Raw genomic sequence first — 60,948 nt, forward strand, 5'->3', positions numbered from 1 at the left:
ATGCCCAGGGGAGCAGCCTCTCCTGTCACTGGAACTGGAATCAGCATGAGTCTTGCACTTCTCCGGGCAGCGAATTCCTTACTCCCAGCCTAAACCTCCTGGGGAATGGTCCCTGAAATTCTCCACAAACATTTGCCAGTTCTTCTTCTAACAGCCAAGAATACCTTGACAGTTGGGAAGGCAATGAGTGGTGATCAGATTGACAATTTTACAATTTGATTTTACAAGGCCTGCTGGGGAAATACCCACATCCTCTCGCTGCCCCTCTGTGATGACTCTGCACTTCCCAGCGAGGGGATGCACTGCCCACAGCTCTGTGCAGGGTCACAATAACCCAGCAGATCTCCTTCCTCCAGGCAATTTTCACTGTTTTACCCCTTTCCCTCTCCGTGTCTCCATGAGCAGTGTGGGGAGCTGGATTTTCTGCATCATGTTAATCAGAACCAGATGTGACTGCTGCCCCTCGGGCTGCTGGGAGAGCAGGAGTTAACCCAGCCTGAAGGACGAGGATATAATTGCCACTGGGCTCCCGGGATGAATGAGCTTTTAATGACTGCCAACTTCTGAATGGAGGCAGGGGGACCAACAACAGCACCGACTTAATAACCAACAGCCATCAGCAGGAGCACATATGGAGGCAGCGTGGCTCAGCTGGAAATAAACCCTGGAGGTGTCAGGGCAGTGTATAGGGGCTCTCCTGGCAGCGTGGAGGTGGAAAAGATGAAATTCTGGCTGCTGGAGGAACAAACAAGGCTGCCAGGCTGGACGTGCGTGTGAGCCTTGTTTCCCTGCTGCAGCGCCGGGCTGGACGCAGAGCTGCCGGGCTGGGGAGGCTACCCCAGGCTCTTGCAAAACATCTGCTGGCTCCCAGCTCCCACCAGGACAGCCCTGGCTGGGACTTGGATCGTTTTAACTTGGCGGAGAAGCAGCAGAGACAAATAGAAAACCAAGAGCAGGGTTTGGCCTCAGGAGAGCACGGAAAGGGAACAGGCCCTGGGAGCCCAGAGCAGCACCTGCAGGGGCCAGGGGCAGGGGTGGGCTGTAGGAATGTGCCCCTTGTTGACAGAGTGGCCAAATGATCCTTTGTCTCCTTAAAAAGGAAAAAAGCCCAGAAGTTTCTCTCTTCAATTTGGTAAAAAGACACCTCATAAGACCTTTAAGACTTCACCTCAAACCTAGGGCTGCCAATGAGACAGAAGCCAAAAAGTCCCACCTAAGTAATTCACTAAAAAAAGAAGAGAACAAAATAAATAATTGCTTTTGTAGAGTGTTTTTAACAAGACCAAGAACCTCTTACCTCTAGCCCGAGTTTTCTCTGTAAGAGCTTTATTATTTTGCCTTTTATTCAAACTTTTCTCTTTCCAACACTACCTCAGAAGCCATCCTACTAATTTTATACCATTTGAAGTAACTAGGCTATCCCAGGTGTAATAAGTCCTCTAAAGGCTCATGAGACCCAGCTCAAAGAGAAAACAAATCAGATATCAGTGGGGGCTGCTGCAGCGAGCCGTGCTGGGGTCACCAAGGGGCACCTGCTCTTCCACCATGCCCACATTGCCACCCCTGCAGCAGGCCCTGTGGCACAGAGGGATGCAGGGACCTGCTGTGGCCGTGGCCCCGGCTCCAAGCAGCTCCTGGAGACCTGCACAGCAGCAAGCACCTTCAGAGTGCTGTACATCACCCTGCGAGCAGCTCCCTGGGCTCCCTGGGACAGCAGGACATGGAGGAGCCACAGCTAAGCTTAAACATCTGGTTCTGTGCATTCCTATATTGTAATAAAATAAGTCTTCCCACAGATTTCACATCATCTTTGTCTGGGCATCAGTGAACCGTGACGAGAGAAACTTTGTTGGGTTTTTTTTTTGGTTTTTTTTTTTTGTTTTTTTTTTTTTTTTTTTTTTTTTTTTGTTTTTTTGTTGGTTTTTTTTTTTTTTTTGGGGGGGGGGTTTTTTGTGTTTTGTTTTTTGTGGTTTTCAGAGGAACAAAGAGGCAATCTCCATCTGATGAGGTGTCCTGGCAGCCTCCTGTGCTCCAAGGCTGCATCTCGTGCTGTCAGTGCAGCCCCGTGTCCTGGGGCAGCTGCCTGGTCAACCTGCAGAGCCTGGGGGGACCGAGGTTCCCAAGGCCTGGGGACGGTGAGAGAACCTCACTGCAGCCCACAAAGGCCAGGAACAGCAGCTCCCAAACAGAAAGAGGAACCAGAAACACACCTGCAATCTGCAGCCCACCTTTTTGGCCCCTGCTCAAGTGAAAGGGCGACAAAGAACAAAAAAAACTGCTTAAAGACTCACAGTCCCGAGGAAGTTCAGGGAGGACCATTCCCTACAGTCTCCACAGGAACAGCCTCAGCACCTCCCAGCGTGGGCACAGAGACAAAAAAACGCATTTTCCTTAGAAAATCTGTACCTGCCTGGAGGTGGCTCAGCAGAGGGAGTGGGCATAGAAACCCATGGAAAATTACCAGTGCAAAGCTGGATTAGATGACACTTTGCATGGAGCATGGAGCTGTCCTTGCTCCCAGGAGCAGCCCTGGAGCTCACACCTGCTCCCACAGTTCTTCCCAGCACTGCTGCTGCACCACGGCTGCTTGTCTTGGTTCAGGGCAATTTTGGGAGGAAACCCTCTAAGAGGTTTCCTCTAGAAAACCAATTCAAGCAGCCCTTCCCCTAACTGATTCGAGAAAAAAGATTTTCTTGGAGAAAAGTGGAAAAAATGGTTTATTTAACAGGTAAAATGTTCACCAGCACAAAAAATGAACAATATTAAACAATAAAAATTCTTGCTGCTCCAAAAGAGAAGACAAACTCAGAAAGTCCCATTCATGGGCTGTGGCTCTGCTCACTCAGTCTGTTATCAGTCTGTTATCAGTCTCTTATCAGTCTCTCTGATGCTGGAAATGCCACAGGCCTGGCTCGGTGGGCCACAGGTGGAGCTGCTGGAGTTCTTCTGGGTGTTGAGTCCAGAGCAGGTTTAAACAGGTCCAAAGAAAAGGAAAAAACACAGTCCAGGGAAATTCTCTGCCTCAGGGAGCTAAAACTAAAAGCAAAGAAGAGTTCTGTCTGTCCATGCTGCAGACAACACAGGAGCAGGAATGTGGAGGAGTGGGTGCAGTTTCGGATAACAAACTCCGCACTTCTGTCCCCCTTTGCTCTCAGAAAGAGTCTTAAAGGTGCAGAACTCATTTCTGGGCTAAACAGACGAATGGGGATACGAGCATAATAAAATCAGCCAGCACACTGCTCTGGGGCTCTTTGCCTTTGATGTGGCCTCTGCTCGTCCTGCTGTGAAGTGCTCCAGAGGGCTCTGGCCCTGTCTTGTGAAGACAAGAAACTCTGCAGCACCAAGAGAATTGTGAAGAGAATCCCCTTCTCTTCAGCTGGCCAATGCAGCCTGTAACCCATCAGCTCACTGTGTTTATCTGAGACTTCTCTGGGCTTATCTTAATCCCACTTAAGCAGAGCAGGAAGACTCACAGGGCTCTGGAAGGTCAGGGGAACATTTGGCTCCAGCCAGCCCTTGCAGATGATAAATGGCTGATGGGGGAATGTGAGGAAATGGGACAGACTTGTGAGTGGACAAAGTGGTTTCAATGGAACCTGAGCATTTTGAGGAGAATGTGGCCCCACTGCCAAGCCTCCTCCTGCCCAGGTCTCCTTGCCCCTCTTCCCTGGTGCAGTGTTCCCATGGAGCAGAGCAGGGAGACTCCCACTAGAAATCTTCAGGAGCCATTTTTCAGTGAGACTAGATTACATTTATTCCATGACTTAGCAGTCTGTTTGGGAAAAGGGATTTCATTCCTTTGCTTCTTCTTGTCAGAATCGATTTGCTGATCCCAAGCACGTTCCTCACACTTTATTTGGGGCTGATTATGCATCATTTACATTGCTGAGCTGTCACTAGCCTGTCTGCATGGTGCAGGCAGGCAGAAAATGCACTTCTCTGCCCTCCTGCTCTCCTCCCAGATGTGGAGCTGGCAGGATAAGGCAGTTAGGAGACCCCTTGTCTGATACCATTTGCCTTTTGGGGGGTTATTCCACTCTGTGCAGGGGCCAGGCAGGCTCAGCACACATGGACATCTTCCCTCAGCTGCATTCCCAGGGTCAAGCCACCCAGAGCAGGCAGTTTTTTGGGACAAGATTTGATTTTCTCCTTAAGGGATGCCAAGTGATGGCTCTTGAGCCCAGCACGTTTTTCTGTGCCTGTATCATGACAGGAGGCTCCCCAATGGCTGCAGTGCTCACTGGGTGGATCACAGCAATGTCAATATTCTTCCCTAAATTCCAGCCCACCTTTCCTCCCTGGCACACTGCAGGGGGATCTGCCTTCCCCCCCCCCCCCCCCCCCCCCCCCCCAGTACCCAGCATGAGGAATGGGCAGAGATCCCAAACCCCTCTTGCTCCAGAGCTGCTTTCTACCCAAAAGGAATCCATGGCTTCTTCTAGGACTTCATGAACTGACCTGCTGACCTCGGAGAGCTCTGTAAGAAAAAGGAGCAGTGGCATTAGATGTCAGATCCCTAATGATCACATGGGAGGGGAAACACATGCAGGACTTACTGTTCTGTCCCATATGAATGCTTTGTCTGATGTACTAAAAGCTGCATGGAGCATAAATAGGGAATTTATTCAAATTCATGGTTGCATCCTGCACCGAGGCAGAAAGTTCTCCTACATGCAAAGAGTAGAATTCGTACTTCCCAAAGCATGTTGTTTTACCTGCTACTGCCCAGGAAGGACAGGCCTGTCCTGGACTTTTGACCTCAAAAGAACAAACAGCAATCTTGTCAGGATGCCAGGACCTATCCAGAACATTCTCAGAAGGTCAACATACACTGTTTCAATTAATTGACTGGGGACTGTTTCTTTCCAGGTGAATAGCTGAACCAAAGGTCTCCGTAGATATGGCTATAACAGCAGTTGTGCGTGTGCAGCATTTGCCCTTGAATTCAGAACCATTCCCTCATGAAAGGAAAGGAACATCAGGCTGGTGCCCAGCCCGTGCTGACCCCAGCAGGACTCAAAAGGAACAAGCTAAGCCAGGGAGGGTCTACCCTCCAAAAGGCACACCCCTCTGAAGCTTTTTGAGTGAGGACCCCAAATCAGAGACACCAGAGCCTCAGGGGCTGTGAGGAGGTGACATGTGCAGGCTGCCATATGTCCTGGGGCACAGGTGAGCATCCTTGTCCCTGCTGCTCCCTGGCCAAGGTCTCCTCCAGCCCCACTAATGCCTTGAGAAGGCTGACCTAGAACAGAGACCAGACAGACTTAAGGATGAAGCGGGGATTTATTAAAAGGATCTCCTCAATGGATCCACCTTGGGCAGCACAAGAGCCCAGCCAGGGCTGCGCCCAAGATGAACCAAAACGGTCACAAAATGCACGACCGCTCCCGGTGTCTCTCACTTCTATAAGTTCTGCTCCGTTTGCATATTGGAGTTCATTGTCCCATTAACGCTTTAGCCCATGAAGTCCCATTCTTCTTGTTTTTCTCTCTTCAGCCCACGTTGTTTCTGCTCTTGGGCCTGAGATTTGGATCATTTGTCCTTGGTCCCCAGCTAGAGAAGGAATTGTTTTGTCTCCCTGCTCTGTGAAGAGAGATCACCATCCCCTAATATGAAGCTCATATGTGCACACTAAAGCAGCACAGAATCTGAAAAACACAAAAGCTAAAACCTGAGGCATCACCAGCAGATGCTCTGCAGGAGCTGGCTCTCATTTCAAGGGATTCCTGGAGCAGAGAGCAGGGCTCAGCACCTGGAGCCAAAGCTGGGCCCCCCATCCATACCTGCTTATTTTAGCCCATGATTGCCTGACTCCTGATAACTAGATTATCTTTCTGTCTGCTGTAAAATACTCATCGAAGTCCAGCATGTTTCACCCGGGTCATGGCCCTCGGTGCCTCGTGGGGCTGTGCACGGTGGGAGGCAGGGCCAGGTCTCCTGGCAGACACTGGGGCACCTGACAGCTTTCATGACACCTGGCAGTACATGCAGAGCCTGTTGAAAACAACGGCTTGTAAATGCAAAGCTCCATCTCCATTTACTGCTCCCCTGCATCAGCCAGGCCCCTGCTCTCCGTGAGATATGTTTCAAATGATAGCATTTGTCTTTAATAAATGGGCACTACATAATTTGCCTCCTATGGGAAACCTGGGAGTTCTAAGTAAAACCTGATGTTTCTATTTCATTATAATGCCTTTGCTCTGAGACGAATTCCAACCCCATCCTCTGTTTAATATCTGCCAAAGGTGTGCAGTGGGTTTGTATTGCTATTTATGAAATTCATATTGCTGGGCCTAATCTGTTTCAGATCACCCAGCTGTCTCTGTGTCTGTACCAGCTTGACCCAAAACAAGGATGTTCTTTTGCCACAGTCACTGACATCACCAGCATTCAGGTCAAAGCTCCTTCCATGGCCACAAAGCATCTGAATGCGGATATAAGGTCCTTTACTGAAATATTTCATCAGAATTCATTCTGTGATGTTTCCTTTTAAGGCCAAATCTGCCTGAACTGGTCCCTCTAAAAAGGTATCTGAAATGCAGGTTGAGTTTCCGTGAATCGGAAATGCAGGATGAGTTTTCACGTGTCAGAGCATCCTTGCTGCCTCACTCCTGCATGTGCTGTAAACCTGAGGGACAGGCTGGCACGTGCCAGGCTGCAACACTTGGGGTACTGGGGCTATCATGTGTGCCCCTTGTATGCCTCTGGTATCAAACACACTGATCCGTGTGCACAGCTTGGACCCTGGCATGCTTCAGCAGAGAAATGATTGACAGGTAGATGATGATTTCTCACCCCCTTGATGCCTTGAGAAGGCTGACCTAGAACAGAGACCAGACAGAGCTAAAGAATGAAGCAGGGATTTATTAAAAGTTCTCAATAGGTCCACCTTGGGCAGCACAAGAGCCCAGCCAGGGCTGCACCCAAGATGAACCAAAACGGTCACAAAATGGATGACTGGTTACAGGGTCTCTCACTTTTATAAGTTCTGCTCCATTTGCATATTGGAGTTAATTGTCCCATTACCGCTTTAGCCCATGAAGTCCCATCCTTCTTGTTTTTCTCTCTTCAGCCCACGTTGTTTCTGCTCTTGGGCCTGAGATTTGGATCATTTGTCCTTGGTCCCCAGCTAGAGAAGGAATTGTTTTGTCTCCCTGCTCTGTGAAGAGAGCTCACCATCCCCTGATATGAAGCTCAGACCCACACACTAAAGCAGTGCAGAATCTGAAAAACATAAAAGCTAAAATCTGAGGCATCACCCTCAGCAGACACCCCACCTGTCACAGCACCTTTTGAACACTGAGAGCATAAAACCCACCCAGAGGATAGCAGAGTGTCACAGGTAGGAGCAGCTGTGTTTGGTTCAAACAGATGTAAACCGTGCACTGAGCGATCCCTCGAGCCCAGGGCTCATGTTCTACCCTTCTGTCATGCCCTGCCACTGCATCACCCAGGCATTTCTAACAAAAGCAATGAGATAATCTCTGCCCTGTGGGAGGTGTTCTGCTGGTATCTCTTTTGACAGGACAGGGGAAGCAGAGCTCTGCTTTGTTGTCTGCTCATCTTTGCAGAGATCTCTGTTCTCACTCAGCCTCAGAACAGAATGAAAATCCCTCAAATAATCTCAAAAGATTTAGAAATCATGCTCAGGGAGGCACCATCAGTTTGTGTCACTGCTGGAGAGGGAAGGGAAGGTATTACCTGAAGCTGTACAGCTGTGAAGACCTGGATGGAAACAAAGACATATTGCAGCTGGATTTCTCTGCTCCCCGCTTTTCCATGGCCACTAAAAAAACACCACCACAGACAGTAAATTACAGAAACCACAGAGCTTTTAGCTGAACTCTCTGGCCTCAAAACTGGGTCATTTGGGAAGGTCTGGACAGGACAAGCTCCATGTGCAGGGTTGGGGTGCGGGACTGTGACCTGCAGGGACCCCAGTGCACACTAACTCACAGGCTGGCTGCTTTCATGAGCCCTAGTGAGAACCTGAGTTTAGCTCATAGCAAATGCCTTTTGGGGATGGAAAAAATAAAACAGAAAAAGAGAGACTGACCCATTTGAATTCCATCTGTTGGGGTTTGTAGCTGTTCTCCTTATAATTGCCAACAGACAATGTGAATTGCAATTAGCTAATTGCTTGCTAACTTTGCGTTCTAATAATAGTCATGTTCCAGAGTTATACAAGTTTGGAGGCTGCTGCTGTTCCCTTGCAACTGGCAATAATAAATAATATCATATTCCCTCAGCTTTGCCATTTATTCCAAGTTTCATCCCCATGCAAATTGCTCCAGCATGTCCTAATCCCTGACGGGAGGGCAGAGGCACCAACAGCATTTATTTGTAGTTTCCTGCACGAGGAGGGTTCAGCACATGCATGAGGATGTGGCACTGGAAAGCTGGGACTCCCGTGTGCCACTTGACCCTGCTGCAGGGCCAGCCCAGCAGGGCCAGGAGGTGCCTCTCACCCTGGCAGGGTGGCCAGGAGTGGGGTCTGCATCCCAGGAAATCCATCCTTACCGTCAGCACGTGCTTGGTTAGAGCTCTTTGGAGGTTTTGGATTTTGTTTGGATTTTTGCTTTCCCTTTGCAGGATCGGATGTGGCCCTGGCCCCTGTAGTGACATGTTTTATTAGCAGTAGCTTCAAAAATGTCAGCAAAGACCCAGACTGGAGCTTTCACAAGCGCAGCCTCTCCAGCACAGAGCAAGCTGTGCAGTGTCACCACGGCAGCGATAAGCGGGGGCTGGACTCCGGTGGGGCTCCTGGGGAGAACAGGGGTCAGGTTGGGTGCAGAGCCCCAGCATCCACTGGGTGGGGGCACGGAGAGCTCCCTTCCACACAAGTGAACTTTTTGGCACCCCCCTCCGGGCTGTGTTACCTCCAGCTCATTATTGCCACGCAGATGTGGCTAATTGAGAAGCAGAGCAACAGCCTGATCCAGCGGAGTCAAGGCCAATGGAATGAACATCATTCCCTGGCACACAAGGAACTACTGAACAGGGAGCTGCCAGCAGGCTGACATCTCCAGAGCTTACCGACTAATCTCATTAAAGCCTTTCAGAGCTGGGGGAGCCGTGTCCAGTGAAAGCTGGACTAGATTATTCACCTCTGTGGCTTTTCCGCACACCTGGTTCCCTGTCTTCCTACAGGCAGGCAGGGGGTGTGGCACCCCAGCTGCCAGGTGTGATGCAGCACTGCCCAAATCCTGCTGTGCCAGCGCTCAGCTCCCGTGAGCTCTGGGCTCCCCAGCGGGGCTTGCACAGGGGTCCTGTTCAGGTTTCTCATGACCAGAACTTTCTGTCACTGCCTCAGGTGCCCCAGCCCCTGCTTCCAGCAGAGCAGCTGCAGGCTTCTTGGTCCCAGAGCTGCTTCAGGCTGCTTCTCCTCTGGGCACATCTATACTGGCTCTCTCATCCCTCACTTCTCCCCTCTCCTGCTCCTGCCATCTGACTCACAAGTAGGTTTATGAAGTTTAAAAGCACTCTTGTGCAAGCCATGTTCCACAGCTTTGTCTTCCCTCTCACACAACCTGCTTTCACCCCCTTCCCTGGGGTTTGGGCAGTGGTACCAGAACTGTACCATGAAAGGGAGTTCTCCTGGGCAAAGCTACAATAAGAGCTCTCCCACACAGCAGCTGAAGATTGCTGTCCCCTCCCCATGGCTCAGGTGCACAGGGCAGGCCAAGGTGGCTCTTGCTCAAACCACGTAGTGGCACACAAGGAGCTGGAGGAATCCAGCCAAAGGATCAGCTTTGCTCACTTCTGCTTTGGCTTCGTCTGTGAATGTTTTCTCTCAGCACTGGTTGATGAGTTTCAGACTGAGGAAAGTTAGGAAACGAAAGGGAGATGGCTGTGACACACTGCATGATGTGCCAAGGACCAGAGGTGATGCACAGCAGCTGGCAGGACTCTGGTGCACACCTCACCTTTGCTGCCCCACAGGACCTGCCACCCTCACCCTGGCTGTCCCAGCACACCCAAAGCTGGCCAGCACCAGCTGCGGCTTCTCTGCTCACACCAGCACCTGGGGACCATCACCTGCTGCCCCAGCCCCCAGCGGTAGCACTGGCTGGGTCGTGCCAAGGGGACAGGCAGAGGGTTTGTAGCAGAAGCCTCTCCACTCAAGCAGGAGAGGAGGTGGCAGGAAAGCTGCCAGGGCATGGCAGCTGCCCGGCACAGCTTGTCCCCAGGGCCACTGGCAAGCTGCAGATATTGGCACAGGAAGTCAAGGTGCCACAGGACCATGCTGCATCCAGGGGAACATCCCTTCTGCTGCCCCCCATATGGATCATTGCCAGGTGCTTTTGGACATGAGGTCATGAGGTTTGGCCAGCTTGAATTCATCTCCCAACCTCAGGGAAGCAGAGCAAAGGTCCTGCTGGGCTCAGTGTGGGGCTGAGGCTGGTCCCTGGCTGACAAGTGGCCATGGACTACACACAAAAATGCTCTAAAGCTGACAGCACCAAATGTTTCTTCTCCATCTAGCACAGTTGTTTAGGATTCAGTGAGGAACAAAACTGCATCTTGTAGGTTTTAATAAAGCTCTTGGCGAACAGTTCAAACACCAGGGGAGAAGCTGGAGAGAGAGGTTGAATTTATGGGAGCACGAGGAGATCATTTGCTTTCTTAGGAACTGGAAAAGATTAATAGTGTGCAAAGACTCTTGGATTCATTCCTCACATAGCAGAATGGTTAGGAGACTTACTGGCTTGATGTTCTTCATTCTGCCTTCCCCAGGCGGCCTAGAGACTGTCTGGGCTGTGGAGAGAAGGACCAGGGAGAATAGGGAGCCATCCCATGTCAGCCCCAGTGAAGAGGCAGCTGTGGTATGCTGGGGGACAGAGGGGAACTGAATCTCAGGGTGCTTTGTTGCAAAATTAAATAGATGCTTAATATTTCTGTATGTTCTGATGTGTGGGGAGGCACAGTTACCTGGGGAGGTGGTGGAAGTGCGAGACAACAAGGCAGGTTTGTCCTTCCAGCACATCCCCACTCCTGGACCCTGGGGTGCCAACAGCACAGAACCATTCCATAACAAGAATCTGAACCCAGGGAAGGTCACGTCTCTCTCCCACCACAGACATTTTGCAATCAGCGTGCTGAGGCGTCCTGGACCTAGGTCCTGCAGGGAAACCCACCAGTGGCTGGTCTACAGGAGCCCCAGATGACTAGGAGTATGAATCCACCAACAGATGGGTCGACACTCAGAGCGCTGCAGTTCTCAAGGGTTTATTGTAGGTGCAATGAGGGCAGAAGAAGGCAGGGAAAGATAGGGAAGACATAGGGAGACCACCTCTCGAGAGGGAAGCCAACTCTGAGGGCCTGAACTCTTGAGACCTGAGTCCCTAGAGCTCTGCTCTCCAAAGCAGGGGCCAGGGCTTATAACCGGGAGAGAGGAGGCAGGGTTAGGGTACATGTGGGCCAATGTGGTAAGGTCCCCTGGGAGGGGTAAGGACAGTGCAAACCAATGGGAGATGGGGGAAGGAGTGGTTACAAGGAAGGAACCAATAACCGAACATAGAACAAGGAACTTTCCAGAACCGGGGATGGCATAACTGTTTGACAGACATTAACTGGGGAGGGTACATCTGATGATGGACATGGGAGGAGGTGGGAACTCTGATATCATGCTCTTCTTTATACTACAGCTGTTTCCCGTGGCAATCCTACCAGATCCCCTCCAAGACCTCCTCCCACAGGGTGTACCGTGCAAGGTAAATCCTAAAGCAAATTAAAATTCAAGAAAAAAGACAGGAATTTCCCAAGTTTTGACACCTCAGGTTTAGCTTTTATGTTTTTCAGATTCTGTGCTGCTTTAGTGTGTGGGTCTGAGCTTCACATTAGGGGATGATGACCTCTCTTCACAGAGTAGGGAGACAAAACAATTCCTGCTCTAGCTGGGGACCAAGGACAAATGATCCAAATCTCAGGCCCAAGAGCAGAAACAACGTGGGCTGAAGAGAGAAAAACAAGCAGGATGGGACTTCATAACATAAAGCTGTAATTGAGCAATTAACTCCAACATGCAAATGGACCAGAACTTATAAAAGTGAGAGACCCTGTGACTGGGTGTCCATTTTGTGACCATTTTGGTTCATCTTGGGTGCAGCCCTGGCTGGGCTCTTGGGCTGCCCAAGGTTTAGTTTAATAAATCCCTACCTTATTCTTTAACTCCATCTGCTCTCTGTTCTAGGTCAGCCTTCACAAGGCATTAGTTTCACTGAACAGCCCAAAGCTTCTTTCCAACAGCCAAAACCTGCTGCAAGCCTCACTGCACACGGAGTGCAGGGGAAGGATGAAAAGCCAGTGGACACACGTGAGAAGCCACAAGATGTGACTTCCAGGCAAGCCAGAGCCTGTGCTGGAGAGGCAGAGTGGCTCAGGTGTTGCTTCAATCCTACATTCAGTGTCATTTGGCTCTGGGGTGACAGACAGCCACTGTCCCCAGCCTTTAGCATGGCCTGAGGCTGCAGCAGCTGCACACTGCCAACAGCCAGGACTGGACACAGCTCACCTGGCAGCATGAGCAGCAGGAGCCACTGACCATGTGCCCTGCCTAGACATCTCCCCAAAGGGAGTCAAATCCCTCTGGAAGGAGCAGTCATCTCCCCAAAAGCAAAGTTAAGCAGGAAACTAGATGAGAGGATGGGCAGAACCACTTACTTTCTACTGTTGGTCCCAGTCAGAGGAACACTGGGCAGATCTCCTAATTTCTCCAAGCTGGGAAAGTCCAAGCCAACAACCTGACACTTGGCTGGGTATAAATGTAGCATGGAGTGTTTTCAAGACTCCATAGACAGCCCTGGAGCTGTCAGCTATGGAAAATAAACTTCTGTGCTCTTTATGGATATCTGTTGTGCTCTAATTCAGGGGTGGAAGGCTGCAGTGATACCTAAAACGTTCCACTGCAAAGCAGAAGCAGCTCTTGGAAAGCCATGATCAGTATGAATTTTCAAATACTAGGAAACATGTTTGCTCAGTCAGAGAATGAATGAAGAACTTGAGCAAAACTGCTAAACATAAAAGTTCCCAGACACCTGGAAAGAATTAGGAAGATGCTTGGGACAGGGAGCTTAGGCAAGTTCAGGAGACACCTACTGCAGATCTGTGTCCACAGGAGGAGAGAGGAGGAGGGAAAGGGTTGGGGGGAAAAGCAGGAAGGGAGGATTGAAATCAAACCTCTGCAGGACAGGCAATGCAAGCAGGCTCTGTCCACATGCAGTACAGGCAGCCCTAGAGGGTCTGTGGGGGGCAGGAGGTTGCCTGTTCTTGCAAGGGCAGACAAGGGCTGTGTGCTGGGCATGTCCCACATGGGAAAGCTCATCATTGCTGCAGGCCAGATGTGTCCTCACTCACTGCACACCCGTCACATCAGCAGAATCTGCCCCTCCTTGGAGCTCAACAGGGCAAAAGCGGTGACAAAGTCACAGGCACTAGAGAAACACTGAGGCAAGACTGGGGAACAGCAAAAAAGCCAGCTAACAGGTAGTGGAGAATGCTTGCTGTATTTCAGAGCAAATAAGCACTCAGGCAGCCCCTCAGCAAAGTCACAAAGGAGTTCAGGCCAAGATAAAAGTCTCAAAGAATAAGCTCAAAAACCATAGGGACTTGTGAAACCCATACTTGGTTTATTAAATTAATCACAAAGCTTTTTATCACATATTTCTGCCTCCGAGGCGCTTTACACTCCAGGTGCCAAATCCTCTGTGTTTTCCGTAACTGTGGACTCTTGAAATACACTTAGTTTTGAAATCTGTTTCAAATCCATGAGCTTACGCTGAAGCAAAGCTTTTGGGTTTGTTTTGGAAGTCTGGTGTTACCAAGAGCAGGTCCCCATTTCTAAGCAGAACCACAAAGGCCCTGCTGCACCAGAAGCCAGTGCTCACCCCTAAGGGAGGAAACTAAACAACCACACACCAGTCAGGTGCTCCTTATAAATGTGGGCATTTGAATTTAGTAACTGAATTTAGTTTGTGCTTTTCCTGTAAACGAAGAATAACTATTTTCCAATGGAGTTAGCAGGAGTTAAAGCTGAAATTCAAAGTGTGAGCTTTGTGTTTCCTGACAATTTTCCTTTAACAAGGTAGCTCCAGCTGCTAACTGCATTTTATTGCATTCCTCAAAGACAGATCTCCGTGCAAGAATACTTTAAGAACTCTCCTCCAAAAATAAAGGTACTTGGATTTATTTTTATGTTGACATATCTTTTACCAGTTGGTCTCAGAGCCCTTAGTGCTGCCTTACCCATAGCCTCACTAAGACACGGCACAGGCTGGAGCCCCTTGATGCCATGTTGAATGTTTGCCTTTTCTTTTCTATATATTTTATATATTTTTTATAGACCTTTTATGTATTCTCAGTGCTCTTAGAATACATACTTGTAATTCCTTAAGTCTGATAACTTAATATAGTCCTGGTATTCTGCTAAGCCAGAAAACCAAACACCCTAAAGGCCTTGTAGATGAAAGATGGAAAGCCCTATGCTATCTTGAAAAACCAAGGTCCCATCTAAAATACATCCTATAAACTGAGATTAAGCCCATCCAAGAGGGAATACTTTAAGATGAAAAAATGTCACACTGTTATTCAAGCATCTCATTGAAGCATATTTATTAGATATACTAATTTGCAAAATCTATAAAATTGTATACATAATCTCTTGGGTGTACATTTCAGCACATCCCACTTTGATGAAGTGTTGCACCATAAGGATTCTTATTAAATACCAAGATAAAACCCTTTATCCCTTAACTGTGTCTGGCTCTTAATTTTAGGACCAAGGAAAAGGCAACACCCTGACCCCACACTTAGCTCCCCAGGCAGCTGGAGCAGCAGCTGCTCCTCTCACTCACCTCCCTCCTGCCCCAGTACTCAGGAAGGTGCTGAAATCTGGCACCCAGAGACCTCCCTGTGCGGTGAGCAGGGGTCTGACTCAGCCCTGCAGCTGGCAAGCAAGGAGGAGCAGGAGTGGCCTTTCCACCTGCCTGCTGACACGTGTGACACTGAAAGGCTGAATGCCCACCCTGGCTCCTGATGCCAGGGCAAATGCCAGCTGAAGGGAGGGCTGCACACACGAGGAACTGTGTCCTCCTTAGCAATGGGGTCTCTGGCAGCCATCCTGACAGAAGATGCAGATCTGCAATGGAACAAGCCCACAGCTGATCCCAATTAGAGAGCTCTGATGCAGAGACTCACTCACACTCTGCAGAACGCTGCAGACAAATGCAACTGATGACACAGCCCATCAATCAGGAACAGCACAGAGCAATTAATCACACCAAAACTCCAATGAGCACCTCCTTCACCCCATTTCAGTCAGGCAGAGTCAGGGCATGGCCACTTTCAATACAGAAAGCTCCCTCAGCATTTTAGCAGGGCTGTTGTTAGCACAAAGACAGACGAAACATCTGGGAGAAGCAGAAGGGCCATCACTGAACTGTGCTGAACATCTTCCAGAATTTAAACCCATTTGTTCATTGGGCAGCTGTCCTGAAGAGAGGCTGACAGAAGAGGGGTGTTTAAGGGTTGTACAGCATGCACACATGCAAAGACAATTCTGCATCCAAGCTCACCATGATCTACTGGTTTGCGAGGATGACACCCCTGACTGACCCTGAGCCATCAGCCATGCTCCAAACCCTGTGTAAGCAGCACAAGGCTGTACAGCCACGTGAGCCCCCACCAGGCCACCGAGCCCTGCCAGGAGCAGAACCTACCTGGGCAGGACACCCAGCGCCAGGAGCGGGTTTTCCTTGCAGCTGGTTTTCTTTGCAGTTACAACTGCGTGTGAAGAACTGCAGCTAGAACTCGTGATCCCCATCCCTGATGGGAGCACTGGCAGCCCTAGCCCTGAGCCAGCACTCTCCCACTCCTGGCACCCCCCAGCACTCTGATCTGCTCCCCTACAGTGTTCACGGGTCACGCAGTGCCCTCAGGTGGCCACAGGGATGTCCCGGGTTGGGGACACAGAAATGTGAGCATAAACACACCCACAAAGTGTCCCGTGCAATTCCTTATTGGCTCTCTGAGAAGCCCCAGCTCCTTACTGTGGCAGTCACATTCTTCTCTCTCTCAGGACTTTTTCATAGAGGAGTACAGACAGAGGAAACAATTTCTATTTCTGCTCCTTGTTTTTCCCATGTGGAATGTGTTTGGAGAATTGTTTACCTGAGGTGATTGCTTGGTTGGATTCTGGTGAGGATTGTTTGAGCCTGATGGCCAATCCAATCCACCTGTGGCTGGACTCTCGCGAGAGGGTTGCAAGTTCTTGGTAGTTAGAAATAGTAGGTATGTAGTTTTAGTATCTCCTTTAAATAGTATATTAATGTATTATAGTAGAGTTATAATAAAGAAATCATTCAGCCTTCTGAACTGGAGTCAGACATCATCATTTCTTCCCACTGGGTTCACCTGCATTTACAGTACCTTACCAAATACATAACAGAGAGACAAACACTCCACTGCTTCCTGGGAACGTTCAGAGGATCAGTGCCATGGCCAACAAAAAGTGTCCCTGTGGTTACCAGACAGTGATTTCAGTGGTAACTGAGCAGTACCCTTGAAAAGTGCCCATGTCAGAACTCGGCATCATGCACCTCCATAATTGGATTTTCAAGCCAGATTTGCTTCCTTCCTCCTCCATGCCCAGGTAGGATGAATGCAAACACACTGCTCAAAGACATGAGGTGACCACTGTTTCTAAACCTTAATCTGACACATGTTCTTTATTTGTAAGGACAGAGCCCAAATATCTTCCATGGCACTAGCCTGAAGGACTCTATTACACTCACACATCTGCAGCACTCATGTAAGTAAGTATCAACATTTTTACCATGACACAAGACATGCATGTCAGAATAGAGAAAGGACAAGTTCCACAGCTGGAGGTGACTCCCTTCTATCCTCATAGCTTTAAAGCTCAGCCTCTTCTTCAGAGACCATGGCCATTTCCACTTGAAAATGGTACAGTTCAAGCATTTCGTGCTGAGGGCAAGACTCAACTCATTCAGCTTCCAAAAAGCCAGGAGAGCTCCCTCAACTCCTCATTCCCTTTGCAGCATCACAGAACATGCCAGAAGCTGGTCAGTGCCAGTCCCTGCTGCCCTGTCAGGAGCCAGGTGAGCAGCTCACCTCGTGATGGTTCTCCACGAACAGTGAGACCTTCAGAAGTGTATCTGAGACAGAGAGAAAACAACAACCCTGTCAGCTGAATGTGCATTACCTGTATTCTGTACTCTCAAAAACTTGTTCCTAAAGGCAATAAAAAAAAGTGTGGGTAAAACTGACTGAGCAGTGAGCCCTTGCCACACTGTGAGGGAGGATGTTGTTTCCAGCTGTGCCCAGGTGTGATGGTGAGTACTTTCACCTGAAGCTGTCCAAGATCTCAGAGCAGGTCACAAAAATCAACTGAGCAGGGTCACTCACTGCTGCTGAGACCAGTAGAGCCAAGCCTGTCCTCAGGGGACATCAGCACGGAGCCCTGGGAAACAACCCTCAGCTCTCTGTACACTAAAACTACCTTGAACGACGTTGTCTTCTTTGTAACGCTCCAAAATCCTCTCCCAGGACTGCGGGAGGGCTTCCACGTCCGCCAGGCTGTCCAAGCTGAGCCGTTGCAGGAGCAGTTTGCTCTCCAAGTACCTTCTCGCCTGGTAAGGACAACAAGGACAAAATAGCCCCCCCCCCCCCCCCCCCAGCGCTGCCCTGACACCCCCAGCGCTGCCCAAAGACCCAAAGACCCCCAGCAGGATACAGGTGCCGGTAGTAGCGTTCCACGTCCTGCAGCCCCTCCAACACGTCGGCCAGCGAGGGGCAGCGCGGACCACGCCGCAGAACCGCGGCCAGCCCCAGCTCGGCCGGGCCCCGTTCTTCCAAGAGCCGCAGCGCAGCGCTGCTGGCGGCCCCCACGGCGTCCCGCACGGCCCGGAGCTCCTCCCTGCCGGCACAGCGGGGTCAGCCGGGCCCTCGGCCCCTGCCCGCCCGGCCCCGGCCGCCTCCTCACCGCCGCTCGCCGAGCTGCTCCAGCAGCGCCTCGGCCGCGCCGCGCTGCTTCTGCCACAGCCGCGCCCGCAGATCCGGGAAGGCGCCGAGCGGCGTGGCGTCCCACGGCAGCCGCTGCAACGCCCGCATCTGCGCCGCCAGCGTGGCCAGCGCGGCCAGCAGCGGGGCCGCGGCTGCCAGAGCCGCCCGCGCCGCCGCCTCGGCCTGCGCCGCCGCCTCCAGCCAGGCCCGGAGCGCGGCCACGGGCGCCGCCATCACCGCCATCGTTACCGTCACCGGGCGGCGCCGCTCCTTGCCGTCATCGGAACGCGCCGCGCCACCATTGGCGAGCCGGGCGGCGGTTGGGTTTGAAGGGGCTGCCCTCAGTCAACCCGCCCTGGAACACAGCCCGGCCCGGGGAGAGCCCGCCGGAGAGAGAGCCCGCAATGGCCCCCGCCAGGAAAAAGGGCAGCTCCACTACCCGCCGCCGGAAAATGGAGGCGTTCCTCCAAGACTTCGACAGAGAAGGTAGGACAGGGAGAAGGAGGGATCGTGAAGGGAGCGGGAAGGAGAGAGGCTCCGGCCCGCGGGCAAGGCTAACGCTGTGTCTCCCCGCAGTGGAGCGGCGGCTGAAGCGGATCGAGGCGGACGGGGAGCGGATGGTGCAAGAAGTGGAGCACATGTGTGATATGGCCATCCTGCGGCTGCCGCCGGAGATCCGCGAGATGAACTGGCTGGAGTTCTTCGGTGCGGGGCCGGGGTGCTGGGCTGAGGGAGCCCTTCCCGCTCAGATAATAAACCCCGGCGGGTGTAAGGGAGGAGCTGGAATCCCTAGGGAAGGATCCCACGGGCTGCCCGTGGGTGCTGCTTCTGTCCTCTAGGGCTGGAAACTGTTCGTTTGTGCTGGGGTTTTCACCCCCATAGTGACAGCCCTGCTGTGCTGTGTGAGCTGTCCCGGACATGTCCTGATGTATCTGATACGTTTTCTTTCTAGCTCTAGCAATAAGTGAAAACACGCCGGAGGACGTGGCTAAGGTAGGTTTCCAGAACAAACATAAAGCTCTCTAGAGCCATCCTACTCTGCTCCTCACACCAGAATAGAGCGCTGGAGCATTACAAGAGAAACGGTTGCATCAATATTTTCACAAATGTTTCTTTAAAATTTAACAATAAGAGAGGTCCGTTTTATCAGAGGTGGGGTTTACGTGGTCCTGCTGCTCCCTGTTGATCTTTCCTTAGCTGCTAGAGAGCACTCCCAAATCCCTGAGAGTACATGCACTTTGCAGTAAAGGACTGCATTTCCAAGCTGGTTGAGCAGCAGGGTGTAGGAAAGGCACACCTGCAGCTGCCAGCCAGCACTGAGTCCTGAGGGAGTGCAGAGATGCATGAAAGTCCCAGTTTGAGCACAATATGGAGCTCATCTGGCTGTAAAATTATTGGGGGTTTGCCCTACAACTTGGACTTACACAAACATTGGGCTGCCAACAATCCCAATGGTGCCACAAGTGTTTTTAATTTTAGGCGGACAGGGAAATAACAAAAATCCGCAGGCTAAGCACAGAAGTCATCGATCCCCTGCTGGATGTTGCAGAAAAAGGTGAGTTTAAGCATTGTGGCATGATTGGTGAGGTGGAAGCAGGTTGTGGTTACTTAATGCGAATAATAATTCAGTTCTTGCTCACATCCCTCAGTATGTTTAAACCAGGAAAATAATCCTACTTTTATTCCTAGTACCTGCAATACATCTAATTAATTTCATTAAAACATTCAAAATAATCCTGTGCTCTGCAGTGATTAGGATTGCACTGGAATTTGGATATCTGAAGCAAATTGTTGCCAAAACTGCTTGTAGCTGTTTGCCTTCTCTGCTAAATAATAATTTAAAGTTATTATTTACTTAGATAACACTTTCTCTTTCTAGTGAGTAAAATCAAAAGGGGTGTTGAAGCTGATGAGGAAGCAGAGCCTACATCACTTCCACTGCAAAAGAGATCCCGACTTGCCAGCCAGTGTCCTTCAGAAGCTGAGAATGGGGATGCAAGGACTGCCAAGGTGAATAGCTGTTCTCTGGGGTGGCATTATTCTCAGGATAGGTGTTCCTGACTGAGCTGATGACTAGGGCTGTCCAGGATACTCTGAGGGAGACTACACACAGCTATTACTTCCCAGAGAGTTCTAGCAATGGGGGAGGGTCCCAAAGGCTTGAATGGTGTTTGTTCTGGGCTCTTGTGCCATGGAAAGGGACTGAGCATTTTGTGTGGGAGCCTCTGTGTGGACTCAACTGTGGACTCAACTGTCCCATGAAAGGAAAGTGTCTGATCTAGTGATGTGTGCTTCAGGTGAAGGCATCCACCAAAAAGCTACCCACGTCCAGAAGACCTCCCTCAGCGACAGTGAAGGGCATGAGCAAGAGGTAATGGGGATGTCTCTGTCTCATCTCTAGAAATGGAGAGTGAGAGTGCAGATATAAATATCTCTCTTTGGTGGGATGGGCTTTGGCTCATTAGTGGTGGAGGGCAGATTTGTGCCACGCCACAGGGCAAAATTGATGTGAATGAAAGATGGACAGCTGCCTCTCCTGTGAGAACAAGCTGTCCCCAGTCTTGGGGGTCACTGGTTAGTAATAACCCCTGGGTTTAGTGGTGGTCACCTTCTTCAAGTGCCTGTACACTTGTAAAAGGTCATGTTATGCACAGATGTTTATTTCCCTTTAACAGATCGAGCAAAAACAGCTTCATCACTCCAGCTACCAGCAGAATGGTTGATACCTGTGCTCGGGGAGGCACCTCCATGGTTACACCCAGATTTGATCCCAGGTTTGTTAACAGAGACAATAAATACATTTCCCTTCTATCTCTGATCCAATCTGCCTCATGCCATCTGTTTACAACACAACCTTTAGTGGCTCTTTGAACCTGAAATGAAAGACTTGGACTAGAAGTGCTGTGAGCAAATGCCACTCAGTCCTCTCTTGTCGTTTCAGGGTGTTCAAGACGCCGGGTCTGCGCACGCCTGCCGTCAATGAGCGGGTTTACACCTTCTCTGCCAAGGGCAGCCCTCTGGCCGACCCTGAGGACGTCATCCTCACTGTGCCCCTCGGCGGGGGAGAGGTAACTCCTGCCCCCTCACCTGCTCAGGCAGGGCTGGAGGGATGCACAGGCACCTCTTGGTGCACCACCAGCTTCGGTTCATCCACTCTTTAGCTGTGCCACTGCAGTTTATCTAAGGGGCTGGTTGAGCTTAAAACAAACTTCAAGAGACTCCTGGCCAAGGGCAGCCCCCTTGCTGACCCCGAGGACATCATTCTCACCAGGCACCTGGCAGGGGAGAAATAACTCCTGCCCCCTCACCTGCTCAGGCAGGGCTGGGGGGATGCACAGCCACCTCTTGGTGCATCACCACTTCAGTTCATCCACTCTTGTCTCTTTAGCTGTGCCACTGCACTTTGTCGAGGGGTTGATTGAGCTTAAAACAAACCTCAAGAGAGTCTTAGCCAGAAATGGGACCTGCTCAAGCTGGTTGAAACAGAACAGGAGGATGTTTCACTGTGCATTCACTTTAAAACACTTAAAGCAGCTGTAGTGCCAGTGTAGTGGGTTTGACATTGGCCAACCGCCAGTGCACCCACAAAAAAAAATCATCCACTCACTGGTTTTATCCCCCCTCACCACAAATCAAGCTATTTAAAACCACCACAGCCAGTATTGCATTAATGCACTGCAGGAAAGGTGTGAGATGAGTTTCTGTTCCAGCTGAATGTAGTTCTCTGCCGGTCTATGCTTAGATCTTAATCTCTTTTATTTTACTTAACTTTTTTACTGTCTCCAGCTGCTGTAGCTGGTCAGACAGAAAACCTGAGATTTGAGTTTGTTTCCACAGAGCATACGTTTGACAGAAAAGGATTTGACCAAGAAGAATTTTCTTCAGCTGAACCCCAAGGCCCAAGGGCTCATGCAGAAGCTGTCAGTAAGTCTGGGTGGTTTTGTGAGCCATAGCTGTAAGGCAGTGCTGTCCCTCTGTCACCAGTCAGGGGACTGTTGAGCTGCAGTAGAAACTCTTTATTTCCCCCTGGCCCCTTGTCTTGAATTTTGGCTGATGTCAGAGGTGAAGAAGCAGCATGGAGGAGGGAAGGGAGAAGCAGGAGCTTTACATCACATCTGGCTCAATACACAGTGGGGAAAAGAGCTGCTGTCACTGCTCTGAAAACCAAAGTTATGCTTTAGGCTGAAGCTGCAGGTGGTTGTGGGCTGTACCCGTGTCTTTGAGTACTGATTGATTTCTCTTTCAGGTTTGTCTCACACAGGCTTGCAACGAGGCAAAAATTCCCCTAGATGGAAGTCAGTGAGCAAGACGTCCCTCTGTAGTTCTTATTTTAATTTGTATCTTCCTTTTATTGATGTACAGAATGGAAGCTAAAAACTAGTTATTTTACCTATGATGTGTAACGGGATCAAAATAAATTGACCTTTGGAGAGAAAAAACATTCCTTATTTTTTTTTATTTCCTTTAAGGTTGAAACCATGAGACTGTTCTCTTGGGCTTGCAGATTAGCAAGTGGGCAGAAAGCCTGATGATTGCCATGTTAAGAGCCATGTTCAGAGTAAAGAACTCTGCCTCTCTAACTTGGTCTACAGTTTTCTTTTTCTAGAAATAAACCTGTTTCTTTATAAGCTGGTGCACTGTCCTTTCCAAAGATGCCTCTTTGTCCTTGATTTAAGCTTCTTTATGGGGCTATAAACAAGGATGTTGAGACTTTGAAACCTTTTCTATATTTGAAAAGTTCAACTTTTGGCAAAACCAGGCCTGCAGCATGGTTAAAAGGGAGACAAACTGTAATCAGAGCTCTTTGGTGCAGGGTGTGGCATGGGAGAAAGCTTATAGAACAGCATTTATACATGAATTTCCTTTGGAGAGCAAGCACTTTATTGTATGGAAGACCTCATGTATATACAATGGATTTGGAAAACTCTCTTTGAGAGGTTTTAGCAGATTCTTCTGATGGAAGGGATGATGGTTTGGAACAAATTAGAGATCTCCAGGCAAAATTTTCATGCAGGAGTTCTTGATTTGAAGGTGCAGAACAGCACATGCAGCTCTCTCCTCTGACCTGTATAATTCCACCAAAAATCCATGTTTCCTGGGTCAGCTTGAAAGCATAAGGAGGGAAAATACTCCTTAGCATCACTGAACTCATGAGACTTCTCCCTTTTCTAAATCAGTGACTGGGGAGCTGTACAAAGGTGAAATTAAATGCATCTCTGGAAGGTGCATCCACACCTCCCAGGTGTATGTCAAGGCTTCCTTGAGTCTGGGTGGCAGGATGGGTCCTGGCTTTCACAGCCTCACAGTTGAAGGTTTGAGCCTCTCAGGAGGCCAAAAGCACTGTATCCAATTTATTCACAGATGGGAGCTTGCTAAAGACTGGATTTCTCTCTCAGCTGAGCTGCACCTCCAATCCACGTTGGCTGTGAATTTCGTTTGCAGCGTGATAATAGGGAAATTGTTGTGGCTGGGCCTGTGGCTGTGGAACTGGGGAGGGGGCACTGCTAGGCTGTCACCAGAGCTGCAGAAAGCAGAAATATCCTCTTAAAATCCAGTGGGAGGAAGCAGAGCCTACAGGGTGCAGCTTCAGAGTGATTTCTGCCTTGTCTCCGGTGAGAGTAGGGAATAAATTGTCTATCTCCGAAAATTACTGCCCACAAGCCACCGAGCTTTACGCTCCCCTCAGCCAGAAGCATAATTACACTGAAAAGCAGGATTAGACAGAATTGTTAATTTTAGCATTGCACACAGACACCAAAACCCCAGACACCCCCTTATCTCTCCAGGGGAAGATTCTGCAGCTGTAGTTCCTGTCAGGGCTCCTGTGCTCTGCTGCTGCGCCGGTGTCTGTGGCTGCTCTGTCAGGGTCACACGGCCACCAGCCTAGAGCAGCTTTCCAGGGAAAGACCAATAGTTACAGGTCAATCATCCCCATAAAGTACAAACCCTGCTGATGGTGCAGAGTTCAGGGCTGTGCTGAGCAGGGCAGCCCACAGGCTTCATACACAATTTGGACTTAATTCCTTTGCTCTGGGGGTAGTAGCTGGAAATGTCAATAAGGTCTCAGCTGCTGTTGCTGAGTCCTGAGTAGGACTGGGACCTGATTACAGTGCCAAACTGAACACAGTGCCCTGGGAGAAAGCTCTGCATCTGATGCGGTCAGATGTTCCTGTGCATTTCACTCTTTCCCAAAATAAAGAGTTTGTGATTTTTCTTCCCACTTATCCCTGAAATAGTCTGAGAGCCTCGAGGCAGGAGGGAAGGGTCAGTGCCCAATGGCAGCTTGCAGATCCGTGTCTCTCCCTGTCCACCCTGCAGCAGAGCTGGGGCTGTGGTGGGAGAGGAGTAGGAGCAGGGCTCTGCTTCAGCTGGAAAGCTGATCTCCCACAGAGGGTGACCTTGTGGCCTGTGAGCCCAGGAAGCTGGATCCTGATGGCACTTGATTGATGGCATCTGAGGAGCCTTTCTCTCCAGCGTCAGCAGCTGCCTCTGCTGACTGCAAATGAGGGCACAGGAAGCTGGGCAGCAATGGATGCCAAATGGAAGGTGCAACTGGAAATGCACCTGTGTGGAGTGTGGGCAGGGGAGGCCTGGCCAGGGCAGCACTGAACCAACAGCTCTGGCCCACTCAGACACTCCTGCTTTGTCTTTCTGTTCCTTCATTAGTGCTCAGGAAGGGGACGGAATGCAGCTCCAGGGGAATCTGCTGGACAAAGAAACCCTGCCAAGAGCTGCCAGCACTGAGTTCTGTCTGGCCAAGCAGCCCCTGCAGAACAAAATGTGCCAGAGCAGGGCAGGGATCTGCAGCACGATGGCTGCACAGTCACAGCCCAAGAGCATGTGGAAGCACAGTGGGGAGCAGAGCACTCAGAGACCACGTCACAGCTGCCAGGCCTCAGGGAATCCTGAATTTCTGTGCCTTTCTGTGCCTTGGTTTGCCTTGGCACAATGGGAGCCTCCAGGCTGGTGCAGCTCATTCCCCAGGCCAGCACATTCAGCCCTTGGGCAGCGTGAGGGGAGGGTGGGAGAGCTGAGCACTGATCAGGGGCTGCAGCTCAGCCCTGAGCACCGCATTAGTTTGTGCATGAATGCCCAATTCCCTTGCACCTGAATTCCTAGCACCCAAACAGGGTCTGGGCAAGGGCCTGGCAGCAGTGTCAAGCAAAATGGGAATTTGCTGGAGAAGTTTTTCTAAAGGAGCTGCTGTCCTGGGGACCCTGACTGAGTTGGGGGCCCAGAGAGGCACCATTGGTGCTGTCCCCATGGCTCCCCTCTGGTCTCACCAGGGCTCAGGGTTGGGAGGATGTGCCAGCACAGCCCCAGCACATTGCCTCAGCCTTGCTGTGCCTGGTGAGCAAAGAGATCCTGGACTGAAAAGGGATTTTTGTTTCTACTCTTCCACCTGCCACCTTCTGGAGGTCTCCAGGATGGGGGACAGTGAAGCATCCTTTACACCTGCCATGCCTAAACGGGGCCATTCTGTCCTGTCCCATGGCTCAAGGAGCTACAATGGCTCTGCAAGGTGGGACCAGAGCTGCCTACAGGGACCCAAGTGACAAATTGCCAGTGACATTGTTGAGGGGAGCACACACACGCAGTGATGGGGTTGTAATGAATTAAGTGCTGTTCAAATTGATACAGGACTGCTGTAAGGAATATGTGTGTGTGTTGTGAGGAGTAGGACACAGGTGTGATGAATATTGTCCATCAGCTGTGATAGAAAGCCCATCATCCCAATACATATTTTCAAAAATGAATTTAAGGCTGAAAGAGATTATTAAAAATGAGGAGAGGAAATTGTCTGGGATATATTTAGAGTCCCTTGCTAGGTAAGATGAATTCCAGAAGTGAAAATACTGCCTGTGGGGTGAAAGGGATTGATGCTGATATTGTGGTGGCTCACGATAAGATAGGGCTGAGGCAATTCTCCTGCCAGGGGAGAGTGTCTGGGGAAGGAGAGCCCTTGCCTGGGACTGCTGTGCTAGGGACTGGTGTGCTGGGCTCCAGGAGGGACGCACAGTGCAGGGACTGTCCTGGAGCCGTCAGCCCTCCCCCAGAGAGTGCAGCAGGTCTCTGTCCCCAGCCTGGGGTCTGGCTGGTCCCTTCCCACCTCGGTTTCCTTCCTGAGCCTGTGGGCACTTTGCAGCTGGGTGGTGGGGACACAAGCTGGTGAGGGATCCTGGGATGCCAAGAGGAAGAACACTTCTGCAGAATGAGGTTTATGAGCAATCAAGCCTGGAGATGCTCAGGAGAGAAGCCCCCAGCACTGGTGCTGGGTGGGCTTAGGCTGTGCCCCTCTCCATTTCATTCCCTGGCACTAAGAGGACATGTCCCTGTATCCCAAGAGCTGTGCCAGCTGGGTCTGAGGAGATAAGCACAGCAGCCTGCAACCTGCCTTGCCCTGGACATCTGGAGAGCTGGGTCTTGATCTTGGCTGTTTCCTCACTCTTTCATTTATCTCTCTCTGCTGCTCTGGATGACAAGATCATTAGAAAGCCAGTTGCTGTTGCTGAGCTCTTCCTCCCAAGCTGTGTGTAAGCGTGGACGATGCCCGAAAGACAAGAGGTTTAATTGTGTTCTGCCTGCAGCTACGGGATGTCAGCCAGGCAAATTTATAGCCAGGCTGCGTGGGGGTGGGAGATGCACCTCCATTACTCACCAGCCTGGATGAGGTTTAGCTTTATTGTATCCTGAAATAGCCAGAGCCTGGGAGGTGCCGATTGAAGCCATTTGAAAACATGACAACATCCTTGGGACAAGAGGTGTCTAATCTAATGAAGCCAGAAGGCATTAGATAAGAGCTGTGCAAAGCCGGGAAAACACAATTAAAGGATAAGGACTTCTGTTGACCTGCATCAGGAACACTGGAACAGAGATATTGGTACAAGTCTAATGAAAATAAATGATCTGTTTGAAACATTCCTCAAGTCAGTGACAGAGCCCCAGCTGGGCTCAGCCTTGAAGGGTCCCACCAGCCATGGGCTGATGCCTTTGTGGGGTTCCCTGAGCAGGGCTGGTGGCACCTGCCTGTACTGCACTGGGGGCATGGCAGGGTTTTGTCTTTGCAGCAAAACCGCCCAGGAGCATGTCACCACCCCATGCCCTAGTGGTGGAACAAGGGAGCCACTGGGATTAGTGCCCATGCATGGCACATCAGGGCTTTCTCCAGACAAAGGCCCTTCCCGAGGCTGGCACTCCAATGCCTTTCTCACAGTTTGTTAACCAGGCAGGATCCCCTCCCTCCCTGCAGAGTTTTGTAAGATTTTTGTCTCTAAAGAACCCTTTAAAACCCATCAGGGTGGTGAGCTGCAGGGGCCAGTGCTCTGGCCGGGTGGACAGTAGTCCTGCCCAGAGCCCCTGTGTCACCACCGTGGTGTTGGGGAAGTGGAAGGGAAGGAAAGGCTCCTTTTCTTTCAGTGCCCTGAGTGCACTGTGCTTTGTGCTCTCTCCTCCCAGCTCTGCTGTATCAGAGCTGCATTTAGGATCTGGGTTTCATGCTGGACCTTGGAACAGAAACACCTCCCTTTAGACTCTTGCTATTAGAAACAGTGATTAAACACACCCACTCCTGTAAATCACTGGCAAGAGGAACTTGTCTCAAATCATGCTTCTTTGGCAAGAGTTTAAATTGACAGTGACAAACTTATTTCTGGAAGGAAGTTTTATTTTTGGGAGTTCGATTCATTGTGCCACTTCTCATTTTGATGCAGTGTGATGTGATACCTAACACATCCTTTTTCCCGTGAGGCAATACAGGGATTTGTGCATTGCTGTGAGACAGTGTGTGCCTCACAGATCCACCCGGCTCTCCTCAGGAGAGACAGCACTTCTAAACCTGATTTTAACCAGCTCAGGGAAACTCTCATAATTTTTGAGGTCACTGAGCCTATTTTTCCCCGGGGGTGTACAGCATTCCTGATGTACATTCCATTACCCTGGGAGGCTGTATTTACAGTCACCAACAGCCATTTATCCACCACAAAATTGATATCACCCAGGAACACCTAAATCTCACAAAAAGCTTCTTTATTGCCTTCTTAATCCTTTTACCTCCTAGTGTTTAATAGAATTCACTTGAAGATATTTAACAGCATAAACCCCCAGGGCTGAATGCCATCTCTAGGGCTGCTTGAAGGGACAGCCCCACCACCTCTGTGCTCAGGACTCCTGTGCTCCAGGAGTCCCTGGCCCTGCAGCCACAGGGTTTTATGAGTCAGACAGGCCTGGCAGCACTGGCTGCTGCCCCACTGCTGCTGCTGCCTTGTGAAGGCTGCCCTAGAACAGAGACTAGATGGAGTTAAAGAATAAAGCAGAGATTTATTAAAAGGCCTCCATGGATCCACCTTGGGCAGCACAAGAGCCCAGCCAGGGCTACACCCAAGATGAACCAAAACGGTCACAAAATGGACACCTGGTCATAAGGTCTCTCACTTTTATCAGTTCTGGTCCATTTGCATATTGGAGTTAATAGCCCATGAAGTCCCATTCTTCTTGTTTTTCTCTCTTCAGCCCATGTTGTTTCTGCTTTTGGGCCTGAGATTTGGATCATTTGTCCTTGGTCCCCAGCTAGAGAAGGAATTGTTTTGTCTCCCTGCTTTGTGAAGAGAGATCACCATCCCCTAATATGAAGCTCAGAAGTGCGCACTAAAACAACACAGAATGCAAAAAACACAAAAGCTAAAACCTGAGCCATCACTGCCCCATCACACCTGGCTGCATTAAGCTTCCAGCAAACGAAGACACAGCATTCCCCTGGGAACATGTCAGCAGGAACAGGCTTCATTATATAGAAGGGATTTGCAAGAAAAACTTGAATTGCCCAGTTCTAATGCTTCCCCAGGGTGCCTCTGGAACAGATGATTGAGGGCTCCCACAGGGATGTGATGCTGCTGCTTTAGTTCAGCCCCATTACGGAATTTAAATACTGTGGGAGTTAATGGAAATGTTCATGACTGCACATGCAGCAGTGAGTTGGGCTCCCAGCATGCGGGGCAGAGCAAGGGTAGCTCCCCACATGCTGCAGGTGCCAGGGATTTGCCACAGCACCCGAGGAAGTGCCCAGCAGCAGAGCAGGCAGGGGGATGACCCTGGCTCTGCACCACGGAGCTGGCACTGCCACCCTGACAGCTGTGCAGCACCAGCAGAAGTGAATGCTTTTCAGAGAGTTCTAGGAACAGTGGCACAATGCTCCTCCTGGCACAGCTGACTCCTCAAAGTCTGGTCTGTCAATAAACCAGAGCTCATTAAAATGACTTTTTAATTACTGACATCCTCTCAGTCAGACATCATCCTTAAAAAACAGGGTGTGGGAGTAGGTGCCTGGGGAGAACACCTTGTGTAAATGCTCTTCATTGTTACAGAAACTCCAGAAACCTCTGAGCAGCCTCATGTCTCTCCTCCTTCCCTTTGCTCCTGCTATTGGGGCTCTGGAGATGGCAGTAAAAAGGAAGCTCTAGCTCCCTGAGCAGTGGCCATGCCCATGCTGTGATAGTGGCTCTGGGGCACACCTGGACCTGCTGACAGAGCACAGCTCCTCTGCTTTTGTCTGTGCTCCTTCAGGTGTGGCAGCTGCCCAGGAGCAGTCGCTGCACCGAGCAATAACAGCTGTTCTTTGTCTGATGCTGAAGGTGCTTGCCAGCCTCAGGAAGATAAAAAGGCTGAAGATATTTTTAATTGTGTAATTAAATGGCTCCTGTGCCTTCCAGGCAGCTCTTGCTGCTGTGCAGATGGCCCCGCTCTATGCTCTACGTGGCAAGCCACAAGTGCAGAGGCAGCTGAGGTCACCCCTGGTGGGGTGGGTGGGTGCTGCTGGCTGTCACCCAGCCCTGTGCCACTGTCACCCAGCACTGCTCCAGGGTCATCCAGCTGTGCCTCCACTGGGCCACAAATCCCCACATCTGTCCCACCGTGGGCACCCCTTGGCCAGGCAGTACAGGTGCACCCACCTGGTCCTGGCCGAGGTGGGTGGTGCACAGTCCTGGGGACAGCCCCGTGTGGCACTGGGAACCCGTCCTTGGGGCAGGAGGAGCTGCAGGGGTCTGGCCGTGTCCCAGCCTATGCAGGGCTCTGCAGGCACACGGAGACTGTGGGAGGTGAACAGAAGGAGAAAAGCAGCGACACTTGAACTGACAGATCGTTGATTACCGTGACTAATGGCACTTGCTCTTTCTGATAATTAGCAATTATTCATATTCAAACCTTGCTCTTCCTCCAGACCCAGGTTTTTTTAACATCCCCAGGGCACTGACCTCCTCTCGCCCTTGTCCTTCCTGTGCGGGCAGGGTGGGGACAGGTGGCAGCAAGGCCGGGGTCACCTGAGCCTAGCACTCTGCTCTCGGGCTCGCCATGGCAGCACAGACGGGTCTGGCAGCCTCTCTGCACTGAGAGTCCACAGGAGGAAGGGGGAAGGTGATGGATTTCATGTCTGGGGCTGCTGTGTGGCAGTGAGGGGCAAGAGGAGCAGCCCTGGCTCCTCCCTTGCACTCCTCAAAACCCAGACCCGCTGGTGATGCCAGCTGGGTGCTGTGGCAGCTGCTTTCACCAGCACCATGCAATGAAGGTTTTGTTTTAAAAATCCCCCGCATGATCAGCACCTGGCAAGTGCTGAGCCCGTCCCTGACAGCAGTGCTGCACGTTGGGTTCCCTGTCTGAGCCATATGGACCCCCCTTTCACCAGAGCCCCTTTGGGGCTGAGCGGGGTGCAGGGCTGGAGCAGAGTGTGCAGGGCTGGCACAGCCAGGACAGGAGGTATCCCACAGCTTCCAGAAGAGACAGTGCCAGGAAGGCCACAGAAGAGAGACAAACCCATCCCCATGTCTCCCAAGGAGGCCTTAGGTTTTATCTTTTATATTTTTCATATTCTGCACTGCTTTAGTGTGTGGGTCTGAGCTTCATATTAAGAGATAGTAAGCTTTCTTCACAGAGTAGCTAAACAAAACAATTCCTTCTCTAGCTGGGGACCAAGGACAAACGATCCAAATCTCAGGCCCAAGAGCAGAAACAACGTGGGCTGAAGAGAGAAAAACAAGAAGAATGGGACTTCATGGGCTAAAGCTGTAATTAGACAATTAACTCCAATATGCAAATGGACCAGAACTGATAAAAGTGAGAGACCTTGTGACCAGGTGTCCATTTTGTGACCATTTTGGTTCATCCTGGGTGTAGCCCTGGCTGGGCTCTTGTGCTGCCCAAGGTGGATCCATGGAGGCCTTTTAATAAATCCCTGCTTTAACTCCATCTAGTCTCTGTTCTAGGCCAGCCTTCTCAAGGCATCAGCACAACTGCCGACAACTGGGCAAAATCTGTCCCTGGTTGGCTGTGACTGGGATTCCACTGTTCATCACCCTGCTGCAGAGCTCTTATTATTTCTTTACAGAGCCAGTATAGCCCCAGCCAGGCTCCATGAAGGCTGCCTGCATAAACTGACCATCAGAAGGCCATTCTAAGCACCTTTCCCAGCAGCAGTCACTGCTGTCACCACACCAAAAGAGATGTGAAGGGCTGAGAGTCACATCCAACCATTTTTAAATATCATTGTTTGTGCTGAGTTTACATTTCATGCAAACTCGTGCTGGCCATACACGGCTTTCATTCACTCAATAAAACAATTAATTACGTGCCTTGAGTGCAGGAACTCTGCAGCATTTCCCCTCTGCTCAGCAACATTCCCACACTCACACATGCTGTGTCAGACTGGCCACGGCACTGACAGCTCCACACTGACAGCATGTCCAAGGTTGTCTGGTCCCAGGGGTGGTGGGAGGGTTCCTATTGTAAATGCAGGTGAACTCAGTGGGAAGAAATGATGATGTCTGACTCCAGTTCAGAAGGCTGAACGATTTTATTATAACTATATTATAATACATTAATATACTATTTAAAGGAGATACTGAAACTACAAACCTACTATTTCTAACTACCATATCTAACTCACAGCTTGTGACCCTCCTCTTGAGAGTCCAGCCACAGGTGGATTGGATTGGCCATCAGGCTCAAACATTCCTCACCAGAATCCAACCAAGCAATCACCCCAGGTAAACAATTCTCCAAACATGTTCTACATGGGAAAAACAAGGAGCAGAAATAGAAATTGTTTTCTCTTTCTTCTCTCTGTGCTCCTCTATGAAAAATCCTGAGAGAGAGAAGAATGTGCCTGCCACAGGTTCCCAGCTGTCTGAACAGCACCTGGCCCACAGGCCAGGCCATGCACCTTTCTGACCACACAACATGCAGCAGCAAAGCAAAGCAGGTGCTTTTTCCTCCCCACAAAGCATCAGTAGCAAGAAACCACCCCTCCAGCCCCTCTACAGATGTCAGCCCACCTTAGTACAGATGTCATTTAACAAAACAAGGCATTACTTCAGACTTTGATGGTACTAAAACTGTCCCTTACTCACCACATGCCACCTTTGATAAAGTGGCATTTTCCCCAGAACATTGAAATGACCCACACAGACAAACCAGGGCAGGATTACTGGTTGGTTTTACTCAGGTATTTAGATAGCTCTTTATTGCCAGCTTCAACCATGGTTCAATAAATACAAAAATGTTTTAAATGTCAATAGATTTTTATTAGCATTTATAATAACTATTATTATTATCATTATTAATAAATATTCCAAACCAACTGAGATTCCCTGGAGATGTCTGACTATAGTTCAAACATGAGATGCACTCAGAGTCTCTTATAATATTATATTACATTTATCTCTAGCTTATAAAAATATATATTGACGTCTCAAGTGTGTATTTACAGTACTTAAGATGTGGCTAATGAATATAAAAGCATCTGGAGATGAACCACCTTGATTCCCATTTGGTTTCTTGTGAGGGGAGTGTTGCAGATGCTGCTCCCACAGGACTGGGGCTCTCCCAGCCCGTGGAGAAGGCAAGAGCCTCATGATATGCCAGAGGCTGGATGGAAATAGATCAGGGTCATTTTGAGGCATTTCCCTTGCAGCTCCAAAACAGCATTGCTGATTAATTTCATTATACTACTTCCCCAAGGAGAGAAGCTGAGAGGATACAAGTTAATTTTAATATCATAACAACAATCTATAGCTTAATCTACAAATCTTGTTATCTCGTGTTGGTGAGGAGCTCAATTAAAGGTGTTTATTCTTGCAAAAACCTGGGCTAGGAGGCAGCTTCCATGGGGGGCTTTCTTTTCCTTCCTTGTAGGAGAGACCAGGAAAGCTGATGACTCCTGTTTCTGCTGAGTTAGAGCCCATCCCAGAGCTCAGCTCCTGTGGAACCCCTCCACACAGCCATGGCTACTTCCCACAGGAGCCACCAGCCCTGACCAGACACCGGCCACTGCAGCCCAGGGAAACAGCCATGACCACAGATAACTGTGCTGAGGTTTATCCCTTTGCAGCTGAGCAACATCCAGAGGGACAAAAAAGCAGATTCCAGGGGCCACACGTGGCACCCAGAGCCGGCCCCTTCTCACGTTCCATGTTCTGGAGACAGGGTCTGTTCTGGGGGACTCGAGGGAACACGTTGCTGCCTGCTCATGGCCAAGTTTGTTTTCCAAACTGAGGCACACTGCCACCTCGCCACCAAGCCCTAGATGTCTCCAGACCTCCTTGAGAGCAGGTGAACCAGCCTGGAGCCAGCTCCTCCAGGAGCAACTTCCCAGCATGGCTCCTGCACCCCAACAGAGCAGGGACAGGGTTCAGAAGAGCCAGAATCAAGCTAGTTCAACCTCCTGCCTAGAGACCTGTAATCTACTTTCTCTAGAGATAAAATGTAAACACAGAGAGCACACAAATTGCACTTGATCCTTGGCATCAGGCATTTCACTAAATGCAGGGCTCGGCTCACTGCTATTCCTCTTCAGGCTGGGAAACAGTGGCATGGCAAGTGACCAACCCGACTGGAACAGACTTGGAGAAATTATTTCTGTTAAAAACACTAACCAAGAGACACTGGGGAGGGAGCATGGTTTGAACTGCAGAGGAGGCAGGAAGGAGAAATCTTGTTTTCCCCAGAGAACAACAAACTCCCCAGAGCGTATGCAGCACTCGCCTGGGCAGAGTGGTCACCACGCCAGCCCCAAGGGGCCCTTCACTCAATCCTCATTCTCATCCTCATCCTCTTGGAGCAGGCTAACAGGAGGGTCTGACTGGAGCAGATTTCCAGCCAGACTCTGAGCATCTCCCACAGCCTTCATCCCCTATGTAAATCTTTGCCTTTCAGCATTAATAATTCACTTGAAACATTTACAGATCACCATAGAGCCTTACAAAACTCCATACAGAGCTGCAAATTCCCATTTAATTAACTAACTTCAAGGAAAGTTGTATTACTAAGATGCTATTTATGTCTTCTCAGGGATCAGGCTGCAGCTCTGGGAGCTGCTAGCATGCCAGGCAGGCAGCACCATGCTCAGAAAACAAATTTTGGGTGTGCCCTGGATTGCATGGATGCAGCCAGCACCATTTCCTCTGTGCTTTACTGGAGAATATTTGGTTTTGTTCACCAACTGAGGTGTCAAAACTCAGTGAAGTAGCTCATGGAGCAGAAGGGATGCAACTGGGAAAGAGTTTCCTTCAGCACAGATGGGGAAAGTCACCTTCCAGGAGTTGGGCACTGGGTGAGAGCTGCTCTCTAAATTTAAAAGCAATAAAAACTCCTTGTGGGGTTGCTGAGATCTGTCAGGTTGTATAAAAGTCCCCATGGATTCACCAGCAGGATACCAGATACAGAAGTGTTGGTTCTGGATCAAGACAGTGCAAAAAGGTCCATCCCACCCTGTGAACTCAACTACCATATGAAATGGCATCAACACAGTTTGACTCATCTTACAAAACAGTGCTGGGGAGAGCCACGTCCACCCAGGCATGCCGCACCATCCCAGGAATCCTGGGCTGCCCCGGTACAGAGGACAGAAGCCCTGCTCTCTTGCCACGTGTTTGGCAGCACGCAGCGGTTTCCACAGCCCACCTGAGACCTCAGGTTCCAGAGGTGGGGCTGATTTGGGCCAGCAGGCCACTCCTCCCCGGGAGCGTGGGCGGTGCTCCGCACCTCTGCGGGACACGGCTTCATACCTGCACGCCTCGGCCGTGCATCTGGATGACCTGGGCCCGGAGGCTCTGGATTCCGCTCAGGATGGTCTTCTGGTGCTCTGCTAGCGTGATCCCCAGGCTGAGGATGTCCCTGCAACATGAGCCCCACATCAGCCAGGACACACCGGCCCTGACCACCACGTGACACCGACTGCTTCCAGTTCCAGACGTGCACAAGTGAGAAATCCCCAACCTTTTGTCCCAGCCAAAGCAGAACTGACACTGACCAGGCATCCCGGGCTAACGGGAGCCTGCAGCACACCAGGCATGGGACAGCTCTGAGCCCATCACCCTGTGCTACAGCACCACAGGCTACCAGTAAATCACACTGGATGTGGCTCTGCTCTCTGGCAAGGGCAGGAAACGTTGCTCTCACTACACCCACAACACAAGAGAGAGAGAACAGGTCACTTACTGGGCTGTCATCCTGGCCACCGACTCCAGGTAGCAGTAGCCCGCAGCAGTGAAGTTGTCCTTGTATCTGCCCATTTCTATAGCTTCCAGCCACTCACCCACGGAGCTGAATGATGGGAAGGCCGAGAAGGTTCTCTTGGAGAGGGGGATGGATGTGCCATGGGACCTGCCAAGAGAGAGGCTGGTGAAGAGGGAGTGGGGCACAGCAGGGCAGAGGGGGGATGGGCAGGTGTGGCAAGAGGGTGCACACCTGGGGCACACAGAGCTGGGGCACTCTGGTGGCTCCAGGCTCTGCACCAACTTGCTCAAGGTGTTGTGGATCTGCGAGAACTTGGGCCGCTGGCTGCGGTCCTTCTGCCAGCAGTTGAGCATCAGCTGGTGGAGGGGTGGCTGGCAGTTGGCCGGGGCGGGCAGGCGGAACCCATCCTCCACAGCCTTCATCACCTGCAGGACATGAGGGGCTGGGGTCAGGTGCTGACATGCAAACCAGAGACAAACCCTGGGGCAAACCCCTGGGGCAAGCCTCCCTCCTCACACCACTCCTTCATGAAGTGGCACAGCCACTCCTTCAGCAATGGCCGCACCATCGTGCTTCGTGCAGCTGCAGGGCACTCACATCCTGGTGGGACATGTCCCAGTAGGGTCTCTCGCCGTAGGACATGACTTCCCACATGACGATCCCGAAGCTCCACACGTCGCTGGCAGGACTGAAGTGGTGATACTGGACGGCCTCAGGGGCTGACCACAGCACCAGACTCTTCCCACGCTGCACAGGCAGAAGGGCAGGAATGATTTACTTGTTCAGAAGGGTGTGGCCAGTGCTGGCAGTTCCTGGGTAGCCATTCACCGTTCATCGTGCCCTGCCTGGCATCACAGGGTGGACACCGAGCAAACCCGTGTGCCATGAGCACATTTAGTACTAAGAGAAAACTTTTTCCTCAATTTGTTTAAAATGTCACTGCAACTGAATGCTACAGTGTGAGTCCTGAAATATTAATGGGAGAGGAGAATGTCCTCAGGAAGAGCTGATGGCATTTTGTACACTAATATTGAAGGGAAACCACCTCACAGTTGTACAAACACAAGTCCCTCTGCCCTGATTTGTGCAGCAGGGTTGTGGCTGGAGCAGGCATGGTGCCAGGCCCTGCTATGCCAGTCCCTGACCAAACACATTGGATTTCTACCTGAGAAAGAAGTCCAAGGTGCAGAGTCCCTGTTCATACTTGAAGAAGGAAATGGGAGCCTAGAAAAAGTGTTGACAACAGAATGTGGAAATGCAGCTCACCATGGTGGAGAAGATGGTTTCCATCTTGTCTTCCTGTGGCCGTCTGAACCCCGTGATCTTGCATGCTAGGCTGCTGCTCACAAGGACCTTGTGGGCAGCAAGGCTTTTGTGTATGTAGCCCATCTCTGCCAAGTACGCCATGCCAGAGGCGATGCCCTGCAGCATGCAGATGAGCTGCATGCCTGTGAACTGCCCCTCGTGTTTCTGTGAAAGCAGAGGAGGAGAAGCCAAAGGGCAGCCATGGGAACATGGCCAGGAGAGCCCAAGCTGGGCAGACACCCCAGTACTCACTCTGAGAAAGGAGTCCAACAGGCCGTTCCCCATGTACTCCATCACTATCATCATGGTGCTCCCTGCACAGACAGACAAGCAGCTGTGTCAGTGTCAGAGCTGCCATCAATCAGAGTCTGCAGGGGTTACAAATCCAGGTGCCAACCCCTGCACTGTCTGGCTTTTGGGGGAGATAAGGATGTTATCTCAGCCAGGTTATAATGAGCACTAGGCCCAAGGCTTCCCTGTCATTCCCAGCTAGGAATGGATTCCAGGATCAGAAGCTCCTTTTATCAGGACTCTGAAGTACATCACAAAGGACAGCACAGCCCAGTGAAAGCAAAAGCAACCATCTCAGCCAGAATACTTCCTTTCCTAATAAAAAGCCTAGTTAGAATCAGCTCACATGCTCTGGTTTCTTTGGATTTAAACAAGTATCCATTAACTATCACATCCATAGCCTGGTTCTGCACACACTCTCATGGGAGAGAGCTGCAGCAGTCAGTTTCATCTGATTTACTGACAGAATCTCGCTTCAGTTGACTTTTGTTAAGAGCACACGTGCTTGGCTGCTAAGCGAGTCCCACTACCTGCATTTATTGATCTAGCTGGAAGCTTTTTATTAATCACCAGACTGCAAACCCACGTGGGAACAGCTGCTCTCCAGGTAGCCAACTGGACCTCTAGCACCAGGTTATTGTGAATGCAGGTGAACCCAGTGGGAAGAAATTATGATGTCTGACTCCAGTTCAGAAGGCTGAATGGTTTCTTTATTATAACTATACTATAATACATTAATATACTATTTAAAGGCTATACTAAAACTACATACCTACTTTTTCTAACTACTCACAACTCGTGACCCTCTCGCGAGAGTCCAGCCACAGGTGGATTGGATTTGCTATCAGGCTCAAACAATCCTCACCAGAATCCAACCAAGCAATCACCCCAGGTAAACAATTCTCCAAACACATTCCACATGAGAAAAACAAGGAGCAGAAATAGAAATTGTTTTCTCTTTCTTCTCTCTGTGTTCCTCTATGAAAAAAACCTGAGAGAGAGAAGAATGTGCCTGCCACACCAGGTTACCTCTCCAATGCAGCAGTTTAAGCCCATTCCTGCATAGGAGCCTCGTGGGACCCACGTACCTCTGGTGATGACCCCCTCCAGGCGGATGACATTGGAGTGGTCAAACTGGCCCATGGTGCAGGCCTCGGCCAGGAAGGAGCGCTGCTGCTTCTCGGAGCAGCCTGCCCGCAGCGTCTGGATGGCCACGGGCAGCTCGCGCTTGCTGGGCAGCTTCAGGCATCCCCGGCACATCTCCCCAAACTCTCCTGCACAGCAGAGAAATGGGTTAAAGAGATCCGTGGCAGGACTGCTGCCACTTGTGGTAGTCTGTTATTTTACACTTTGTTCCTCTGTAGTATGTTTTGATATTCTTTGTTATAAGTCTGTAATGGTTCAGTTTGTGTACCCCATTTGGCTTCCCTAATGGTTCAGTCCTGAGTTGTTTGCCACAGTTTTTCCCCACCAAAATGTATGTAAATCCACATGTCAATCCACCTGTATACCTCCCTTGTTCCCTTGTCTCACCCCTGTCCGTCAAACATAGCACACTCCTTTGCTTCTGGAGTGTTCCCTGTCTTTCATCCCTTCCTCGAAGCAGAATTGGATTGTAAGGTTTGCTCCCTCCCCATGCTAGCTTCTGTTGGGGAGCCCTTACCCTGCACCCCTCCCCTAATGCCCTCCTGCTGGTCAAAGGTTGTGTCCTCCCCGTGTTCCCCCACCCTTTAGGAGTTGCCCCTTCATGTTCAGATTTGTCACTTGCTCTGCCCCGACTTCGGCATTAAATATTTGGAGATTCAGACAAGTGTCCTTCCCTTATTCCTCTTCCTCAGTTGCCTCATGCTCTGTGCCTCTGCTGCAGCAATCACCGCCACCCACAACAGTCTTGGCAGAGACTCGGGGGCCGTGGCTCGTGTGTCTGCCCTGCGGCCACCAGCCAGACAGTGAGCCAGCCAACCTCCATCCCGTGGCCGCCGAGAGCCAGGCGCAGCAGCTCACACCAGGCCATCCTGAGCACCGTGCCACTCCTCTGCTGACCCTCAGCCATCTCCAGAGCCTCTCAGCTGTTCTCTCCATGCTCTGCTTCAGTGCGTATTGTGTTTTAGCCCACGAGAGGAGGAGTGACCCCTGTCACCGAGGTCATGCTCTGGGCCTGGATGGTTCTGCCTCCTGGTCTGCTTCCTACAGAGCTGGACACAGCAGGGCTGTGAGGGAGGGTTCCTGCAATCCTTGAGGAAGAACATCCCCCTGCACAGCCAAGCGCTCCACAACAGGAGCTGTGGAATTCCCAACATAAAAAAAACAATATTGCCTTTACAGCAAAAAGCCTGTAGCTATGAGCAGCTTTATTGATTTGGAAATCAGGTTATTGTTGGGTCAGCAATAAGACAAACACACTCCCAAATTCCTTAGATTTAAATGTCTTCCTTACTAATTTCTTTCTTGATTTTTCAAACACCAGTTTGCTCATGAAAGGTACGTGGGGCTCCTCTGAGCTGCTCCACACTGCAGTTCAGAAGCAACCTCGTCCCCTCTTCAGTGTCCTCTCCCCTTCAACACTGTCCTTCAGCTGCAGGCAAAGCCCTTCCTCCTCCCTTCCTCCACCTCTGCTGCTGCTACAGCTGAATTTATCTTTAGGAAAACAAATGACAAAGAATGATCACCTTTCCCACATTCTGGCACACAGTAGCCATTAAGGCTCTAGGGTCCAGTCAGGGGATTTTAATTTGCTTTTAAGTTTTAGGCAGTGAAGTTGATGAAAATCGATAAATCATTAGGTTCATGTATTTATAAATAGTTTTCATGCTGCTGTCAAACTGCCCAGATGCAGATAATTGCTGATGCTGATGCTTGCGTGGCGTTTGCTTGGCTGTGCTCAGTGCCTCAGGAAAACACCAGGAATGTAGAACGAAACTTCTGGATAAAATCCTCAGCAGCCCCGTTCCCATCCTCTGCTGCAGGCGGGCACCCCCAGGACTGCAGCAATGTCATGGCACTGCCCTGGCCCTGGGAAAGGGGAACAACCATCACAGCCCACGGCACGGCTACCACCCTGTGGAACTTGCCTGTCCTGATAATCTTCTCAATTTTGATGCTGGCATTGTCCAGTTCCTTGGCAAAGAGGTGCACAGCCTGCATGGGGTCTTCGCAGGTGCTGGGGTCAATGTATGTCCTCCTGGTTGGTATTTTAACTGCAGGAAAGGCAGAAAGGGCAGGTGAGAGGGGCTCGGCAGAACTTCCACCCACCCATCCTGGGAAACACTATCCCAGCTCATCCATCTCCTGGTCTGTGGGCAGAACCAACATGCCACCTTTGTATAAGCAAAGCAAAAGACTCATTTCTAAGGTTTCTAAGACATTTTTTTTATGATTGAGTGAATCCAACTGCTCTGCTCCACTGCCACAACCCCTGGGTAAAGGAGAGCAGCCCCTTTGCTCCAGTGAAGCTCCCACCCTCCAAAGCCAAGTGAAATGGTCAAGGCAGGCTCTTCTACTTCCGAGGTGCTTTGCGGAACAGAAAAGCATGTGTGCACTCCATGGGCTTGTGCCAGGAATCAAATAAACTCATCAGTCCTGACATCTGAATTCCCTCTGACAACTGTTGTCTGTAAAATGATTGCTGCTCAATAATCCAGAGTAGCCCCAGAAAACAAGGCTGTTTGCTCGTGTTCATGAGAAGTTGACAATAATTTATACACCCCATGTAAGCTGCAAGTATCCCCATTTCCTCTGGCACGCAGTGACCCACATGCAGCAGGGATAGACATTGGCACATGGAGCTGTCAAGCCCACAGTCCTCAGAGAGCCTTGCTGTGCTGGCCCCTGCTCTGGGATAACACAACATGACAGCACTTCAAAAGTGAGGGCTCAGGGCTGCTTTGCTGGGTTATTAACAGTGATAAATACAGGGATCCCCACAATTATACCCGGCTGTGACAGCTGCGTGCCACTTACAGTGGAAGTACAGCTCCTCATCCCCATCCTGGCTGGCTTTGCTGTACTCACACTGCCTGCAAAGAGAATGAAGATGCACACCAGCACCTGGGCAGGAGCCCCTTACCCCAGGTCAACACCCCCTGGACCACGCCTGGCCCTGCTCACCTCCTCCAGACCATCACGCCGACCAGCACGGACACCAGCACCGTCAGCCCCACGATGGCCACCACCGCGATGATGAGGACGGGCTTCTGCTCACTGGAGGCCACTGTCACTGCAGGAGGGAAGCACAGCCACTCATCAACGTGCTCTGGGGCAGGTTTGATGAGAGGAGCTGCCTTGGTGACTGCTCCCGTGGCCAGCCTGTGTCCTCCAGAAGAGTTGTGGGAGTTTGGCTGCTTTTCACCATCCTCACAACAATTCATGCTCTGGTTCAGCTTTAAGAACCCAGGCTGGTGCGATCAGTCCAACATGCTGGGCAGTGCTGCAGGCAGCACAGACAGAGCAACCCAGCATTGCTCCTGGTTTTGGTAATCAGAGCTGAGGAAGAATCCTGTTTATCAGAGGAACCTATCAAAATTTATGGCCTTACAAATAGTTTTCTTTCATCACATTAATCCCTTTTCCTCCTGTTTTTGCAAACAGGGATATTAGATAGCTACATTCTCTACAAAAGTTTTATTGGCTTCAATTAATTCTGAAATATCTTCTGCGTGGCAAATGAAGGCAATTTAAAGCCCAGTTAAACACAATCTGTGGGAGCTGTTCTGAGCCAGCCAGCTCAGCCTTGCTCTTCCAGCCAGCGTGGGGGATTGTGCCAAAGCCCAACATCCCTCCAGCCCTCTTTTAGTGAAATAAGATGCTTTTGGACCACAGTTATGAATGGGAATATAAAAGGAGAAGTCTCAGCAGATAACACTGTTGCTGGCTGTCCTGAGCCAGCTAAGGAGTAGGTAAGCCAAGTGCCTCCTGAGCCAGGACAGCAGCGGGAGGCGGGAGCTGTCATGAGCTAAGCATGTTTTTGGGCAATTCCAGCCAAAAAGCAGAGACTGTCCCAGCCTCTTCATGAGAAAGGAGCCAGAGAGCAACTGCCCTCACTGACTCTTCACTGAGAAGAGACAGGACAGGCTCCCCCAGGACAGGCAGGGCAGCAGGACCAACCTCATCAAAACCTGATAGGAAAATGCAAGGACAAGCAAATTCCTGGACAGCAGTGGCCCTTAGACCTGGAGAAGCAGAACCAGAGAAACAGGTGCTGCTCCATGAAACCAGGAGCAGCTGGGGCAGGAGCTGCGAGCACAGCATCCCCAGGGCTCAGTTCAGAGCCCTGGCAGGGGCACAGGCTCTGCTGCACTTACACTCTGCCAATGTCTCCACTTCAATGCCAGGGTTGCGGTTCCCATAGTCTGGAGAGGAAGATGCTCGGATTTGGAAAATGTAGAGGGTGCCAGGCTTCAAATTATTGACCGTCACGGCCGTGGATGTGGTTTTCACAGTTGAGTAACTTTGATCTCTCTGATCCTGTGAAATAATGAGATACCTGAGATGGAGCTGGACTGACAGCTGCGCCACAGAGCCAGCATGGCACAGTCGTATCCTCAGCTCTGGGCCCCATCAGGACAGTCTGTCCAAAGAGCCAGCCTCCAAAAGAAACAATACATTCACTGGATGGCTGATCAACAGAAATTATATGGGAAGGTCACAGGAAAGAGCAGATGGAGGTAGATGGTGCTATGAAGACACGAAGGCAGAAGATGGGGTGGTGGGGAGCAGCTGTGCCACCCCTCATGGCAACTTCCCCCTGTGCCAGGCTCAGCTAGGGCACCAGCCAGCCCTTCCCTGCTCCCCTGCTGCAGCTGCTCGAGTACTGCAGCAAAACTGTGTGGATTGGTAAATGGCAGGTGGAGCCCCGAGGGGCACCCCAGCCCCACAGCTCAGCACAGGCAGTGTTCCATCCCCACAGTCTGGCACAGGCAGTGTCCCAGCCCCACAGGCAGTGTCCCAGCCCCATTGCCCAGCATGGGCAGTGTCCCAGCCCCACAGTCTGGCACAGGCAGTGTCGCAGCCCCACAGCTCAGCACATGCAGTGTCCCATCCCCACAGTCTGGCACAGGCAGTGTCCCAGCCCCATTGTTCAGCACAGGCAGTGTCCCAGCCCCACAGTTCAGCATGGGCAGTGTCCCAGCCCCACAGTTCAGCACAGGCAGTGTCCCAGCCCCACAGTCTGGCATGGGCACAAACAGCAGCCACTCGCTGCACTGTTCACATCACTACCAAATGTGCTTCCATTTGGTATGTTTTCCCCTTTGAATCTTCACAGTAAAAACAAAAGCTTTAAAAGCAAAGATTAGGAACTAAGTTGATATCCATATCAGCATCAAGAGCCTCATTTCAGTGAATAACTGCTAAACTGAATTTAAATTCTCTACTCAAGGAGGAAGGATCCTCATTTCATACCCCAAGTATCATGTTGCTGCAGCCCATTTGCACAGGAATTAATGTCTCGGGCTCCAGCATTTGCCCTCCTCCACAGATCCCTCCTCTGAAATCTATCAGATGCTGAAAATCACATTAATATGAATCAGCTTCACAGTAGCTTGTTTCTAAATACAGAATGCTGACATGCCACCTGCACAGTATGCCTGACACACCGTCAGCTCCATAACGAGCCTGAGCACACGCAGATAAGGTAATTTGCAGAACTGTGTCATAAACTGCATTCATTTTGATTTAGAGCCTTGTTCCTGCTCTGCCCACTGGTATTTCTCCTAAAATTCCCAACCTACTGCACCTGTCAAACAGCAGCAATTTTTAAAACCAAGAAACTGTCATAAAAATATTTGCTGGCTCCCCTCCCATGTAGAAGAGCCACCCACAGTCACAGGTTTGTGGCTCTCAGTCCTAAACCAGTGCAGACCACAAGGTCCAACACTCTCCTAGAAAGCAGGCTGGAAATACAGAGACCATCTCCTCCAGGTTGTAGGAACCCACTGTGGTGTCTCAGTCCCTGCCTAGCTGGAGTCACAGATGGATGGGCAGCCCTGAGGGGAACAAGGGAAGGACACGGAACCAGCAGGGCACAAGCAGAGCCCATGGCTGCCCAGAGCCTACCTTCTCAAAGTACTTGACCTCGTATTCGGTTCCATTGGCAGTCAGGAAGCCTGGCTCCTGCCACGACAGGGAGATGCTCTTCTGCTCCACTTTATCTGTGCGGATGTCAGTGACGGGAGTTGGCACTGAAAATGCAGAGAGGAAACAGGCAGTGACTGAGGGGCTGCCCCAGTAAAACCCTGCCCTTAAACAGCTGCAGAGTGTGTGGCTCCTGCAGACACCAGTCCCCTCTCTCTGAATCAGGAGTGGAATGGCTCCGAGCTGGTGACCATCCAATGGGAGAAGATGGTAAAACACAACAGCTTTGTAATCCATGGGCAGCCTGCAACACTCCAAAGGAAAACTGGCAAAAATCCTAATGGCACCCTCCACCCTTAGTGCTGCTGAGGGTGGCCTCCTGTCCTGGCCTCTGAACCCCTGCTGAGGATGTCTGGGAAAGGCAAAACACAGTCTTTGATCAGGAGGACTGGTGGGACATTCCAAGGCCTCCTGAACCACCTCACACCAGATCTACCCCATGCAGCTGGACTGCTGGGAGTATGACCTCTGCTCTGAGAGCAGGCTATGCCTCAGGAGCTGCCTGTGGATTTCTGATCAGCACAAACTCCCTCCCCAACATGTGTGCATCCATTTAGTTCATCCACTGCAAGATGCGCTTGCTAATATTCCCATTTTAACCAGATTTGGCTCCAAACAGGTCTCCAGCCTATGCAGGCAGCAGCTCACAGCCCTCAGGCACAGCAAAAGCTGCACAGGGACATTGAGTGTTTCAGCTTGTCCTACTTCCCATCAAATCAGGACATTTGCTGGACCTGTCTCTGTCCCACGAATACTCCTGTGGAGAGGAACAAGCCCCTAGAAAGTAAACTTGAGTATCTGTGAAATTTTGTATTTATTACTTAGCTCATTAATCTTTGCTGAAGTAAAAAGCCCTCATGTTTTATTCATGGTGATTTGCTCCTTGATTCCAAGTCACTTTGGCTTCCTGTGAGAGGAGTCAAAGGGGCTCCTGTGCAGCTCCCACGGCCCACACACAACTCCCTCTGCTGTGACCCACCCCAGGGTGTGGGACAGAGTCAAACATTATCCCCTAACACTTGCCTTGGGTCCTGCTCCTGTAAGATAAGCTAAGTGCTCCTTACTGTGTTGTATGATCCTCATCAATAAAATATCACACAGCTGCCCTCCTGTATCTCTGAATCCTGGAAATGGACTGAAGAGACATGAATGTGTGGTCCTGACTGTTAACAAAGCCATCAGGAAAAATGCTACTCACTCTGGGATGTGCTTTAGAGCAGAGCCCATGGTACATGACAGAAAAGCAGGTGCCAGCCTCAAACATGTTTAAAAAAACATTAAAGAAAATCACATAGGCTATAAAGCATTTCACACTGTGAAAAAAAAAATGTGTTTCCCATCAGTATTTTAAGCTTTCATATCATTGCCTCTATTTGAAAAAGCAAACATTAAATTATTCACCACTCTGCCAGATTTTCTAAACTCCATTCCTCAGTACGTGGGTTTTCTCCTGTTGATTAACCAGCTTAGCAGCAGAACAGGCATAAAACTACATGTGGCACCGTGTCCCTGCCCAGAACAACTCCAACATCTGCACTCGGTGAGGGACACCAAATGTCCCTGCTCGTGCCAGATAGAGCCACCTCTCCCCTCCCTCACCAGTTACTAACATCCCAACACTGAATATGCCTCAGAGATCTCCATTCCAAAGCAAAGAAGCCGCCTCACCAGTCAGAAAGCAGCCCTTTCAGGGCAAAGACCCCAAGAGCTCAGACACTGGCCCCAGAGCCAGCTCATCCTGGAGCCCCATAGTGACTGAATCAACCCTGGGCATACCCAGGCAAATCTACTTTGGAGGACCAAATCCAGCTCAAACTCCTCCTCCAGCCTCAGGAAGGAGGATGCATTCTGGCACTGGTTGCATTATTAATCAGCAGCAGATTTAAAAGCTCTTTAAGGCAGAAGCCTTGTATTCCTGCCAGGAATACAAATGACAGTGGCCTGGAGTGCACATTTACATGGCTAATGCAGCTCCACTCCTGCAGGCAAACAGCTCCCCTCACTCCTCAAACACTTTTATTTAGTGCCATGCTGGGGACAGATTAGAAAAAACACAGTATTAATTTTGCCACCTGCAGACTAAATTGCATCTCTTCTTTTCACTACAATTACAAGGAACGATGGACAATTCCCTCTGGTGACTGCTGGAGGGGAAGGACAGCACAGAGCTGCACTCAGAGCTGGATTAGAGGAGCAGGATCTGACAGCTAAATAGGGTCTTGTTTCTTGTTTAATTTTTCCTCTGAACCTGCTTATCAGCAGACAGAGCTCCCCTGCTGCTGCAGACGCCTTCCGAGACCACAGCATGACAGCCACCATGGAAGGCACCACTGCCCAGGCATCCCTGAAGTCTCTTTCCTCCTGACCTCTGGCCCCATCCAGCACTTCTGTGGTGGGCTCTAGTGACAAGGGGCTGCAGAGTCAGGACTCCAAGAAGCCATGTGCTCTGAGGAGCAGCTCCCCACGCTGTCCCTGCCAGCTGTAGCTCCGTGTCCTGCCCACGCAGGGTCCCCTCCTCGAAGTGGGGTCTTACAGACAAGCTCAGCTCTGCAGCCACTCCCCCAGGAGACAACCTTCTCCCCAGCTTCTCCCCTTCTTTGCTGATAGGCATGGGTTAACCATCACTGTCACCCCTTGCCAACAGTGCAAAGGCAAGAGGAACCAGGGCACTGGTGCCTGCTGACAGGGCAGCCCTGGCCTGGCACTGCCCGGGAGGGGACACCCTCAGCAATAAAAACTGTCAGTGTTCCAAGAAACTTCCGAGCCTCAGCTGCTTGGGTAATTCCGAGCTACCATCTGCATCAGGAGACTTGACAGCTCAACAAGAGACATTGATTTTGAACAGATTACAGGATTAATTATCCACATTCTTGATGTGCATTTCAGTTCCCTCAGGAGTACAGGGTATGGAGTAAGGGGCTGAGATTTCCCCCTTCCCCTGGGGAAAAGCTGTTCTTAGCAGCCAAGGCATGGGCTGGCATCACTGCCTTGCTGCTTTGCTCCCTAAGAGAATGGGGCACTCACTGCCCGCACCTGGCCCAGCTCAGACCTGGGGGCCCAGGCAAGGTGGGACCTCCAGAGCACCGGTGCCTCTGCCTGCACCAGGCTGGAGGAATGCCTTGTTATCAGACCTCTCTAAGCTCACCACACCCCAGCCTGTTCTCTGTCCCCCTGGCCTGAGCTCAGGAGGCAGGCAGAAGACCTTCCCAGAGCTGAATCCATCCTTGAACAGCGAAGATCCTAATGAGGAATGACACCTCTGCTGAGGAGCAGTCTGCAGCACAGCATCCCCCAATGGAGCCACAGGGATTACGGTATGAGGGAAGAGAAAGCAACAGCATGTGCAAAAACATTTGATCAAGCGGTGGGAAAATTATTTATAACAAGATCAAAGTTTAATCTCTTCAGATGAAATTGTTGGGCCACTTCCTGCCAAGAGGTACCTGAGGATCATCTGTCTCCATTAACTGTGGCTTAGGAAAGGGTTTTCATGCAAATTAATAATGTAACCACAGAGGAATGGACAAGGACACGACAAGCTAAAGCCGACTGTCCTTCAGCATAGCCAACAGCAGAGGAGGGACCTGACTGTCCTTTGGCACAGACAACAGTTGAGGAGGGACTCCTCAGCCAACCCCTCCCATCAGGGATCTGTCCACAGGCATGGGCACTCACTTCCTCTTACCTGAGGGAACAGAAATACCAAACTGGAAATGGAAGGGGACAATTACAGTAAGAACTGTGTCACAGACCAGTGCAAGATAAAGAGGAAATAAATTTTTTTGTTTCTGAAGGATAACCAACATTTGAATTATCTGTTTTAAGGAGGGATTTTTGATGAATGGGCTGCAAATGTTGCTTCACCAAAGGTTTTTTTTTTTTATGATTTGTAAATTCAAACTGCAGCCAGATCACAGGGCAGATTTGTCCCTTCAAGTTCAGGTATCAGCACGTTCACTCCTTGCCTCCCAACAGCACCAACTGGAACCCTCTGAGAGTGCCACGGGCCAGTATTCATCTGCCCCTCTGCCACACCTAAGCACCCAGGACAAATACACCTGTGCCCCCAGAACAAACCGAGCAGGAATGGCCCAGCCCGAGGATGGTGACCACACCACCCGCAGACTCTGTGTCCTCCCAGCAGCAAAGCCAACAAAACCCCGGCTGCAGAGCAGACCCCGACACCCCAGAGCTGAGAAAGCACACCCCTAGACCCCAGAGCTGACATGCCAGAGCCAAACAGCACCAGGGGGGCGAAGCAGCGAGCCGTGCCCGTGCGTGCCACGTACCTGCGTGGCCAGTGGACACGTTGACCTCGGCGTACTGCTGGCCGGCCAGCGGGCTGACGGCCGAGACGCCATTGAGGGCCAGCACGCGGATGGTGTAGTTGACATGGGGCAGCAGGTTCACCAGGGTGACCGTGCGCTCCACCAGCCCCGTCTGCTGTGGCACGAAGCCCACGCTGCTGCCGCACTGCTGGCAGCGGCCCACTGGCACCGCGGGGCACCGGCCACACCACAGGCTGTAGGTCAGGTCGCTGCGGCCGCCCGCGTCGGCCGGGGCGCTCCACTCCAGCACCAGGGATGACTGCCGCAGGCTGTACACCAGGTTTCTTGGGGCAGAGGGTGGACCTGGAAGCAAAAGAATGTCTGTGCACAGGTGTTGGGACAAACAGGTAGGAAAAGGCAAAAAGCCCAGAAGTTTCTCTCCGAATTTGGTACAAAAGACACCTCATAGGACCTTTTGGACTTCACCTCAGACCTGGGACTGTCTGATTGGACAGAGGCCAAGAGGTCCCACCAAGGTAATTCACTAGAAAAGGAAAAGAACAAAGGAAATAATTGTTTTTGTAGGGTGTTTTAGCAGGAGCAAGAACCTCTTGCCCCTGGCTTGGCTTTTTCTCTGCAAGAGCTTTGTTATTTTGCCTTTTATTAAATCTTTTTCTTTCTCCAACACTACCTCAGAAGCCATCCTGCTAATTTTATGCCATTCAGGGTAGCTGAGCTATCTCGGGTGTGATGGGTTTCTCTGGGAGCTCATAAGACCTGGCTGGAAGAGTAACAGATCACAAACCTAAAAGTCCTCTCTGGGAGCAGCAGGGCAGGTGCTGGGGGCAGAGCACAAAGGGCACAATCCTGGACAGCCACAGGCAGGGGTGGCACAAGGGGACACAGAGGCATTGGTGCGTGCAACACGGTGGGACAGAGGATCCCAGCTGCAGGGATGTGTGTGCACCACAAGCCACAGCTCATAGTGTGCATGAGGAGCACCTGGCTGCACCCAGCACCTCCCTGAGCAGCACCGGGCCCGGGAGCCTGCTCCCAGCCAGACACTGCCCAGCCATGCTCCGCAGAGACAGAGGGTTCCTCACGCCTGTGCTGGCAGCTGAACAGCATCCATCACCAGAGCAGCTGGAGTCCAGTCCAATTAACTAGAGGCCATTTAATTAAAACCCGTGAACTGCAGTGACTAAATGACTGTGCCCCAGTTTATCAGGGAGTCTGCGAGCCTGACTGTGCATCTGCCTCATCAGCCCATGAGCTCTGGGTTGTAGGGACAGCCCCTCCATCCCTGTGGGAATCTAGGACATCCCTCTGGTTGCCCTGGCTGTCTCAAGACCCTGGCAGGGGGCTCGGAGACCTTGGCACGAAGTCAAAAACACCTGTGGCTTCCATTTTAGCCCATGGAAAAAACTGCCAACTCTGTATGAGGAATTACAAGCCATCAGGGTTTGAGTAGAGTGGTAGTTGAATTGACACAGGGTGAAAAAGTAGAATTTTTAGCGCTTTTTAGAATGGGGTTGAGGGGGTCAAGATGGAGGGATTTGGGCGTGTCCTGACCTTCTTCTCCTTCTTCTTACCCTCCATGTCTTGGTGCGATGGTGACACTTTTCTATTGGTTTAAGGTAGAGACACACTGTCCAACATAAATGATAGATATTGGCACGTTATTCTAAACATAGCACACATAGTTTTTGGTATAAAATGTGAACACCACCCTGGGGAGCAGACAGAATGCCACGGCTGACCTGCTGGACAGAGCTCAGCAGGTCAGAGAAAGAAGGAAAAATAAACAACCTTGAGAAGCCGACCCTACGCATTCAGACTCCTTCTTTGGCTGCGCAAGCTGGGAAATGAGGACTTTAACAATCTTGGGGTCACCTCGACACCCAGACCCCGAGACATCCCCTCCCCACTGCAGCACCAACTCAGCACAGCAGAGCCCGAGCTGACACACAGAGCAGGCAGGGACAGCCCTGGGCACTGCCTGGGTCTGTGCTGCAGGACAGACAGAGTGCCTGGGCTGCTGCCTCATTCCAGCGAGACCTACGTGTGCAGGAGGCAGATGGTGGGTCTGAAGGAGACCTGGAGTAATTTGTCTGGCACAGACAGAACGTGGAGGCTTCCTCATGTGTGAAGCTGTGCTCAGGGCATGGAGAACAGAGAGGGAGACGGAGGGAGAGCTTGTAAAACCCCGGAAGGCAAGCTGAAAGAGAGAGAGGGTGTTAATGGGGGAACAGCACAGGACAAATTGGGACATGTCTGATGACTGCATTTCCCTGTTTCCTGGAACCTCCTTTGCTGCCCCTGGCCAACAGACACCACCCTCTAAGCTGCTTTCCCTGAGACACCTGCATGATCCTGGCACCAAGGAAGATGTCCCTTGGTTCTACCCATTTGGGTTCTGTAGCTCTAACTGACTTTCATAGTAAATGTCACTCCCTATCTAGGGTGCTAGATAAACCAGGAAAAAACAGCAAATGTTAAAATTACCCCCGAAACTCCCAGTTCCCTCTTTAGAGCTGAGAAACCAAATCAGAACTAGTAGTATATTCATAAAATGGAGACAGTGCTTTTTCCTTTAGTTAGGCAGCAATGACCACCACACAGGGCAGAAATATCACTGCATCAGACATGACAGGAAAATCAATCCTGTTTACAAACATGATGGGATCCAAGCACCAAACCAGACCTCCATCCCTCGGATGTGCCTGTCACACAAATCTGACATCTCATAACATTTCCAATTAGAAGTGTTTTTCAGACCAGTCCACCCTGTTTTCTAACAGCCAGAAGTAAGTTTACAGAAGTGTCTGTCATTAATAATGGTACAAAATGTCCCAGTTTGCATGTCCCAGGAGCAGGCACCACAACCCCATGTGAGTGTGTCCCATGAGGAGCCATGGGCTTTACTTGCTAATTTTTTTTCCTTGGCTGTCCAAAATTTGCCCTTGAGAAGAACAAAAGTGCCCAGCACATGTGATGCATCATATGTGTGTCTCTGTTTCTTTTTTCAGACAAACTCCCACCCTCTTCCACTTCATCCTACGAGTGTTTTTCTTGGTCTCCAGCTGGTTTAGGTGTCCCTGTCATTTCACAGTGCTTATTTCTGCAGTGGGTATGTGACAGCTCTTGGGGGATCAGGTCATCAATTTATAGAATGAAATTCTCTTTTTTTTTGTACACTGCTTTCTATCCTGTTCTGGTCCTCTGGTGCTACCACAACCTAATTATTAAACAATAAAATTCAATAATTCATGGTCCCAGAGCCAAAGAGAAGCAGTCAGATGGGTCAGATGGATCAACTGCCTCTCTCCAGCTCCATCACTGCTGACCACAGAAGCTCCTCAAGTGGGCCTGATCCCTGTCACTGACAGAGAGAGCACATTCCCCCTCAAGGTAACACTTTGCACACTGCCAGATCAGCAGCAGAATGAACTACACTGATTTGTGAGGCAGATTGGCCGAATACCCAGCATGAAGTAACCTTGGGAAAGGCTTCTCTTTCCACCTCATCTGACACGGCTCCTCAGACAGGAGCGGGTGTCTTTGAGAGAGAGCAACGTCCTCAGGGGCAACTGAGGATGCAGACCTAGAAAATGCATAGTTTCCTACTCAGTGGCACAGGACAGCTTTCCATTTCCCTTCCCAGTGAAGCCCTACCAGCAGCAGCACTGGGTGTGCCAGCATGAATTAATAACAGCTGCAGCCTCACTCAAAGTGCCTATACAGGCATTTATAATTAACACTACAACTCAGTTGTCTTCCAAAATCAATTCCTTTCCAGTTTTGGTCATGGAATTGTATTTGACAAAATTCATCTGCTTTAATGTGTGTTAATTTTCTCTGTTGAAGCAGACATTCATAAAAATGCTCTTTAGGAAAGCCGCAGCTGGGGAAACAGGCAACCAGCACTGGGGGTGCCACAGCAAGAACCAGGACAGCACCACAGGCTGAGGCACCCCAGCAGCCTGACAATCCCAATCCCTCCCAGCAAAGGGCAGACTGGGAGCACTGGGCCCCCTCCAGCTCTTAGGCTTGCATCCAGCCCTCCCCGAGCAGCACTCAAACCTGCAGTCTCACCACTGCCATCCCAGCTGTTCACAGTGCATCTCCCACAGGAGCTCTTGCTCCTGCTGACCCCTCTCTGGACCAGGCTGGCACATCCCTACTCCACCTACCTAAATCCCATTATCAAGGCACTGTTTATTATGTTCCAAACATTTCAGCAGTGCTCCAAAGTGCCTCAGGCCAGCACAGGGGGAAGGAGGGGGCAGCAGCCCCAAGGAGGGACAGATGCTGCCAGCCAGTGCCCATGGACAAGGACACACTGTCCAAACCAGACAGGGCACCTTGTGTAAATCACTGACAGAACAGAGTTTCAGTGGTGCACTGAGGTGGCCAAAGAGCCTTGCTGAAAAATGCCCTTGGGTAGCAGAGAGGCTCCTGCCCCCACCACACTGAGTTTGAGATCTCACCTTGTCTTACTGCACCAGCTGTGATCAGTACTGCAGGCAGAGAGAAGGGACAGCAATCGTGTCCAGTCCCTGTGTCAGTGTGAGAGGGACAAAGTCAGCATGAGGAGCAATCAATGCAAGCACTGAGTCAGGCTCTTCTCACCTCGGTTCCATGTCTGCCAGGGTGGGAACGTTGGGCTGCACCACCCCAGAGAATCCAAAAGCACCTTGCCTTCCACACAGTTTGGAGGTTTTTAATAACTGGTTTTCAACAAGCAGCCTCTGGTGCAACACATTGCCAGCAATTCTGACACCTCTAGACAATGCTACACTGTAATTTTTGTCCTTGTTAAATAAATTGTGGAGTACTGAAATGAAAACCTGTGTCCAAGGGCAAGATCCTTGTGCATCCCCGACAACGAACTCTTAACAGCCAAAATTAAATTTAGTGATTTAGTCCAAAGAAAGACAGTCTTGAAATATCTAACAGAGTGCATTTGATTAATCCAGCCAGGACTGACAGAACCTCATTGCTATTTATGCCAGAATGTTCCTCAAGGACACACTGAAGCAGGCACATCCGCTGAGCCAAGTGCAATTCTCTGTTGTCTCTCTCAGCTCCCTAATGCGTCCACCAAACAGTTCCTGGGGAAGGACTGGCTGACTGGCCTCTCCAGCACACTGCTGAACACTTTAGCTCACACAAACCCCCTCAGCTGTGGGCAAGACATGTCCCCTCTGGATTTCAACAGCCCATTCAACACGTTCATCCAGCAGCCAGATATCCATGACCTTAACCTCACAGGAATTCTGCAAGCAACTTGTGATGCTTGTAATTGTCAGAGTAGCTTGCTCTGAAATTAAATGTCATGGAGCGATTTGTGTCTGGATGTGTCACGACTTCCAAAGCCATAATTATTTCAGGCACACTGTGAACAGCAATGTAACGTGCAATCCCAAATGATGAACACCACCAAGGATGGGCATTACTGCAGAGAGACTGGAAAGAGAGCTCGTTTTACATGGCTGCTCCACATGTGGCTGGTGGGCAGCAGCATCCAACACCCGGCTGATCCCACCTCACAACCTCCCTCAGTGTGCCCAGCTCCAGAGTTCCTCTGGAATCTCCTCCAATTCCACCCAGCAGCAAGCACAGGGCCTGACTGTGGGATGTCTGTGACTGCATCCATGATGAAAGCAAAACCTGGTGCTTTGTGCAACTTGCAGAGCCCCAGGAGGAAAAATAAACATATGCATAATCCTCCAGCATCAGTCAGCAGATAAAGTACACTCCAGGAGCATGTACAGGTTTGTAAGCTAATGTATGAAACAAATCAAAAGCTCCAAGTGCTGTACATTTGGATCCATCTTTTTTGTATTTAAACAGAAAAGCAGACCTCAGGCTTCAGGAGGTATCTTAGCAGTAAATGACAAAATATTGTAATTTATTATTTTAAATTTCTCTAACTATCAATTGAACTATTTCTTTTCCACTTAAGGACACTGCAGTGACACAATGCTGTGTGGGACATATCCAATGGACAGAAGAGCATCTTACTCACCCCACATCCCACTCCCACCCTAAACCTCTGCTTTCTCCCTAAGAGAGATACAAATAAATCTTCCTTGTGTCTTGTCCATAGCAGGTTGAATTCAACATGCTGCTCAAAAATCCATCCAGTGATGCAGACAAGGAGGGGGAATTTCTGTTATTCCCAATTTCAAACAGCACCTGTGGACAAGGCTGTCACTGAAGCCACCTCCTGTGCGAGGTTTTGCTCCCCAGAAAAGCAGCAACACTCATCTCTTTAAAATGTCATTTTAAAATCCTGACAAAGCACTAGAAACTATTTCAACTCTAAAACTGTTTCCAGTGGTGTCATTCCCATGTAGGCAAGGGACAGGGACACTAATTAGACCATCATTGACCAGACCAAGCAGGGTTCCAGGTGCTGGTGAGGGGCAGCAGAGCATGGGACACAGCAGCAGAGAAGAGCTGGCTCCTGCCAGTGCTGTCAGAAGTGGAGGAAAATTAATTGAGGAGGAAACTTTGCCAGAGCACAAATTTACGTTTCTGTCAAAGAAGAGTGCCTGGCAGCTATTTTTGGTAACTGGCCTCCATCATCTTCATGCAATGTCTGGTTTAAATTGTCTCATTTACAGCAAATCTGGCTGGTAAATATTAACCTTGAGCTTTGCTAAAATTCTCCTTGCAGATATTACTAGAGATTGGATAGAAAAGATGAAGCAGAAGGAGACAACTTTGAATGAAAATGTCAGGCAGATCCCCCACATCGTGGCTTCATTTACACAAAAATTATTGCTACACATCACAAAACAAACAGCACAAAGGGGCTACAGCTCACACCTGAAAAAATTAATGGCAAAAAGACATCAAAGCTGAGAAGCTAAGTGAAAACAAAACAGGGATGGGCAAGGGATCATCCCCAGAGCACAGGACTGCCCATTGCCTGCCATGCGTCTTCTGGGAATGGGTTTTATGGTCAGACTAAGCACAGAGCAGCATCTGGCTACAGAGATACATCAGACAAGACAAGCAGTCTGAGTGCATTTTCAGTGACAAACTCTCCTCTTCTCTGTGAGTGGATGTTAAACAGACACTAAAGCTGTGCAGTCCCACCCCAGAGATGGCTGAACTCCACCGAACACCAAAACAATTCATCAGAAACGTGCAAACTTGCCAGGAGTGCTGGGGTGCCTCTGGAGCAGTGGTGCAGGACAGGAGGATGGACATGGAAAGACTCAGCTTTCCTGCAGCCAGAATTAGCAGAGTCAGAAGTCCTATTGGCCTTTTTGTCATCTCTCCTAATTTCAGAGTGAGGATACAAATCTTCTCTTGGATGTTTTCAGTATTTAAATCACGGTTATGGGGACACCAGCTCTGCCACCAAGGTTAAACACCTTCACCAGTTCCTCTCCTGCATCCTGCACTGTCGCCACCACCACAGTCCTGCTGCCACCACCACCCTCAAGCATCACCTTGGCCCCCATGCCACCCCACAGGCACCAGCAGCAGCAAAGCCCCCACCACCCCCAGTCCACCACCCGGACCTCTCAGGCCCACAAGAGCTGCAACAGAGACTGTGGCCAAGAAATTTCATGACCTTCTGAGCCCTCCAAAGCCACCAGCACAGGATCACAGTGGTGGAGCCAGGTGTGTTGTGCCATCACCTGCCTGGTTTAACACCCTCAAACTCCCAAAACACCCACTTGCCTCCAGCTCAAGGGCTTTTGTCCTCACTGAAGAATTTTCACAGCCCTGGCATCTTTCATCAGAAATCTTTTAAAGCTATTCACTTAGCACTATGCTAATGCAGGGTTGCAAACAAACCCAAAACTTTCAACCCTTAAAAACTATTTTCTGATATTTGACCAGACATCAGACGCTGCTCCACAGAGAATGACTAATGACCTGCTTTCTGTGAGAGGGGAGAGAAACTTAATTATGTCCATTAAATTACTTCAAATATTTTTCCTCAGAGAATATGAATTATTTAAACTCAACACAGAGAAACCTGAAACATTAGCAAAAGCCTTCTGGGACTCACTATGTAAATTCCCCACTCCAAACAGATGTGGAAAGCATGGCAAGCTGCCATGCAGCCACTGAAGCAATCAACAGCATTGAGATTTCAATTTGATAGCTTTAATAAGGTCTTCTTAAGGAGAAGCCACTGCCCAGAGCACTGGGAAGGGCATCCCACCACCTGGAGGAAGGCAGCACCATCAGCACAGTGAAAAGCCTGGAGGTGCTCCTGAAGGGCAGAAAGCTCATTCCCCTACTGCACCACCTGCCTCCAGTGTGGGGGAACTCCACTTGCCTGGGGCTTATTTAGCTGTTCTCCTCTCAATCTGTTTTTGAGGTGATAAGGGAGACATCCAAGGTATCATCTGGACACCAGGCATGGGTAGCAAAGGGTCTTTTCAGATGTGTTTTACTGAAGAACACACCCTCTCTCCCAGGTCCCAGCTGGCAAGAAGGTGCCTGGGGGTGGCATTAGCCCAGCAACTCTCTCACACTCTGAGGAAGAGCATGACAGGCAGCATCCCTGGCTCTCACCTGCCTTTGAAAGCGAGATGGAAGTGGTCACAGCCCCAGGCTTGTTAGTGGGATGCAGAGGGTACATCCATTTTTGCAGCTGCCCTTAAACATAAGCTTGTGAGCTGTAAAGTCAACAAATTATTAAACTGTGTCCAAAGCATATCAATAGGGATATGAATGTTCTAGAGTAATTTTAACACTTCAGATAAAGCTGTGGGAATTCCTGACAGCATCCAGAGCTCTGACATGTCTGCCCAGCCAGCACCATGCTGCAGAGCAGCCCCATGCCCTCCAACTGCCACCCTCATAGAAACCTCTGGTGGTTCACTGGGGAGCTGCCATCACCCAAACAAACATATTGCTGACACAAGACAATTCCAGTTGTCCAAACTGTGCTCAGGCACCAGAGAAGTCTGGCAGCAGCACAGACTGACACAGGCAAAACCTGCCAGGACACCAATGGCCACTTTTACCTCTGCATCTCCCGTCCTTCTCCTCAAAGCCAGGGCTGCACATGCACTTCCCTATGGGCACCAGCCACTCGCCCTCCGCGCTGCAGTGCATCCGAGGGGGGTTGTCCATGTCCACTTCAGCATGGGCAACACAAGTGCCCTTAACTTCCACCAGCGTCACAAAGGCCATCTCTGCCACTGTGTCTGGGAACATGGCCAAGTTCTGCACGGTGGTGAGACACTTCTTGTAATAGACCCGCACGGAGACCAGCGCCACACAGGCGCCCACGTCCTGGAAGCCCAGGTGGAAGCCTCTCTTGCTCAGGTGCCCAATCTCCCTCAGCTCAGTGTTCAGCTTCATCTTGCGCTCGCCCAGGTCTCCCTGTGTAAAGCTCTCGTCGGCAGCAATGGTGTCAATCTTGGTGTGCTTGCTCTCACGGACGCTCCAGCCCAGGTCAGAGTCAGACTCCACGTAGTACAAGTTGAAAGTCTCTTTGCAAGTGCTCGTCACACCAGGGATGCTGTTGCAGTCCCGGAGGGTGAACTTCAGCTCAATGAAGATCCTCTGGCCGTCACGCCTGGCGATCCAGCCTGTCTGCAGCCAGTTGTTCTGGTTGGGCTCCATGACGTTGCAGACCTGGTACGTGCGTATTGGCTTGTAGGTTTCATCCACCCCACTGATCTCTTCCCACTGGGGATAAAACACAAAGCTCGGGAGCTGCCCCAGCAGAGACACATCAATAAATGTCACTACCACAAGCCTCCCCGCCACAGGCTGTAGGCACTGTAAGTCCTCAGCCCACCAAACCCATCAGCTGCAGTAACCCTGCTCCTGGACCACCTAACACCTGAGCTCTCCGCAGATGTGCAGATGTGAAAACACAACCAGAAAGGCAGCACTGGCAGCAGATCTTGGAAAACAAAGCCTGATTCTGGACACATCATCTACTGAGGAGCCAGAGCCTTCATCTCCCACGTACTCCTCAGATTTTCTGTCCCTGGGCAGGTGCATCCACACAGTGCTACCAGTGTAACCCTGGATGGGGTTGGGCCACCCAGAGAAATCCAAGATTTCCAAGAAATCCATCTCTAAGGAGATGTGACAGCAGTCACACCATCACACAAGGATGTCAAACACCTTCATGAACAGCAGCAGCTTCTCCGCCAGGAGAAGTTTTAGCTACAACAGGATAAATCCTCTGACTGCAAGTGAAACAGTGTTTCCCCAAAGCTATCAGCAGAGATTCTGATCAGTGAAACCATGATTCAACCCTCACAGCCTGAATGACAACCTGGCAATTTCCCAAAGCAATTCTTTCTAGGGGTAAATTTATGCAAAACAGTCGAAACAGACCCAGAACAGAGTTTCTTCTGCAAACAGCTGTGCCACACAGATGACTCCAGGTCCTATCGCTCTTCCCTCTGAACGCTTTGTTTCCATTCAGGAAAATGAACCAAAAGCTGTAAAGAGCACAACTCCAAGCTTACTCAAAGTGCCTTTAGACCAACACCAGCAGCAAAGCCAGGGGCTGATGAAATAAATGTTACATGACACAGCTCCCAGTAACCTCCCCAGCCACAGCCCTCGGATCCTAAGGGCTTGACTGACCCTCGGCGCTCATGCTGGTGTGAGACCCACAGTACAAAGCCATAACTAGCCAGTGCTTATTGGCTTGTTTTAGTAGTGTAAAATCCCTTTTGAGGAGGGACCTCGCTCCTCGCTCTGCTCCCAGGGGCTCCTGCCACTGATCATGCCAAGCTACCCATCGACCTTGAATGGTCCGGTGGCTGCCAGCCCCACCCCAGCTCTGAGGTAAGCAAAGCTCTCATAAGGCAGGACTTCAAATGCTGCTGAGCACCAAGAAGCTGACAGACCCTTTCACCCTCCCCAGTGGTGCAGAGGGACAGTCCCACCCCCGTGCTTACCCCGTTCGATGGGTGTGAGGTCCAGCCCAGCTCCGCCTGCGATTCCTTTGAGTCCAGCAGGACAACTGCAGGGAAGAGAGCATGTTAGGAAAACCACTGACACAGGAAAAGCTGGTAAAAAAATGCTGGTAAAACCCACTAAGTCCGTGCATTGGGAAGCTTAGTGCCAATGCTGTGCCAGGTCTCACGGGAGCAGCTCCCACCCCGGCTCCACCAGCCATGGCATCTCCGTGCGAGCACCAAGCGCCACTGCACACCCAGAACAACCTCACAGGTGCCTGATCAATGCCCTAACGACTGTGCAACCCCAGGGACGACTCCTCGGACACCACAGACAACTGCCACTGTACCATGCCCACAGCGTGCGGATGCTGGAACTGAAAGGCACCAGCAGCTGCTTTGAAAGAGGGATTTCCCCGGCAAACAACACCCTTTCCCCACAAAACAGCCAATTCTATCTTTGACAGGAAGAGCTATTTCTCTCAGTTCACAGCTTCACGATCCTTCCACAACCAACAAACAGCCATAGCCCCCGACCGGCAGGTTGAGCCTCGGGCTCAGACACCGGGAACAAGGGGTGCGGCGGCGCATCGCCGGCGGGCACATCCCTGACCACCGTTCCGCTCGGAGCACTCCGGGATGCTCCGAGACACTCTTCTCGCCTCCGGGACCAGTGGGGTCCGTCCGTGGCAGCGTAGTCTCCGCTGGACCCCAGGGCTCGAACCGTCTCGCTGTCACGGTACTGGCAGCGCGCTGCCGCGTGCCTCCGGTTATCGCGGGGACCGGTCACCCCACGAGGTCACCCCACGAGGACCCGTCCGTCCTCTCCCGCTCCTCCGGCAGATCTCCGCGCCCCGGACAGCTGCGGCACATCCGCCCCACAACCCGTCCGGCCAGCCCCGGAGCAACCCTACCGCAGAGCCGAGCCGGCCGCTCCCGCTACCGCAACGCGCAGCCCGACCCGCCGCGGGCAACCAAAGTCGGGGCCGATGCGGCCACACCACGCGCCGAGGCAGCCGGGCACGCGGGACACGGCGGTGACGGAGCAGCGGGGACACGGCGCGGCCGGGGGCGCGGGAGCGGCGAAGAACCGGGGGGCACCGGAGCACCGGGAGGCGCCGCCGCCCCGCCCGGCTCACCCTGCTCGGCGGCGGCGCGGGGCAGCAGCGGCAGCGGCAGCAGCAGAAGCGGCAGCAGCAGAAGCGGCAGCACCGGCAGCGGCAGCGCCGTCTCCATGGCGCCGCAACTCCGCGCCGCCGCCGCGCTCCCGCTCCGCGCCCCGCCCCCGTCGCTGCGCGCCAACCACCGCCGCCGGGGCGGGGCCTCGGCCCGCTCAGCCAATGGGCGATAGGGGCGGGGCGATAAGGGGCGGGGCCATGGCGGGCAGGGCGAGGGCAGGGCGCGGGCAGGGCGGGGCCAGGGCGGGGCCAGGGCGGGCGGGCGGGCGGGGCCAGGGCGGGCGGGCGGGCGGGGCCAGGGCGGGCGGGCGGGCGGGGCCAGGGCGGGCGGGCGGGCGGGGC

General features: G+C 51.0%; 3 protein-coding genes across 4 annotated transcripts; 1 reads left to right on the forward strand and 2 right to left on the reverse strand.

Moving 5' to 3' along the window:
• Nucleotides 1–13,608: 13,608 nt before the first annotated feature.
• On the reverse strand, nucleotides 13,609–18,264 carry C25H1orf109 (chromosome 25 C1orf109 homolog). Of its 2 annotated transcripts, none has more exons than XM_053998952.1 (4): nucleotides 18,002–18,264; nucleotides 17,753–17,935; nucleotides 17,519–17,640; nucleotides 13,609–17,174 (listed from the first exon to the last, which is right to left on the reverse strand). In XM_053998952.1, the coding sequence occupies exons 1-4, from the start codon at nucleotides 18,262–18,264 to the stop codon at nucleotides 17,107–17,109; spliced, it is 636 nt and encodes a 211-aa protein (XP_053854927.1). In that variant the 3' UTR covers nucleotides 13,609–17,106. The 2 variants fall into 2 exon arrangements, with proteins under 2 accessions (XP_053854927.1, XP_053854926.1); XM_053998951.1 differs by having other exon boundaries at nucleotides 17,519–17,643.
• Nucleotides 18,265–18,330: 66 nt separating this feature from the next.
• Nucleotides 18,331–22,484, forward strand: CDCA8 (cell division cycle associated 8). Its single transcript, XM_053998950.1, has 10 exons — nucleotides 18,331–18,507; nucleotides 18,598–18,726; nucleotides 18,974–19,014; nucleotides 19,501–19,576; nucleotides 19,901–20,031; nucleotides 20,319–20,392; nucleotides 20,697–20,795; nucleotides 20,963–21,089; nucleotides 21,859–21,945; nucleotides 22,268–22,484. The coding sequence occupies exons 1-10, from the start codon at nucleotides 18,426–18,428 to the stop codon at nucleotides 22,322–22,324; spliced, it is 903 nt and encodes a 300-aa protein (XP_053854925.1). The 5' UTR covers nucleotides 18,331–18,425; the 3' UTR covers nucleotides 22,325–22,484.
• Nucleotides 22,485–32,485: 10,001 nt separating this feature from the next.
• EPHA10 (EPH receptor A10) lies at nucleotides 32,486–60,664 on the reverse strand. The gene is made up of 17 exons (XM_053998751.1): nucleotides 60,568–60,664; nucleotides 59,429–59,493; nucleotides 57,524–58,193; nucleotides 50,581–50,736; nucleotides 48,540–48,881; nucleotides 44,173–44,297; nucleotides 42,420–42,582; nucleotides 41,227–41,335; nucleotides 41,080–41,135; nucleotides 40,191–40,316; nucleotides 38,208–38,393; nucleotides 37,081–37,142; nucleotides 36,790–36,993; nucleotides 36,121–36,270; nucleotides 35,755–35,948; nucleotides 35,506–35,670; nucleotides 32,486–35,181 (listed from the first exon to the last, which is right to left on the reverse strand). Exons 1-17 carry the CDS (start codon nucleotides 60,662–60,664, stop codon nucleotides 35,067–35,069), a joined length of 2,985 nt encoding a protein of 994 aa, XP_053854726.1. The 3' UTR covers nucleotides 32,486–35,066.
• Nucleotides 60,665–60,948: the final 284 nt, after the last annotated feature.

This window comes from Vidua macroura, chromosome 25, assembly GCF_024509145.1.
Source record: "Vidua macroura isolate BioBank_ID:100142 chromosome 25, ASM2450914v1, whole genome shotgun sequence".
In the NCBI taxonomy this organism is placed as follows: Eukaryota; Metazoa; Chordata; class Aves; order Passeriformes; family Viduidae; genus Vidua; species Vidua macroura.

Bases quoted from the DNA above. Each gene is read 5' to 3' on its own strand.
- C25H1orf109 (XM_053998951.1), bottom strand. From the start codon at position 18,264: ATGGCGGTGATGGCGGCGCCCGTGGCCGCGCTCCGGGCCTGGCTGGAG. The intron at 17,936-18,001 runs GTGAGGAGGCGG...CTGTGCCGGCAG, and splicing joins GAGCAGCTCGGCGAGCGGCG to GGAGGAGCTCCGGGCCGTGC. The intron at 17,644-17,752 runs GTATCCTGCTGG...TTACCAGGCGAG, and splicing joins GAACGCTACTACCGGCACCT to AAGGTACTTGGAGAGCAAAC.
- CDCA8 (XM_053998950.1), top strand. From the start codon at position 18,426: ATGGCCCCCGCCAGGAAAAAGGGCAGCTCCACTACCCGCCGCCGGAAA. The intron at 19,015-19,500 runs GTAGGTTTCCAG...TTTTAATTTTAG, and splicing joins CGCCGGAGGACGTGGCTAAG to GCGGACAGGGAAATAACAAA. The intron at 20,796-20,962 runs GTTTGTTAACAG...TTGTCGTTTCAG, and splicing joins ACACCCAGATTTGATCCCAG to GGTGTTCAAGACGCCGGGTC.
- EPHA10 (XM_053998751.1), bottom strand. From the start codon at position 60,664: ATGGAGACGGCGCTGCCGCTGCCGGTGCTGCCGCTTCTGCTGCTGCCG. The intron at 48,882-50,580 runs GTAGGTCTCGCT...TTTTGCTTCCAG, and splicing joins ACCATCTGCCTCCTGCACAC to GTCCACCCTCTGCCCCAAGA. The intron at 38,394-40,190 runs GCAAGTTCCACA...TCTGCTGTGCAG, and splicing joins TGAGAAGATTATCAGGACAG to GAGAGTTTGGGGAGATGTGC.